Source organism: Schistocerca piceifrons, chromosome 7 (genome assembly GCF_021461385.2).
Source record: "Schistocerca piceifrons isolate TAMUIC-IGC-003096 chromosome 7, iqSchPice1.1, whole genome shotgun sequence".
Classification (NCBI taxonomy): domain Eukaryota; kingdom Metazoa; phylum Arthropoda; class Insecta; order Orthoptera; family Acrididae; genus Schistocerca; species Schistocerca piceifrons.
The window spans coordinates 352,627,900-352,699,988 of NC_060144.1; the positions used below are offsets into that span (position 1 = coordinate 352,627,900).

The 72,089-nt window shown below is 42.8% G+C and overlaps 1 protein-coding gene across 1 annotated transcript; it reads right to left on the reverse strand.

Annotated features, from left to right (window-relative positions):
- Positions 1-20,238: 20,238 nt before the first annotated feature.
- On the reverse strand, positions 20,239-41,128 carry LOC124805232 (glutathione S-transferase 1-like). The gene is made up of 6 exons (XM_047265734.1): positions 41,074-41,128; positions 38,005-38,158; positions 34,910-34,968; positions 34,673-34,814; positions 22,855-23,022; positions 20,239-20,509 (listed from the first exon to the last, which is right to left on the reverse strand). Exons 2-6 carry the CDS (start codon positions 38,143-38,145, stop codon positions 20,351-20,353), a joined length of 669 nt encoding a protein of 222 aa, XP_047121690.1. The 5' UTR covers positions 38,146-38,158; positions 41,074-41,128; the 3' UTR covers positions 20,239-20,350.
- Between the last annotated feature and the right edge of the window lie 30,961 nt (positions 41,129-72,089).

A 72,089-nucleotide genomic window follows, 5' to 3' on the forward strand; every position in this document is an offset into this window, starting at 1 on the left:
AAGAGAGGCTACAGGCGATGTCATACTGTTAGCAAAACGCACTGCGTTGGTCATCTGTCGCCATAGTCCATTACCTCCAAATTTCACCACACTGTCCTAACGGAGAAGTTCTTCGTACGTCCCACATTGATTTCTGTGGTTATTTCACGCAGCACTGTTTGTCTGTTAGCACTGACATCTCTTCGCAAACGTCGCTGCCCTCGATCGCTAAGTGAATGCCGTCGGCCACCGCGTTATCCGCGGTAATGCCTGAAATTTGATATTCTCGGCACTCTCTTGACACTGTGGATCTCGGAATATTGAATCCCCTAACGTATTCCGGAATGGAATGACCCACATGTCTAGCTCCAACAACCATTCTGCGATCAAAGTCCTTTAAATCCCGTCGTACAGCCATAATCACATCGGGCACTTTTTCACATGAATCACCTGAGTGCAAATGAGAGCTCCACCACTGCATTGCCATTTTATACCTTGTGTACGTGATACTAATGCCACCTGTATATGTGCACATCGCTATTTCATGAATTTTGTTACCTCAGTATATAGAAGTGTCGTGAAAGGGAGATGATCTTGAAGGCAATATTGTAGAAAGGGAAGAGAAAGTAGATGAAGATCAGACGGGAGAAGAATGCGAGAAGAATTCGACAGAGCACTGTAAGTCCTAAGCCGAAACAAGGCTCCAGGAGTAGACGACATTCCCTCAGAACAGTTGATATTTGGGAGAGTCAGTCATTACTGAACTATTCCACATGATGTGCAAGATCTATGGCAGAGATGAAATAACCTTACACTTTAAAGAAGAATATAATAATTACAATTCCAAAGAAAGAAAGCGCTGACAGGTGTGAAAAGTACTGAACTATCAGACTAGTAAGTCATGTTAATAAAATACTAATACGAATTACCTACAGAACAATGAAAAAAATTGGTAGAAGCCGACCATGGGAAAGACTAGTTTATGTTCTGGAAAAAAGTTGGAACATGTGAGGTAGTACTTACACTACAACGTATGTTAGAAGATATGTTAAAGGAAATCTAACCTACATTTGTATCTTTTGTAGATCTAGAGACAGCTTTTGACAGTGTTCACTGGAATAGTCTTTAAATTTTTGAAAGTAGTAGGGGCAAAATAGAGGAAGCGAAAGGTTATTTACAACTTGTACAGGAACCAGACGGCAGTTATAAGAGTCGATTGTCGTGAAACGGAGGTAGTGCTTGAGATGGGAATGAGACAGGGTTGTAGCCGAGGTTATTCAATCTGTACGCTGAGCAGGCTGTAAAGGAAAAGAACGAGAAATATGGAAAAGTAATTAAAGTTCAGCGTGAAGAAATAATTTTTTTCGGTTTGTCGATGATATTATAATTCTATCAGACAATAAAGGACTTGAAAGTGCAATTGAATGGAATGAATAGTCTCTTGAAAGGAGGATATAAGATGTAGCTTAGCGAAAGAGAAACAAGGGTAATTAAATCAGGCAATGCTGAGGGAATCAGGTTAGGAAACGAGACATTAAAAGCAATGGATGAGTTTTGATATTTAGGAAGCAAAATAATTGATTACTGCCTAAGTAGAGAGGATATAAAATGTAGACTGGTAATGGCAAGATAACTGTGTCTGAAGAAGAGAAATTTGTTAACGTGGAATATAAGTTTAAGTGTTAGAAGTTCTTTTTTGAAGACATTTGTCTGGAGTGTAGCCCTGTATGGAAATGAAAAGTGGGCGATAAGTAGTTAAGACAAGAAGAGAATAGAAATTTTGGAAATGTGGTACTACAGGAGAATGCTGCAGTTAGATAGGTCGATTGCGTAACTAATGTCGAGGTACTGAACGGAACTGTGGTGAAAAGAATTTTGTGTCATAACTTGACGGAGAGAAAGGACTGGTTCAGAGAACACGTTCTGAAGCACCAAGCAATCGTCAATTTAGTTCTGGAGTAAAATGTCTGTCTGGTGAGTGTGAGGGGGGGGGGGGGGGAGTGAGAGGTAAAACCACAGAGGGAGGTCAAGAGTTGACTGCAGTAAGCAAGTACAAATGGATGTAGCCTGTAATAGTTGTGTAGAAATATAGAAGCTTTGTTCGGTAAACTAGCATAGTGAGTTACATCGAACCAGTCTTCGAATTAAAGAACCCAGCAACAAAAGTATTACGTAATGAACCTAACGAAGTGGATTTGGGTGGTCCTGGTATAGTCTGATAATTCGAACTGAAGTACCATGCCTGCCGATCGGAGAAGCACCACCGTCGTGTTCCCGCCCCACGGTCTCTACTCAGCAGGCTCGTCACATGATCCTACGTCACTGCAGTCATTATTGTGCAGTAAGTGACTGATGCTGAAAGTGTTTGTTAGAATGCCTGCCGCTTGAGAACGCGTTTGTGGCGCCGAAAGCGAATCGTGAACCACACCGAATTGTTGCAGCATCTCGTCAAAAAGGCACAGCTTATTCCCAGGAACTGTATTGAGCTTGTTTGATTTTGTAACTTCATTTTTTCATTAACAATGCACAACTTTTTAAGAAAGTATGGTTCTGTGCAATAAAGAGTCGTATCTGCAGTTTTTGTGCATTTGTGCCCTTCTCCTGATTGTTTCTTGTCGACACTGTAAAATCCCATATTATTGGTAATTTAGCTCTCTGTGAGCCTTTAAGTTGTAATTTTCCTACTGCTCTGGTGGTTGGAATACTGATTTGAAGTAGTGAAAAGCAAAATAAAAGACAGTAGACTGTGATAATTATCTCTCTTATTGAAATATATTTATGTTGTTGCTGAAGGTATCAAAAGTAAATTTTACCGTATGTACAAAAATCAAATGGTTCGATGAAACTTGGGCTATATATAGAACGAACTGCTACAGTATAGCACAGAAGGTAACTTAAAGAAATGCGCAATGAGACGTACGAAAATGGCACCTTTATTCAAAGACAATAATTGCGATGAACAGTAGACATAGTAATCTATATAAATATAGCACTACTAATATGCATCATATGTGATACAGTTAGTGCACTTGCAATTGCAGCAGACATGAGACCCGCAGCTTGCTGGCGCTGTTGCTACAAGATTTTCCACGAAACAGCAGCATGTGTGGGTAACATCGTCCTAGTGTATGCTACGCACAATTTATTTTCAAACATAAAAATACTGCTTCAGATTAAAGCATATTTCTAAAACGATACTTTTGCCGGAAACTATACCACTACCGGCTGCTATTATATTAGTACTACACCGATAATGTTATTCCTGTGAAAGGATTTTTATGATTATGACTATATGTAATGGAAACGTATAGAACTATTTTTTGATTCTAGAAATATTGTTATTGAGAGGAAACAATAGCAAAACTAACGGGAATCTAACCAAGGTTCTATTAGTAATCAAGGAAACAGTAATTATGTCAAAGAAAACGGTCGCCAGCCTAATTAGGTAAAGTTGTACTCAGTACTAGTATGATTCATAAAGAAATTTAACTATGTGGGTCGCCTTTACTTGATACTAAACTATTGTTTTGCTTATAAGATATAGGACAGTAGCACAATTTAATAAGTAACGTTCCAGTCAACTGACTTCAACTACACTGGAGAAGTATTAATGTCTTTAGGCAACAACTGATTCTCAATAACACTTCTATCTGTACATTACATAAAAAAAACCATGATAATTGTAGGTAAATGACTACTAATGGAGGAGCACTATTGATATGGACGAGAAGTTCTTTTGTCAATTTAATTATAGGAAATTATTAATACTGAAATAGTTACAAATTAATAGTATCTTTTGTACTGATCATTATTTGTATTTTTAAGGTACATCACTACCTTATATTATTTAGCTAAAATGGAATATGTGGTGCCTGATCTAGTATTGTTTGAATAATAGTAGCCATTTGCTTATTTTTTATTGCTGTTATTGTAATATGAGATTTAAACTTGGCTCAACAGCCAGCATGGGAACTCGGAAACTAATTTATCGGTAGATTTAGATTGTGGCTGAACACTTTAATCACAACACAAAATGGGAAACACTGTTAACAACATTACACATGAAATTGTAAATACCATTATTTCAATTAAAATAATCTTTGAATTGGGTGCTTTAACTATCCATTCATGAAAACTAGGTGAAGTATTTCAAAACTAAATAATTATGTACTTTACAACTCCACAAAGTCTGTTAACTTTTGTTAAGGAAAATAATTGCTTTTCAGTTCAGTAAAACAGGATACTCAGATTCATCGTTGCACTTGGGATAGGACCCTGTATAGGAATATGGCTAAGGATCAAATACTGTGGCTCAACACAAAGTTTACAGAACACAAAATTATTACTGAAAAAGAAACCACATAACTGGTCCATGCAGTTACACAGTACTCAACTGTTAATGTGAGATGATGGTTTTAGCAACGTCGATCTCCTGAGGTATTCAAAAAAAGGGGAAAAAGTATCTGTGGTTCTTCCTATGTGACCACCTTTGAAAATTCTTTTCTTAGCGTCAGATTTTCAGAGCTAACCAAAGTATGCCATGAATAATACGCTGCATTACTTCCAAATCCGACGCAGTATTACATAATCTGGCAGTTGTTCTCGCCTCTTTCAGATCACAAGATGCGCACCCATTGCCTGCTAGCCAACGACGGACTCATTCCACACAGGAGCCTTGCAGTTCAATGACAGGATCCACCTTTTCTATTCCCGCCTAGCTAGTTCCGTTGGGGAGGGACTTCCCTCCAAGTTTTACGTGATTACAAACCTACTTTTCGTCTGCATGAAAAAGTATTATAATTAAATTTTTAGCTTTTACGTTCTTTCACAGCACATTTCTTCTGAGATTATATTCATAGACTAATTAAAATTACATAAATTATCATAAATAAGGAATGTTATAGCAAAGAGGACAGTTAGACAGAAGTCACATTAGGTAAAACCAGAAAAATAATTTACACGAGACCACTATAGTTGATATCGATAATTGTATCAGAAAGTGACCAGTTTTTCTCTTAGCTACATAGCACCGTGTCTTCTGATTTAGGCCGAATATGCCAGCTCCACAACGAACACAGAAAACCAAACCTCTGCTTACAGTCCTTGTGACATAACCGAGAAAAGCGAGGCGGAGAAGTGACACATACGTAAACTTCTGCTACAACTGCTCGGCGTTTCCATTCGATATACTCCTCACCCACTCACATTGCCTTCATTTATTCACACTGCTTCGTGTGCAAGTCCACGTTTCAGTGAACAAACTGGATGCTCGATTTGTATCTACATAGGACCCTGTCCTGGTAAATGACTAAGGATCAAACACAGTGGCTCAACACAAAGTTTACAGAACACAAAATTATTATTGAAAACGAAAAGTGCGTTCTTTGTAGTAAGCTTAATCACTCATTTCCTCTGGCGACAATTTCTACCAAACCACCTACATAGTATGAGTTTTACAGTTTCTTTGCTGACACTGATCTCTCGTTCTGTGCAATATATATATATATATATATATATATATATATATATATATATATATATATAAATTTCACTAAGTTAATATTCCGTTCATTCTTAGTGCTATAGTAAAAAGTGCTGTGTATTGTAAGTACAATATTAATTTTAGTACATTACTCCTTCTCTTAAGGCTATATATTCAAGAGAAGAACACGGCAACTGCCATAACCTGATTTCCCAGAAACTTCGTTCAGTGGAAGAGGAGCCAAAATAAGCTAACACACGTTTTGGTTTATCTGTAGCTACTCGATTGTTTCTGAGAAAACGACCGAAAAAGGTTTCAGCGTAATGTAAGTACTTTTTAGCGCGCAGTAAGCTCATCCTAATCTGTCGCTTAGTAGTTAACGTTGTGCCCTTCCCTTTTTACGTCCTGTTTTCGAAATCCGATTATTATTTTTATTGTTGTCTTTCATTTATTTGCCCATGCCCGTAGAAGATTACTAGACCAATGTTTCACATCAAATTAGGTGATAGAATGGCGTTAAATTATTTGTGAAATCACAAATGGATTTGAAAATAAGTGTCATACATTTATTATATAATGCATGTGTATGGTATTTACAGGGGTTACAATCATCTCAGATTCCTGTAGTCTTATATTTCGTTCTTTCGTGAATTCACAATTTTTATATTCTATTGATATATTTATTCTTCGTAAAGATTTGATGCGGAACCTTGTATGAAAACGATCGAAGAAACATTCGAAACACAGAAATTCCGTACACGACGAGTTCCACTTGGAGGTCGGTTTGCCACAGCGACATTTCTTCATATGAATCTTAACTGAGAAAGAAACGTCGTTAAGATTGTTGAAGATTTCACGCTCTGGCAGTATTCTCACAGCAAACCACTCATAGTGGATCTAGTGGATGACCTTTCCCGAAACTGGCACTTGCAGCTGATTATGAATCAAGATACACTACAGGAATTTCACCGACAACGATTTCAAATGATTTTTACGTTCATTTATTGTTTGTTTTTCTGTAATTCATTCACCAGACATACAATTAGTGGACGCATAGGGGCACCGCTATTTCGATATATATTTGAAAACATTGGTGTTGTAAACTTCAAGGGAAAAGTGAAAAACGAAGATAAAAGTAGTAATCAGCTTTCAGACATGGGGCGCAGAAAATGTGAAGCACCGACGCCAGCAACTGTGCCACCGCTACAATTGAGTTGCTTACTGGCTAAAAGGCACATAAACTACGTCGAAAATTCTGGCCGTCGTTTTCTCAGAAATTGTTGTATATTTACGGATAAGTCGAGACACGGGTTCGCTTATTTTCACCCATCTTCCACTGAACTAAGTTTCTGGGAAATCGGGTACAGCCCTTGGCGTGTTCGCCTCATCAGATTCCATTTATTCAAGCTTCCTTCATTTGCCCAGCATTGTCTTAAGAGCATGCTGCCCCATTATCTTTGTTGGGACTCTCATCCTTTTCCTCTTTTGATAGTTAAATTCAATTACTTTAACAACAAGCCATTACGCTTGTCTGAAAAAATATTTTCTGTAATCACTTATCTGTTTGCTCATCGAGGTGAAATCAAACACAATTTTGATTTGTAATGTGGATGTGCTTCGTCGTGCTACAGCTCAACATACTACCAAATTTACAGTTTGCTTTGTAGAAAAATATGTACAGAACGAGCCATGTGTCAACAAAATATTGCAAATACACTGATGAGCCCAAACATTATGATGACCTGCTTCATAGCGGGAAGTGTATTCGTAATTGCGAATATGAACCACCATCTGTTGTATATTGAAATGACGACAGTAAAAACTTGTGCCTCAGACTCAAACTTCCATTCGCTGTCATCCAGGTGTCACAACCTGCACTCGTATGTTACGTATACGAGGGATGTTTGAAAAGTTCGTGCAAAAGTAAAAACTACTTACGTGTTTGATGTAAACCTTTTTTATTTTTCGACATAGTCTCCTTTTAGACTTATACACTTCGTCCAACACTGTTGTAATTTGCTGATCCCTTACGAATAATAGGAATTGTCCAAGTCTGCAAAATAGCTATTAGTTGCTGCAATCACCTCCTCCTTTGAATAAAATGTTTGTCCTGCCAGTCGTTTCTTCAAATTGGGAAACAAATAGTAGTTCGAGGGAGCCACGTCTGGAGAATATGGAGATGTGAAAAGAGTTGGAATCCTATTTCCATTAATTTTGTGACCACAACTTCTGAGATGTGTGCTGGTGAATTGTCGTGATGGAAAAGGACTTTTTTGCGGTCCAATCGCTGGCGTTTTTCTTGCAGCTTGGTTTTCAAACGGTCCAATAGCGATGAATAATATGCACCTGTAACATTTTTACAATTTTCCGATAGTCGATGAATATTATCCCTTGCGAATCCCAAAAGACAGTCGTCATGAGCTTTCCGGCCGAAGGAATGGTCTTCGCCTTTTTTGGTGCAGATTCTCCCTTGGTAACCCATTGTTTAGATTGTTGTTTGGTCTAAGGAGTATAGTAATGTATCCATGTTTCATCCACAGAGACGAAACGACGCTTAAAGTCCTGCGGATTCTTCGTGAACAGCTGCAAACAATCCTTGCAACACTTCACACGATTCCGTTTTTGGTCAAGCGTGAGCAATCACGGAACCCACCTTGCGGATAGCTTTCTGATGTCCAAATGTTTATGCAAAATATTATGTACCCATTCATTCGAGATGCCCACAGCACTAGCAATCTCACACACCTTAACTCTTCTGTTATCCATCACCATATCATGGAAATTATCAATGATTTCTGGAGTCGTAACCTCCACAGGGCGTCCAGAACGTTCAGCATCATTTGTGCCCAGATGGCCACACCGAAAATTTTGAAACCACTTATAAACTGTTCTAATCGAAGGTGCAGACTCACCGTAATGTTTATCAATCTTCTCTTTAGTCTCCTGAGGCGTTTTGCCTTTCATAAAGTACTGTTTAATCACCACACGAAACTCTTTTTCGTCCATTTTTTGACAATCACTCGACTTCCTTGATTCACACGAATGCCAAACTCAAAGGAATCGATCAATATGGTTGAAACTTTGTGTGCGTTCTTTCCAAATATGATGCTAACTAAACATGACCTCGATACGCGCCGGTGGTACCATCTCTCGGACTTTGCACGGACTTTTCAAACGCCGCTCGTATTCCCGCTCAGGAAGGACGTATTGATTGAGAGTCGAGGGCTTCGTATTGACGAATAAATACGCAATAGCAGTGCCTGTGTTACCAAGAAGTACGATGTAATGTCCTTCGGATATGTCTGTGTTATTAAGAAGTACAATGTAAAGTTCCTTCGGGCAAGCATACATGTCCGAAGCATTGTACTTCATAATGACATAGGCACCGCTATTTCGTGCTGCTTAATTGCGTTGGTCCATATTTGGAACCTTTTCGCCCTGAGGCTCCGTGATATTAATTCGAGAAGTCCTTGGTAGGTTTCCAGGGGGATGTGGCTCCAGATGTACAAGTAGCGAAATGCTCGCAAATTACGGGCTGGTGGTTTTACACGAGGAGCTGACACCCGGTAGTGTTCCAGATGTGTTCGCTGGGTCGAGACAAGACAAATTTGGTGACCAAGACATCCCCATGAGTCCACTATCATGCTTCTCAAATCATCGAGGCGATTCTGACCTTGTGACACCGACAATTATCTTGCTGGAACATGCTGACGCCATCGGGGAAGACATCAAGCATGGTCCACAGTAATACAATGTAATTTACAGCTATCACGATGCTTTCTGTTACTACCACAGGTCCCAGGGAATAGCAGGAAAATTACCCCCGAAGAATGATACTGCTCCCGGCAATCCGTGACTGCGGTACAGGGCATGTTTCAAGCTGCAGTTAGTCTGGATAACGGCGTATCCTCTCACCTCCAATGACATAGTGTAGCAAGAAATGTGATTCATCCGACGAGGCAACACGTTTTCATTGATCTACTGTCCAATTTCGACGACCAAGTGCCCACTGCGATCACAGTTGATGATGTCCTTGGGTCAACATGTGAACACTTAGGATTGATCTACCATAGAGTATCTTGTTGAACAATGTGCGTTAGATGGTGTGCTCTGATACACTTGAGCGTGAACCAGCTTCTTATTGTCAAATGTGTCATTCAGGCTGTGTGAATAAGGTAATGAGGCTGGCTTTTTATCTACTGAAGTTTTTCTTTTCAAGTAAAAGTATTGTCCACAACATTGTCCTCTTCAAAGTAGTTTCCTTCAGCAGGCATACACTGGTGGTGTCGTAATGCTCAGTCTTGGTAGCAACGCTGGAATGCTCCAAGTGGTAGGGCTTTTAACATTTCGCTCACATTCTTTTGAATGTTCTCCAGAGTACCAAAATTACGTCCTTTTAACACAATTTTCAATTTCTAGAGAAGAAAAAGGTGACAAGATCTCAGATCAGGTGAATATGGGGGCTGTGGGACAAAAGGAATCCCTTTTGAGATCGAAGCTTACGTGACAGATGTGGTTGTGTGAGATGGGGCTTTGTTACGATGCAGGGTGTAGGGAAAATGCGGAGCGCTGGAGGGGAATTGCAGTTCTATACCGAAGTCTACGCTCACATTTTTTTGTAAATATTAAGTGGAGTACCTCTACGCCCACACTTGTACGGTGATCATTCAAAAAGAACTGTCATCTCTGTTTTGGTTAGTATATAAAAAGAATTCCGCCAAAAATGCGGCGATTTAGTTTTGCCTGGCTTTTTAACCATGTGTAACTTTCAGGGAAACGTCTGATTGGCGAATATTGAGTAAAATCTACATCTTTCTCTGGCTGCCATGTAAAAATTTGCTTCTTTTTCCAAAACACTGCAAGTTTACTTAGTCTCACCTCACTAACAACTTGTGCAGACACAGTTGCGAGACAATTCTGAAATAGTGGTTTATTAAGTTTCTTAAGTGAGGAACTGAGGAAATGTAAGGCCAGTAGCTTATGAAAAAGCACTTTCTCGGTACAAAAAAAGTCTAATGTCTTCACTTATGTTGTTCCATTTCACCAGCCATCTATAGCCCTTAAAAATTACATTCTTTCATTGAAAAATTCTGTAGCTATTGTAATAACACAATAGAAAATGACGTTTGGCATAATAACGATATGGCAAAATACTCTCCTCTTTGCTTGCTATTGTTTGCCAAAATGTCATATCGATATCTGAAACCGTTTACGAAATATGAGGAATTTTGTGGATATTTCACTCTGGCTTCATTGCTGGCGCTGCGTAATTGTAAATGAATGTGCTAAGTCAGATCAGTGTTCTCGAGAGTGGTGACAGACACCTCTACCTAAGTCTAAAGTAAAATTCAGTATGTTAGCTAAATTTCATACGCAGCAACATACACTCCTGGAAATGGAAAAAAGAACACATTGACACCGGTGTGTCAGACCCACCATACTTGCTCCGGACACTGCGAGAGGGCTGTACAAGCAATGATCACACGCATGGCACAGCAGACACACCAGGAACCGCGGTGTTGGCCGTCGAATGGCGCTAGCTGCGCAGCATTTGTGCACCGCCGCCGTCAGTGTCAGCCAGTTTGCCGTGGCATACGGAGCTCCATCGCAGTCTTTAACACTGGTAGCATGCCGCGACAGCGTGGACGTGAACCGTATGTGCAGTTGACGGACTTTGAGCGAGGGCATATAGTGGGCATGCGGGAGGCCCGGTGGACGTACCGCCGAATTGCTCAACACGTGGGGCGTGAGGTCTCCACAGTACATCGATGTTGTCGCCAGTGGTCGGCGGAAGGTGCACGTGCCCGTCGACCTGGGACCGGACCGCAGCGACGCACGGATGCACGCCAAGACCGTAGGATCCTACGCAGTGCCGTAGGGGACCGCACCGCCACTTCCCAGCAAATTAGGGACACTGTTGCTCCTGGGGTATCGGCGAGGACCATTCGCAACCGTCTCCATGAAGCTGGGCTACGGTCCCGCACACCGTTAGGCCGTCTTCCGCTCACGCCCCAACATCGTGCAGCCCGCCTCCAGTGGTGTCGCGACAGGCGTGAATGGAGGGACGAATGGAGACGTGTCGTCTTCAGCGATGAGAGTCGCTTCTGCCTTGGTGCCAATGTTGGTCGTATGCGTGTTTGGCGCCGTGCAGGTGAGCGCCACAATCAGGACTGCATACGACCGAGGCACACAGGGCCAACACCCGGCATCATGGTGTGGGGAGCGATCTCCTACACTGGCCGTACACCACTGGTGATCGTCGAGGGGACACTGAATAGTGCACGGTACATCCAAACCGTCATCGAACCCATCGTTCTACCATTCCTAGACCGGCAAGGGAACTTGCTGTTCCAACAGGACAATGCACGTCCGCATGTATCTCGTGCCACCGAACATGCTCTAGAAGGTGTAAGTCAACTACCCTGGCCAGCAAGATCTCCAGATCTGTCCCCCATTGAGCATGTTTGGGACTGGATGAAGCGTCGTCTCACGCGGTCTGCACGTCCAGCACGAACGCTGGTCCAACTGAGGCGCCAGGTGGAAATGGCATGGCAAGCCGTTCCACAGGACTACATCCAGCATCTCTACGATCGTCTCCATGGGAGAATAGCAGCCTGCATTGCTGCGAAAGGTGGATATACACTGTACTAGTGCCGACATTGTGCATGCTCTGTTGCCTGTGTCTATGTGCCTGTGGTTCTGTCAGTGTGATCATGTGATGTATCTGACCCCAGGAATGTGTCAATAAAGTTTCCCCTTCCTGGGACAATGAATTCACGGTGTTCTTATTTCAATTTCCAGGAGTGTATTATGCAATTTGCACCAAACGCAAAAGCATTGCGATCTCTATTTTTCATTGCAAATTTTTTGAATTTCGTGCAGTGTGTTACTTCCATGTAAATATCATGACAATTATTACCATTAACGAAATGATGGGCGCATCATAATGAAACTGACATACAAAGCTATAAATAAATCAAAAATCATTTTTTATTGAATAGTTTCTGTAACATCGTTTGAGAAAGAATGCAGGGTGTGCGCCTCGATTCAATCGCTATTGTCTTCATCCGATCGGTTCTGATGTGACTAGTTCATTTGGTATTGTGCAGATTGTAGAAACTGTAAATATGTGTTACTATAGATCCATACAATGCATCGCAATTGATAAATATGCATGGGAATTGGACATATATCCTAAACTCCTCCCTCTCTCCCTGTCCATCTCATTCTCCTCCCCTCATTGTGCATCACCGCTTCCCTGCCAAGAACGGCCAATTGCACTCGGGTATTCAAAGCGTGTGACGTCATGGCACTGTGCGGAAGACAGCATAAACGGAAGTTTACTGTAGTCAGTGGCGAGCCAGGGTGTGGACCGGACACTCAAAGAAGCTACGATCCCCCCTGAAAATATCCTACGCAAATGGGTATGAAACATTAGGTTTTAATGTGAAATCCATTGGACTAAGCCATAACCCCCCAAGATATTTTATTAATTGTGACGTTTCCAGCCTTGGGAGCACCAATTTTACAATGTTCTGGAGTGCTAAAAATATGTTTATCCTGCTTCAATGTAGCACTTCAGTGTAATACGTTGTTTTTGTTGAAATCTGAATTAAGGTTTGCAGGCCAATAAATAAAACTATAGGGAGACAGAAGATAGCTTATAATCTCTTCTTGGTCTTGATGCAGCACATAGCAATTACTCTGTAACTTATTGGTTAGTTGACACCACATGGAAGATTGGCACAGCATGTAGTGGAGCTCATTGAAAATTCTGTTTGTTGGTATTTCATATACGAGTACTTAGGTATAGTCTAGCACGGGGTCAAACAAAGACTCATTCTGTAGTTGACTGAATTTCTTCTGGGTGTTGTATTGCCTAATTGTGTAAAATACTTTAAAATTTAAGCCGACCATTCGGCCATATTACAATGGCCTTCCTTAGGGCATGGCCGAAGTGACGGTTTAATACTTTATATTTTAAACTATTTTAAAACAAGATATGATACAGTACTTCCAAGATTTTTGATCATTTTGGCAATGGCTGCAGAAGCCTACGTAACTACGTCATTCTGTAGCTGTGTATTGCATCCTCCAGCCTCGTAGTACCACGTAATTTTAACCAACACAGTTTGTCGTAGACGCATGTTTTGACATTTCATAAAATCAATAAGTTGGTTACGAATATCTTTGTTCATTCCTGTGCTTATGATTTGACATATAAATTTGATATGTAAGTTTATTCTGCAATTGGAGCTTATTCACATAAAACAGTTTATAGCAATTGTCTAATCGTTGCGAAATTTAAAACTTGTCATCCACAATCACACTGCTATTTCCTTGGTAGCTTCCTTGCAGTTTTGATTTCATATTAGGTAGTCACATCTCCATTTTGTTAAAAATCCCAGCAAAATCTTACATTACATCTAGGATTTACATTACACCTACAAGATGCTGCTGCAATATTCCAGGCAGGTCTTCCATTGGTACACACATTTTAGTGTCCGCCAATTTCTCTTTATATGGTATAACAGGATTTTACCTCGGTATGGTTTCCAGTCCTTCTTTGACGACATTTCCCATTATTTATCTGCTGTAAACCTGTCATTCCCGTTCAGCAGAAATGGAAGCTTTGCCTCAATCTCATGGCTTGTAGAGATGAACTTTGAGGATTTACCGTGTAAATAGTAATTAAAAGAACCAAACATATTTTTCTTTAATATTACAGATCTGCTCTTCTCTAATTGCTCCTGGCAGTCCACTTGGTCCCAGATTTTAGCCACAATAATTTTGTTCCAAACGGTCCTGCACTGGATATTTAAATCCACCTTGCTATGGAGCATGTCATTCTCGGTGTAACTTATGTCACCAGCATAAGCAACAAGATTGTCGATGTGCTCCACTAATAATCAAAAACCAAAGCATTCTTCGGTTGGGCTCCTCCTCTCCCCTAATAGCTGGTGCTGCATGTTTGGAACTTCGGAGGAACCCATGTTGACACTTGCCACTACCACAGAAGACAGATCGGTTCGTGTGTTTTACTGCAATACATATGCCAATTTTTTTCGTATTTACTGCCTACCATGTCCTGTAACTTGCCGACTGTCTCTTTGTCTTTAACTGAAGCTATCAAATAGGCGGCAAAATACCTGCTGAGAGAAGGATCCCTACAACTTTACGGTTCAGCAGAACAGCAGGTGAGTGTAACTTCCTGTCTGAGAAGGAAAGGCGATAAACAGAAGATCATCATACCGCATTAGTCACCCATTTCGAACAACAGACCACATTTTTCAACGGCTTATATAGCCAAAGACTTTTCTAAGGTCAAATGATGTGTAAAATACGGGTCTACATTTGTTGAGCTAAGAGGGCGTGAGAATTCTCTTGGAAGCTACACAGTGTGCTGAGAAAGGGAACATACAATTGTAGGTGCTGTACTGTTGACGAAACCACACGACGAGCAGTCAAAGTTCTAACGAACACTTCGAAAAAATAGGTTTAGGTTTTTTATTTTCTGTTTGTTTCAGATATGTGTCTGCAGCTCTGGTACGTACTGAAGTCCCTGTGCACAGTACTGTAGCACGCTGTTAGATCAGACAAAACGAAATAGTGTAGCCAGAAGATAAAGTGGTTATCACGCGATGATTCATATAATGAGACTCGACGGAACAACGGTTCACAAATCCATACTGTGTTGTTGGATCAAAGCACCATCATATTGCTACACTGTCCAGTTCCATTAATGTGATCACCTATCAAAAGCCTGAACAACACACCTTTTATAGCGGGGACCGCTGAGAGACACGTGGGAAGAGAGTGAAGTTCTGGAAGGTACCGACAGGGTTGTGGAACCATGTCGGCTTCAGTGCCGAAGTCAGTTGCTCCAGGTTTCACGGTTGAGGACCCAAGGCGTGAACAACCCGATCGAGGTAGTTCCACAGATTGTCGATTGGGCTTAAATGCGGGGGGAGGGGGGTTCGTGGCTATGGAGGTATGGCATTTAGGCACTCTTCGTGGTGCTCTTCGAAGCACGCACGTACACTGCCAACTGTGTGACAAGTTGCATTGTCCTGCTGATAGACACCATCGTGTCAAACAAAAATAAACTGCATGTAGGGTGAACACGGTCTCTAAGGATACGTGGATACTTGTGTTGATCCACTGTGCCTCCCACAATGACAACATCACCCACGGACGGCCACGAAAACATTCTCCAGCACATAACGCTCTCGTGATTGTTGAAGGGTGTTTTCAGACGTATCCTTCCGTACAGGTCAAAGGCCATCTGTCCAATGGAACACAAAGCGAAGACCACCTGTGACCATTCAGTGGACATCCAGTTCCGGTATTGGCGTGCAAATTCTAGACTTTGTCGGCAACGAACAGCAGTCAGCACGAACCAGGCGCCTCCTGCAGGGGCCCATACGCAGCGACGTTCACTGAAGACACTGTTGGTAGCTGGATAGCGCCAAATTGCTGCGCAGATATATTTTAACCGCGGCGGCACGCGGGCAGTGTCATCCAGCATCGCGTACTGGGGAACTAAATACTTGGAAAACTGAGATGGATGCGGCGGGGGCCGTTAAGAGAGAGCGAGGAATGCCATGACAGAACCTTCACAGCCGATAATTGGTTTTAATAAACAATTAACTTTATATTGTATTAAAATTAGAAATTGCTTTGTATCTGAACTGAATTTTTGGTTGTGCCAGGCTAGGACTCTAGATTTTATTGCTTCATATTCAGAATGTTGTGGAAAACAATTGGGTGTATGTAGAGTTATGGCGGTTTATGAAGAAAATTCTACTTCTTGACCTTCCTGTATTTCATGAAGTATGGGTGAACTGATCAGAAAAGTTATTTGCAACCTTTACGTTACCTTAAAGAGAGTAATGTAATATTTTAAAATTTTATTTATAATCGACATTTTAAGCTAGGACAGTTGTCTATTCTTCGGAATTCCAAATTTGTTTGGAGAGACACTGTGAGGTGGCAGAGCATTAGCACAATCTAACACATACGTCACGATACTCCTGATCATTTTTGTTATGAATTGTGACAGCAACGTTCCAAGCGGACAGAAAGCTACATTTCTGAATACGATACGGAATAAGTACGAACAGTATCGTTTATGTCGATTTGTAACAGTTTTACAATAGGGCTGTATGTAGTGCCATAAAAATTGGCAACGGCTATAAAATTACACCACATTTTTCTTCCTTGTTTTCGTAAGAACCCTGGGAGCTATGAAAAGGCACGTTAAGGGGCAGTTTATTTACGATTCTCTTGTGACCTACAGAAATTTAATGAAGAATGCTGTTTTCTTTTAAGAATAAGATAATGGCTAGTAAACAGCACAAGACCTGACCAATCGCAGAAGGGCGTCGTGTACCTATTCAGCAACGAAAAGTTTTTTTCACTGTACTTCCAGTCAAATCACTCAGTGTGGAACGTGGGAGACTTGTGTGGAATGCAATACCTAAGTTATTTGACGTACCAGATAAGACATCACAGCTGTAACTGAATGGAAAACCACATCGACACGATAATAACATGTCAAAAGCAATGAAACTCTTTCCCAACACAGAAAAAATTAGTTGCACAATTGTTGCTACATCTGAGCCACAAACGGCAGCAATCTTAAACACATTTACTTTCGAAGTGTAAGTAATTACTTTTGCAAAAATATTCCTTTCTTATAAAATCTATCGGAGAGTAATAATTTGCGAATCATTAAACTCCTTACAAAACTGTTACGTGTCAAAAAAGTGCCAACCATAATAGTGTGTGAATGGACAACATAGAGAGATTCACTGAGGCGACACAACTCATGGGATAGCTATATGCGCATATACAGATGGCGGTAGTATCGCGTACACAAGGTATAAAAGGGCAGTGCATTGACGGAGCTGTTCAAATGGTTCAAATGGCTCTGAGCACTATGGGACTCAACTGCTGAGGTCATTAGTCCCCTAGAACTTAGAACTAGTTAAACCTAACTAACCTAAGGACATCACAAACATCCATGCCCGAGGCAGGATTCGAACCTGCGACCGTTGTGGTCTTGCGGTTCCAGACTGCAGCGCTTTTAACCGCACGGCCACTTCGGCTGGCGACGGAGCTGTCATTTGTCTTCAGGTGATTCGTGTGAAAACGTTTCCCACGTGGTTAGGACCGCACGCCGTGAATTAACAGACTCTGAACGCGGAACTGTAGTTGGAGCGAAAGGCATGTAATCTTCATGCAGGAAACCGCTGGGGAATTCAGTATTCCGAGATTTCACACGGTCAAAATATGCTGAGAATAACACATTTAAGGCATTACCTCTCATCATGGACAATGCAGTGGCCGACGGCCTTCACTTAACGACGGAGAACAGTGGCGTTTGAGTTAAGTTGTCTGTGCTAATAGACAAGCAACACTTTGTGAAATAACTGCAGAAATCAATGTGGGGCGTTCGGCGAACGCATACGTTAGGAAAGTGGCGTTAATGGGCTATGGCAGCAGAAGACCGACACGAGTGTCTGCTAACAGCAGGACATCACCTGGGCTCGTGACCGTATCGGTTGAACGCTAGACGACTAGAAAACCGTGGCCTGGTCATGAGACGCGGTTCAAGTAGGCAATCAAAGGATGCTGTAGGGCTCGAGTGTGGCGCAGACTCCAGGAAACCGCGGACTCAAGTTGTCAACAAGGGCACTGTGAAGGCTAGTGGTGACTCCATGTTGGTGTGAGCCGTGTTTACATGGAATGCTCTGGGTCCTCTGGTCCAACTGAACCGATCATTGACTGGAAATGGTTATGTTCGGCTACTGGATACCACTTGCAGGTTCCAAACAACGATGGAATTTTTATGGATGGCAATGCGCTATGTCAGCGAGCCACAGTTTTTCGTGATTGGTTTGCAGAACATTCAGGACAATTTGAGCGAATGATTGGCCACCCACATCGTCACACATAACTGTCGTCAAATTTTAGGTCAGTTTGTGCACAAAATCCTGCACCGATAATACTTTCGCAATTATCGACAGCTATAGAGGCCCACGTCCACGTACTGAAAGGTGGCTACACTGAGTCACAGCGCCAGAGATTGCGCCAAAGATTATTATTCCGCCGCCTCCACTGGTGCAGTGGTAGTTCAGAGGTTACCGTGAGCAGTAGTAGTTCAGAGGTTGTCGTGGGCAGTGCTTGTTGAGAGGATGTCGAGAGCAGTACTAGTGAGAGCATGTTGTGTGCAGTTGTTCTGTTGGGCGAGACAGTAGATGCTGTTCGGTTGGTGTAATGTATAGATGGAAGATGTTGCAATGATCACAGTGCATTTTTCGTCAATATATATGGAGGTAAAAAAAAAAATTATTTCACATTTCCTTAATGACAATGCCTCTTTGTCACAGGTTCAGTCAACAAAGCATCTGGCTCGTGTTCATGTGTTAGACTTGTAATTCTGGTTTCTATGTGCAATTATAGTATTTCTGGTTTTTCAACTGGTTCATTGTAAATGGTGTTTAAAATATCTTGCCGTGTTGAGGAAGAACCGTGCCAGATACATGTACGTTGAATCACACTACCACACACAGAATAGTTACACTTGTGCTTTGTTGTTTCGTAGCTTTTATAGTTGCAGGTGACTTAATTGATCAATTGTGTTAACGGAAATTTCCCTTCATTCTTCATTGTTATTTTATGCAGTCAGATTGCGTACTAATACTACTCAGGGCCTACCGGTTACGAGACTTCGTAACCGGACACACAGCAACTAAAAATTATTCCATTTCAATTAAGCCCCCATGCAATACTCCAATAATTGGGGTGAGAGGAGGTCCGACACGATGTTGGGAAGTATCCCATGAGGTTTTTCACCACAGTGTATGCTTCTCAAGTATGGAATATGTGTTTATATTCTACTGATTTCAGCGGAGTAAGCTGCAGTTATATGCATATTCGGTAGCATTTTTTCACAAATAAGTTGTAGCTGTTGTCACTGAATCAGGGAGATTCGCCTGTTTTTGTATTTCTTTCACGATCATTCATGTCTCTTGATCATTTACTAACGCTTCGAAAGGAAACATATAGCAACTTCTACGTTAATAAACACAAAAATAATTTAAAAAAACCATTAATCTTCGTCCTGATAGGGGCGCTAGTGTTGTTCCAACTGTAAGACGATAACATTTTTCACAGCAGTGAGTGTCTTGATTGTGTATGTTGGACTGTGATATTACCATTATGCAATCAGACTCTTATTTATGATTCCAGTAATGAATGTATTGTGTTCTGGTGAAAATAGTTTTTCCAGAGAATTTTTAGTCGGGCTCCTTAAAAGCGATAGTTCGTACAAACATAGTTATACAGACAGTTGTAAATTTTATTCTGAACGTTAGTGCTTGGGATGGAGACCATCTATTCCTTTGAAATAGACTTGGGAAACCGCCACAATATGGCACAGTTTTCAGATGGTACAGATACTTTCAGTGCGTTCAAAAAAGTGTAAATGTCGAAGAAGCGGCAGACCGACTCTCTGTGAAGAGCCGGGTATCTTAAGAGTAGAGAGATGTTTCAACGTTATACTGCATCGTTGGTAGATCTATCAAAGACGAGATGGAACATTCCCTCAGCAGCCAAAATGCCAACTTCTACAACCAAATCAATCGCTGCAAGAAAGGGGCGCACTGAAGGGCGATTAGGTACAGAACGCCATTAGCAAGTTTAATGATGCCAAAGCTTTTGTGGCTATCTCTGAACGGATGCATGAATAAACACCAAGGGATGCGAAGACATACTGGATGAAATTTATTGTTGGATAATAAATAAACAAATTACATAAGGTCAAAGGAAATTGTTTAGTTAGTTTTCTTTGTGTGCTGAGACGTCTTCCGCCTGCTGTTCTGCTCAGAGAGCCAGAGCGTTTGGCGGAAGCCGGCTGATGATAACTTGGCCGAGCTGCTTCGCCCCCTCGGCGTTGGCTGCCTCGAAGCCAGGAATGTCGCGATTGCAGCGCTCCAGCCAGCTCCGAGTCCCCGGAAACGCAGTAAAATCTACGCCGCTTTCCTGTCAAACAGAAAGACCAGCGTGTGAGTCGTAAAGTTGTAAAGTCGTTTTCGGAGCAGTTAAGTTAGAGCGTATCATTGGAAGCAATTGAAGGTTTACAGTTGCTACTCTGGTCCTATTCCGCACTTTAAAGGTAAGGATCGCCATTAGCTGTTCTAGTAGCTTACAACACTCATTTTAAATCAGATGTTGCAACGACTGATTGTAGATGAAATTAAGTTTTATTATAGATTTCGGGAAAAAATTGTGTCAATTGTAAGTTCAGAGTTAAGAACACAGCAAACTCATACATTAATAAAATGTATACATTTCTAGAAGCAATACTCCTGAAAACGGGTTCGTTATGCATATATATGAAAGTAATAAACGCATACGTTCTGCATAATTATGTACTGTGATATACTGATAACGCGTTTCGAACTTCAACTCGTCGTATATCCATTCTAAGGACCCTACTGTTTGAATAGTTATGCGTGTAATCTAAATTTCGATGCACCTGTGTCTGTAAGCAGAAGGTAGCATTGTGATCTTGTTACGTACACATCACCAGCAGTTCGAAGAACTTCATACGTCACTTTTATAATTATATTTTAATTGTAACTTGTACCTGCATAACAAACTAATTTTCACAACATAGACGTATACTCTGTATGGTTTACCATGGTAATTTTTATTATCCACTTTATTGGTCTGTACGTATCTTAAATCGCCTTTCCCGTGACTCCCTGCGGTCTTCTGAGCCCTTTGTCTTAACTGACTGAAACAGTGTCTTACAGTCAAAAGTTTTTGAAACTGCTCATCATTCTTGTCATTCATTTGGTGCTATTAATTTCTTGGCCCCTCAAGTCGATGACGTCGTCCCTGCATACCTGTTAAACCATGATTCTGTATAATCTTCGCTACCCCCTCTCGTATGTCGCGTACTCTTTCCCATGAAACATTTAACCACTACCGTTCCATAGTTACTCCAGTAATAAGTCAACTCCCGTTGTGTCTCTTGCAGGGCTCAACAATGTGTATCTGTCCAGGTTTTCAAGACGTATTTTCTCATATACACAATGGAACGTTTAAAATTTTATCTGACCACTTCTTTTTTAACAGCGCCCAATTACTCCGATTTCAAAAGATGCCTTTATGCTATCGCTTATTCCGCCCTATAACTAACGACATCATTACAAAATAAAATATGTATTCCAGAAATACCAGTCTTATAACTGGGGCTTGGTCTAAAGTAAGTATGATTTTTACTCTGTTTTCGTTACTTAAACGGAAAAATGTATTTCATTTTGACTCTGCTTTTAAAAATCACTTTCTTTTGTTTTGTTTTGTTTAAGAACTGTTGACGGGTAACGCAATAAAATTCGTCGATTAGTCCAGTGACAGTTGTAACATCTCTAACAGGAAAGACTAGTATCTTCCGTTATATCAATTAAATTCGTTTAGTAGCTAGTTTGTGTTCTTCTGGACATTTTAGCAACACCTTTAACGAGCTGTTATAACGAATTTACGTACTTTTGATCTTACGATGTTCACTTATATGCACTTATAATATCTCAGGAGGAATGTCGAAAAAAATTAATTCAAAATCGATCTTAGATAAGTTACAAGCCCATCATCTTTATAGGAATTCATATGCACTTTATTCTTGTAAATATAAAAAAATGTAATATTTTATTGCTACAAACAGGGCAGCAATGTGTTTAAATTCACCAGAGAATGCCTTACACATTTTATTGATTACAACACGATTCCAAAATTTAGTTGTATCATCAGGTGATACAAGTTTATTTACCTAATGTCGAATATGACTTCAGGTCAGGGCTGGTAGTGATTGAGGCAAATATGATGAAACAACGGTCAGCAAGGTCCCCAGATCTGTCTCTGATAGAACACGTGTGACACCACCTCAGATGTTAGTTGTGACCCAGTGTCAGTGTCAAGGTCCAGTTACAACAGTTGTGAGCCAACTAGCCCCATAAGATAAAACAGCTTTGAGACACCCTTCCCAGCCGAACCAGTGGATGCATCCAGGCTACAGCCTTTGCAGTCCGATAAGTAGTCTCATATTGTCAAGTTCTCTGTGAATTCGACTCGACATTGCAATTCCTGAAATAATATCACATATTCTAAACCCGTGAAATTTTGTTTCATTTCCTACATTGTTTCTGGGTGCTCCTTTCTCTCTCTCTCTCTCCTTCTTAGACGGTTTTCACCACTCACTCATCTTTTGGGAAGCCTGATAAAATTTAAGAATAACGAGACCCATAGCCGCGGAAACATGGCGATTTGTGGCACTTCTCTCGTGAAGGAGTGGATCTGGATGCAGAGGCGCTGTGTGAACTCACCAGAATGCTGGAAGCCGTGGCGGCGCAGGCGATGTCGGCGATAGTGGCGCCGTCTCCAGCCACCCAGCCCGTCGGCTCCAGGTACTTCTCAAGGAGTCCCAGGGCGTCATAGAGGGCTGTCTTCTTATCTGGCTCTACTTCGTTTTTACCCAGGAAAAGCAGTGGAAACTGAGAAGAAGACAATATATATGTATAATGTGTGCAACACAACACCGCTACAAGAGAGCCATTCTAAGTAAATGTTTGTCGTGGCGTATTAATACACGACATTTTCCCGACACTTAGCTCTGTTGATACACCATGATAAAATTTATCGAAGTCGACACAGAGACAGTTTACCACAGACGTGTGTCTGCACTCCACTCAAAGACAAATATTTCAGATACACGCAAAACAATATGCACATATCCCACGACGTCATTAGTTCACTGGGAAAGCCTGAAGAATTACAACACGCACATATGTTTTGAACAATGAAATGAACGAATGCAGATTTATGTGGAATAAAATGGGCCCTGTTTTTTGAAGGAAGCCATCATTTCAAAAAAATGGTTCAAATGGCTTTGAGCACTATGGGGTCATCAGTCCCCTAGAACTTAGAACTACTTAAATCTAACTAACCTAAGGACATCACAAGACTGTAGCCCCTAGAACCGCTTGGCCACTCCGGCCGGCGTGCCATCATTTATAAAACGTATCTAATAGAATATAAATTAGCGTCATCAGTTTCATTTGTTTTATATCATACCTTTTCGTACACAAAATTTTACGGCACAGTGCAAGAAGAGTTACAGTTGGTTAACTGCATCGAGATAGTATGCAAACTTACTCAATGTATACACCTTGACTAGAAGCATTTATGTGAGGATATCTACTAGTTTGCTAGGCTTGGTGCCGTACGTGTTGAAATGCCAGACAAGTGTCATCAGGTTGAATTTACTGATAAAATGTTTGGACACGGAATGTATTATGATACGGCCACAGCAGTGATCGCTACTGAGTACGAGGGTAATGTGTGTGAGATTGCTACTAAATACCGCAAATTTTCTGTGACTATTTTTTAATGGGAATCAAATCATGCAAGCTTCAAGAAACAATTGTTCCATACACCCAAGGTGAACAAACAACTTCTTCTGTGGCAAAGAAGAAGATATTTAATACGTCTTGCTTGGTTGCAACAAATGATTATCATGAATCAGTAATCTCATATCAGCGCTCATTTACTTGAATTTCCAGCTACCAACATGCTACCAACATACTTTTTTACAGTCCTAAAAGCTAAAAGAGTAATGTATAACCATGTAAGGAAAATGAAAATGAACATCTGGTGTAGAATTAGTCTAATCTTATTCTCGCGATCCCTACGGGAGCGATACGTGTGTGGTTGTAGTACATTCCTAGCATCATCATTTAAAGCCGGTTCTGGAAATGAGTCTGTCTTCATCTCTATGCCGGTTCAGTTTTTTTATTAATTCCATAGGACTAACGTGCGTGAAAAGCCTGTGACCATTCGTGTTGCACTTCTTTGTATACGTTCAATATCCCCTGTTAGTTCTATTTGGTACGTGTCCCACACACTAGAGCAATATCCTAGGATGCGTCACATGAGTGATTTGTAAGCAATTTCCTTTGTGCACTGATTGCACTTTCCTAGGTTTCTGCCTCATGCTTTACCTACAGCTGAGGCTATATGGTCGTTCCATTTTACATCACTACAAATTTATACCTCCAAATATTTGCAGACCGATTCTAGCTGCAGCTAGTTGCAATTGTAGGATACTACATGTGGTGTCACCGCCAGACACCACACTTGCTTGGTGGTAGCCTTTAAATCGGCCGCGGTCCGGTAGTATACGTCGGACCCGCGTGTCGCCACTATCAGTGATTGCAGACCGAGCGCCGCCACACGGCAGGTCTAGAGAGACTTCCTAGCACTCGCCCCAGTTGTACAGCCGACTTTGCTAGCGATGGTTCACTGCCTACTTATGTTCTCATTTGCCGAGACGATAGTTTAGCATAGGCTTCAGCTACGTCATTTTCTACGACCTAGCAAGGCGCCATTATCAGTTACTATTGATATTGTGAATCATGTACCGTCAAAACCGACGTTCATCATTAATGGATTAAAGTTAAGTATTCCACCAGCTACGTCCGTTTTTCTAAATTCTAATTTCCTTGTCATGTTCCAGACCTCAATCCAGCCTGCGTGAGGTAAAACGCATGCATTGTGGCCTCCTCTAGTAACAGTGTTGCCTCTCCTGTCAACCACAACATTTGCGACGAGGCAAACTGCCCTGATTTACTTGTGTAATGGCTTCTCCACAATCTCCAGATGTACTGTCCGAATTTTATCGCTTACAGAATCATCAGACGCAGGCAATACTGGATGCCCTTGGACAGCTCGTCCAGGGTCAACGTGCAATGCAAAACGATGCAGCAGCCGCCGCCGCCCCACCGCTAACACAGCCACAACACGCTGTTGCACCAACTTTTCGACCTTTTGATGCTGCACTGGAAAGCTGGACGGAGTGGTCACGCCAATTTGGATTCCATCTCGCCGCCTACAGAATTCAAGGTAACGAGCGGCAGCCTTATCTCTTATCATCAGTCGGCGTAGAAACGTACCATGTGATAGTCAAATTATTTTCCCAACGCGACGTAGCAACTCTGTCCTACGAAGAAATTTTGTCTGCATTAGATGCATATTTCACAGAATCAGTCAATGTAGTTGTGGAAAGGTATACCTTCTTTCGTACAAAACGTACGGCAGGTCAGACTAATCGAGAGTGGGTTTCAACCTTGCAAGGCCTTACTAGGGATTGTGCTTTTGAGTGTCAATGTGGACTCCCTTATGCAGATACTATGGTACGTGATGCAATTGCACAGAACGTTTCTGATGTTCGTATAAGGGAACAGATTTTGAAACTAGTCAATCCCTCCCTTCAACAAGTGATGGACATATTGGATCGGCAGGACACACTTGACTTTGCCCATGAATCATTTGAAACTTCACCAGCTGTGTGTCAGGTTAACCAGCCCGCCGGGCGAGCTGCACAGAGCAGTAAACAGCCCTCGAGCCCGGCCGCGCCACTGCCGCCAGGCTCTCAGCCACGTGTGCTGCGCCGGCAAGCAGATGCAGTGCTCAAATCCTGCCCGCGGTGCGCTACTAGACATTCACGTGAGAATTGCCCGTCACGCCAAGCTATTTGCTTTTATTGTAATAAAAAAGGACATGTTCAGAGTGTTTGCCAGAAAAAACTCAGATCGGAAGCTCAAAACCATTCCAGGCCCTTTGCTTCACGCCGGAATCGGAATCGAACCAAGGATAGTCAGGCTCGCGAAACTTTGCCCATGGAAATTCATGTAGTTCATTCCACTCCGCCCAGTGCCACTCTCTCTAACAGTGACTGTGTTTGTCCCACAAATAGTGTGCGTCAACATCGCCAGAACTCCTGTCAAGTCGCAAGTGATTTTGTACCAGTGTCAGTTCACGTTGCACGAGACAGTCGCCCTTGTCATCAGCAGGACAATAAACTTTTTGTAGACTTGGACATTAACGGCAAAGTGATACCATTCCAGCTTGATACCAGAGCTGCAGTTTCACTGATCAATCAAGACACGTACAAACAGCTGGACACACCTCCATTGCGTGCTGCAAATGTTAAGTTAACTAGTTATTCAGGTCAAGATATCCCTGTGTTAGGACAGTGCAGCTTTCTTGCAACATACAAAGGACAAACAAAACTTGTCATTTTACGTCCTTCATTCTTCTTCTGCAGTGAACTTGTTTGGTTTCAATTTATTTCAGTTGTTTAACTTGTCTATAGTAAATCAGGTCCTATCAGTGAACCAGACTGTGCTTTCAGACAGTGTTTCTCGTCTATGTGAAGAATTTGCAGACATTTTTGCACTGGGCCTCGGTTGCGCTAAGAACTATAAAGCACATTTGGAACAAAGTAAACACGCAACCGAAATTTTTCAAAGCACGTAATGTTCCCCACACATTGCGCGATGAGGTCGCAAAAACATTACACGATTTGAAACCACAAGGTGTACTTGAACGTGTGCAAGCTTCTCTCTGGGCATCACCCTTAGTAATTTTGCCAAAACCTTCGGGAAAATTGAGACTTTGTGTGGACTTCAAGGCAACAGTGAATCCACAACTAGTGATTGCAACTTTTCCTTTACCCCGCCCGGAAGATCTTTTTGACAAACTGTGCCCGGGTAATTATTTTTCGAAGTTGGACCTCGCAGATGCGTACTTGCAAATACCGGTGGACGAAGAATCCCAGTGCATTTTGGTGGTTAACACGCATCTTGGGTTGTATCAATACAAACGACTGCCATTCGGGTGTGCATCCGCCCTTCCATTGCGGAATGCGAACGCGCCTTTCGCCAGTTGAAATCGGCGTTGCTTTCCAACACTTGCCTTACGCCATTCGATCCCCTGAAGCCCCTTTTGTTGATGGTGGATGCATCGGATTTCGGGATCGGTGCTGTGCTTGCGCACAAAGACGGATCACACGATCGCTCTATTGCCTTTGCGTCCAAATTGCTCTCGTCTGCGCAAAGAAATTATTCACAGACAGAGAAAGAAGCATTGGCTCTCGTACTTGGTGTTACAAAGATTCATGATTTCTTGTATGGTCGTCACTTTACCATCATCACAGACCACAAACCTTTGACATCGCTTTTTCATCGGAACAAGCCTGTACCTCCACGTACAGAGCAGAAATTAAATTCATTCTCTGGTCTATTTTCCTCTCGCAGTACTGCTACGATATCTTGTATCGGTCCACTGCTAAGCACGGAAACGCCGATGCGTTGTCCCATTTGCCTGTTGCTGAGGATAGGGCATTCGATTCCTCCGAACTTGCTTGCATGTTCATTGATGCGGAAACCGATGACGTGGTCGAATAGTTTCCGATTGGTTTTCGTCGTGTAGCTACAGCCACAGCTGCCGACCCTGTCCTTGCTACCGTTCTGCGTTTTGTTGCTACACAATGGCCCTTGTCAAAGTCACAGATCGGGAATCGTTGGTTCGCCGATTTTTTTTGCTCACAAGGAGAGACTTTTTGTACGGCGTGGTGTTTCGCTGTTGCGTTCTGATAATGATCAGTCCAGGGTCGTGGTACCACGTTCGTTACAGTCCTCTGTCTTACAGCTTCTCCACCAAGGACATTGGGGTATAGTGAGGACGAAACAACTTGCTCGTCAGCACTGTACCTGGTTCGGAATCGATGCCGCGATTACGAATATGTGCTCTTCTTGCATGGTGTGTGCCGAACAACAATCAGCACCACCGAGGAAATTCTTTGTATGGCCAAAAGCCACTTCCCCTTGGAAACGCCAACACATCGATTTTGCTGGTCCATTCTGGAATGCTCGATGGTTGGTTGTGGTAGATTCATTCAGTAATTTTCCTTTTGTTGTCCGGATGTCTTCCACGACGTCATCTGCCACCATCCAACCGTTATCTGCTATCTTTTGCATTGAAGGTCTTACACAGACTATTGTTTCCGACTATGGCCGACAATTCATGTCCGCAGAATTTCAGTCATTCTGCAAGGCCAATGGTATTAAACATCTGACGTCCGCGCTGTTTTCGCCACAGTCAAACGGTGCCGCTGAACGATTGGTCAGGACTTTCAAGTCACAGATGTTGAAGTTTAAAGAGTCGCATTCTCGGGAGGACGCGTTATTGCTCTTTTTGTCCTCGTATCGCTCTCAGTCCCGAGATGGTCACTCGCCGGCTGAGTTGCTCCACGGTCGCCCTCATCGAACCTTGATGTCTTTGCTACATCCGCCCCGTCAGGTTCCTGTGCAGCGGCAGACAACTGCTTTTGCCCTAGGCGACGTTGTCTACTACCGCCACTACCGAGGTTCACGGCGTTGGCTAGAAGGGCGCATTCTTCGCTGCCTATGTATCTGGTTTTGGGCGACTCTGGAGAGGTGCGTCGGCATCTCAATCAGCTGCGCCTCTGTCGTCGCACGTGATCTGCCGCTCGCCGTCTGTTTTCAGCGGCGGTGCCGGCCGGTCAGCGCCCTGGGGTCCCATCTACTGTCACGCCTCAGCACCAGGTGTTACCGACGATGCCTTCCATTTTGCCCCATGGCGACGCGCCGCCGCCAACGCCGCCACCGCCGCCTGTTCTCCTGCCGGCGACGCCCGCAGTGGACGCGTCGCTGCAACCGCCGGGCGCCTCCCTGGGTCACGCGCCGCCGATCGCTTCCCGTGACCAGTTGTCCTCCGACATGGAACTCTTACCCGCTCCGGACCATATGTCGCCTTCGCCCGTCGGGTGCCACGGTCCGATGGAGGTCGACCCTTCGGCCCCTCCTGTCTCTCTGCGGATGCGTACACCCCATGTTGGCGTGCACCCTGGAGCAGGTTTTCAGGCGTTTCCTAGCTCCCCGCGGTCCGAATGGCAGGGTGCGGGTGGCACAGCCTCGCCTGTTGTTAGGCTCCCCACCTCGGCGCATACGTCAACATGGGGTCCTCCCCACGCAGGGCGGAAGCCTTATACCACAACCGTACGCCGATTTGCGGGGGAGGAATGTGGTGTCACCGCCAGACACCACACTTGCTAGGTGGTAGCCTTTAAATCGGCCGCGGTCCGGTAGTATACGTCGGACCCGCGTGTCGCCACTATCAGTGATTGCAGACCGAGCGCCGCCACACGGCAGGTCTAGAGAGACTTCCTAGCACTCGCCCCAGTTGTACAGCCGACTTTGCTAGCGATGGTTCACTGCCTACTTACGTTCTCATTTGCCGAGACGATAGTTTAGCATAGGCGTCAGCTAACGTCATTTGCTACGACCTAGCAAGGCGCTATTTTCAGTTACTATTGATATTGTAAATCATGTATCGTCAAAACCGACGTTCATCATTAATGGATTAAAGTTAAGTATTCCACCAGCTACGTCCGTTTTTCTAAATTCTAATTTCCTTGTCATGTTCCAGACCTCACGCCAGCCTGCGTGAGCTGAAACGCGTGCATTTCGGCCTCCTCTAGTAACACGGTGTTGGCTCTCGTGTCAACCACAACATTGGCGACGAAGCAAAACCGCGTTCTTCTCTAAACTGCCCTGATTTACTTGTGTAATGGCTTCGCCACAATCTCCAGATGTATATTCGTTCTGTGAAGCGCGCAGTTGTATTTTTCTGAACACTTAAAGCGAGTTGTCAATCTTAGTACCGCTGTGAAAACTTATCAGTATCTGATTGAATACTTGTGCAGCTCTTCTCATTTTACACTTCATTGTAGAAAGCTTCATCATTTGCGAGAAGGATGAGTTTACTATTAATATCGACCGCAAGATTAATGTAGAACAAAGACAGCAAGGGACACAATATACTTTCCTGGAGCATACACGAAGTTGCTTCTACTCTGTATCTCTGATAACACGCTTCGTCCTCCCTACCAAAAATGCTCACCCCAGTCTGAAACTCCGCTCGATATCTCTTACGACGGTGCTTTCGATAAGTAAGCGTAGGTGCGGTACTGAGTCAAATGATTTTCGGAAGTCAAGAAATACTGTGCCTACCAGACTGCCTCAGTCCATGGCTTTCAGCTTGACATGTAAAAGAAGAGTTAATTGCCGAGACATGTGGGCTCTTATTGAACTTATTTCCAGACGGTTGTCGCTATCTTTGACAGAGCCACGTCGGGGTGGAGTAGAGGGCGCGGTGAGGGGAAGAGGGTGCATGCGGGCAGTGATCAGACCGGCGAGAGGCAGTCGTGGAGTGATGGTTCAGCCAGTCACCTGGAAGTCAGCACCAGCTGAGTGCAAGCGTGACGAGCCGGGACCACTTGTTGTGACGTGGCTATGGGAGTGGGTTTCAGGCGCCTGGCCACCCGGGATAGTATACCAGCTCACCTGCACGGTTCTGGGATGTACTGTGTGGCCCTCGTCAGTGGAACGCCTTGCTCTGGATTTCATGCACTTTGATGTTAACTGTCTGTACCGGGAATGTGCACGTATTAATCGATATGGCTACTTGGGAGGACTAAAACTGATATTCGTGTAACGAAGTGCTGCAGTTTTTATGTGGTTTACCAGCGTGTGACTCATTTGTAGATTGACTATAGAACTGTATAACCTGCTCTCTTGCATTATAGGAAACATTACAAATTTCAATGGAAATTGATTCCGCTGGTGTCTGTATTATGTCGTAAGTTGTCAGTTGGGGGGAAATGTAACGCAATGCATACGCATGACAACCTTTGTGCGTCTGGTATTTTGTAAGTAACTTTTGAACGTGAGTTGACACCAAGCTGTTGAGCGAACTTTCTTAGCGTCTGTGTTAAGGTTGCATTGTGATTAATGAGAGTAGTTAAAATGTATTCTCTTAGAGCATTTTGGAGAGCAAAGCTGTTCCACTCTTTGGTTATCGTAATCTTGAGAATTACGTGACTTCCCAATATTGGCCAAATTGATTAGAACACCTTTATAGCGTAGAAAAGTTTGTGTTTGTTTAGTTGTAACGGTGCTGTGCAGTCTGAATGAGATTTTGGAATCATTGCAGCGCATTCAGCAGTGGGTGTAATACCCGTTCATTAAACAGTTGGATTCACAAACAGCAGCTGCCATTGAAAGTCTGTTATACGGCATTTTCCGTTTAATTGTAGTTCACGAAATCAGTATAAATTTTACTGCGTAGCTGGTCGTTACCGTCCTGAATTTCTTGTAGTTATTAAACCTCAAGAATGTACTTGTTTTTAGGTTAACATTTTTAATTTCATTTATTACGATCAGTGCTGTTTAAAGTAGAGGTCTTCTGGAACCATATTGGAATGTTCTTAAAGAGATTGAATTTGAAAAAAATAATTCAAGATTTAAATTACACTGACGGAAAAAATCGCAACACCAAAACATAATTAATGTAGAACATGTCTCTAGGTAACATATTTATGTAATTAACACTGCAAGATCACAGGTTAATGTAGGTGCGAGATGAGCCATTGCAAATATGTAATGCTGGTCCATTAATAACCGATGTAACCTCCAGAATGTTGAATGCATTGTGTTGCACAGGTGCAGAACTTCAAATTGTAGGATGGAGTTCCATGCCTGTTGCACTTGGTCGGTCAATTTAGGGACGGTATCCACAAGCGCTGAATTTGTAGTTCGATGATGTCCAATATGTGCTCGACGGGACGGATCTGGTGATCGAGCAAGCCAAGGCAAAATGTCGACACTCTATAGAGCACGTTGGGTTACAACAGCTGTATGTGGACGACCGTTATTCTGTTGGAAAACACCTCCTGGAATGCTCTCCATGAATGGCAGCACAACAGGTCGAATCACCAGACTGAAATACAGTTTTGCAGTCGGGGTGCGTGGGATAATCACGAGAATGCTCCTGCGACATTGCACTCCAGACCATAACTCAAAGCTTAGGTCCAGTCTGTCCAGCACATAGACAGATTGTGCAGGTCTTCACCTGGCCTTTTTCTAACCAACATACGGCCATCAATGGCGCTGAGGCCAAATCAACTTTCATCCGAAAACACAACAGATCTCCATCCTGCCCTCCAGTGAGCTCTCGCTTAACACCATTGTTGTCGTAAATGATGTTGGTTTTGGGTCAGGGGAGTGCACGCTACAGGGCGCTTGCTGTCGAAGTAGCCGATTTCTAACAGTTCGTTGTGTCACTGTGGTGCCAACTGTTGCTCAAAGTGCTGCTGCAGGTGCAGTTACGATGCGACACAGCCATACGCCAAACACAATGGTCTTCCCTCTGGTCTTCTTGCGACCCCACGTTGTCGTGACGACCGCTGCTATCAGTTATGCACAATAGGTACATCCCTGCCCTGTCTCTCTGCTGTATCGCAGAAGGAACATCCACCTTCTCGTAGCCGTATAACACGACATCGGTCAAACTCAGTGAGGTGTTGATAATGTGTTGATAATAGCGTCTCTGTCGCCTTTAAGGCATTCTTGACTAACATCAGCTCACCACGTCCTGTCTCAAAGGTAACTAACGCTCACAACCGACTGAGCGTGTATTTACATCAAACCTAATTTGCTTCCTCGTAGTGGCACTAGTAGCCGCACTTTGTGCGACTGCTTCGAAATATGAATAGACGTCATCTCTGAGCTGTAGACACACATCCACCAACTTTCGTTTATGTCGCTCAACTCCTTGTTGTTGCGATTTTTTTACGTCATTGCATTTGTGGCCGTTAATGCCAATCCAGGACCAGTATTCAAAATATTTTGATATCTACAGGCCTTTTCTACCGTGCCATGGTTTAAGATTTTAAAATGTTTTAGCTTTATGCTTCAAAAAATTTTTATTGATGCGCTGTTTGTGTCTGAAACGTAATCTTAGTTGTTAGTCCGTTAATAATAACGAGCCTATGGCATTGGTGGCCGCCGCTGCACAAGTTCTTTAACGCCACTACGACGACTTGCGAGTGAATGATGATGAATGATACACAACACCCAGTCATCTCGAAGCAGAGAAATTCCCTGACCCCGCCGGGAATCGAACCCGGGACTCCGTGCGCGGGAAGCGAGAAGCGACAACGCTACCGCAAGACCACGAGCCGCGGACTGTAAGTCCGTTGTTGTGATTTGAACATAACTACCCTCTACTCATGCCTGTGGGTCCTGTTGGGTGATCTGTTATGGCCACTGAATCCGCTAGGCTGTGACTGTCTGCGGTGACGCCTATTTAAAAATACTAATTCTACATTTGATTTTGTATTCTTTTGGAAAAAGTTTACAATCAAGAAAACTGCAGATTTGTGGTAAGTTCCTAAGGGACCAAACTGCTGCGGTCATCGATCCGTAGACTTACACACTACTTAAACTAACTTCAGCTACGTACAACACACACACCCATTCCCAAGGGAGGACTCGAACCTCCGGGGGAGGGGGGGGGGGGGGGGGAGCCGCGCGAACCGTGGCAAAGCGCCCAAGACCGCGCGACTACCCCGCGCGGCTGCAGTCAAGATCCAAATAATTTCATTATAAGTAGTGTGTAATGTAACCTTTGAAAAGAAATGTTTATTGAACTTTGTTATTTAATTCTGAATCGTGTTTGAAATATCATTATTATTATGACCCTCCCACCGAACAGCTAATTATATTGACGCCGAAGTGGCGTACCATTTCATTTGGGTTTCACATTACCGATATTTTTGTAATCCTTGCTGGTTCTTATGGAGGAGATCATTGTATTCGAGCACACTTTCATGACCAAACCAAACATTCAATGTCATATTTTCCTCCTGTTTTCCAGAATCAACAACCCGAAACTCTCCCAGTGGAAAATAGCACCACCTGTTTGACGAAAGGGCGCGGCTTAACCTGCCGTAGGAACATACATCAGCTGAACTGATTTCACTGCTCAGATGACCTGTCCATGGTAAGCAGGTGATCTGACGTAGAATTCCGATGTGTTACCAACAGCATTTCTCTGGTATTTCACGTCATCGCATTTTTTGTAACTGTACCCCCAATGTAATTCTTCATGCTTTCCCGGCGATCTGTTGACATCTTGGATATTCGGGAATCCAGCCGGATGTTCGCGTCGTTCTCGCATGATATTTCAACAGCGTGCCTCGCTGTCTTCTTCAGGTGCTACCTTCAGGTGCTACCTGAAGAAGACAGCGAGGCACGATGTTGAAATATCGTGCGAGAACGACTTGAACATCCGGCTGGATTCCCGAATATCCAAGATGTACCCCCAATGCTTCCCTTAATTTCATTTCAGTGTATTTAATTCAGTTAATATGTGTTCTAGCCCAGAATTGAGTAAGGATAGAATTGGTAATCCGCAATAGTCGTGAATCTCTGTACTCACTATAATGGCCTTCAACCGTGGGAAAAGCGTTGTAGCTTCGAAATACAACCGTTGATCAACTCGTGCCCTCTTCTTTGTGTCCTTCGGATACAGAGAGTTGTCTTTTCCATACTGCGACACGAGGTACGTGGCGATCGCATGGCTGCCAAAGTGCACAGTATTATCAGGCATGTCATACGTTACAGGGAAACCCATTTCCACTACATAAGAAAACAACTGTAAATAACTGTAGCTTACCTGTCCCATATAATAAAGCCGTTGTCGTCTAAAGTTGGTATCGTATGTTCTGGATTAATCTGAAACAAAAACAGTCATTCGCGTTCTGGTTCGTGATACTCAGCGGTTATTACAGATTTCAAAAGAAATGTGAATGAGCATAGAGGATATGAATCAGAGCCACTGTTCAATTACGTATTACTCTTCCGGCTGAAAGTAGGAAAAAATAGTATATGTTCAGGACACCCAACAGTCAAGTCGAGGATGAACAAATTAAATACCTACTAATGAGGAATGGTGTAAACAATAATAGCAACAATTTAGCGATCAAATTGAAGCAGAAATTCGCTGGTGTCAAATATTACGCTAGAATTGCACAAAACGTTTCTAAAATTGTATGTTTGGAACGAAACAATGTTTTTGAAAACGAAAAACAGCAGCACAGCCGTAGGACAAGGAACTTGTAGCATTCGAAATGTCGCGCTACAGGAAGATGTAAAAACTAAGTGAACAGATTAATTACAAAACAAACAAGGGATACAAACTACTCGTAACAAGCCTTGTTAAAGTCGTATTCGAAGAAGGACGAACAGGAAATATGGTAAACCCTCGAATCTAGATAATCTAGCAATGGAAAGAAGAGAAGGATGATAAAATTTAGCAGCTCTTTGATGTTAGTTTCATTTAAGTTTCCTGTTGGAGCTTGATTTGTCCTGACATACTTAGACGTAAAAGCACCTAGTCATAAATCGTCGTTTGGCGACGGTTGGTCAGCCTGTCGATAGTCAATAGCCAATGGTGATTACCATCTACCATAGCCACACGCCACGCCAGAAACTAGTCCAGAAAAATAGTATCAGAATGTCCGACCGACAGATGAGGAGCACCCGATTTTCTAAGGACCATGGGGCAGTACCTCAGCACAGCGTTTCAGGGGCGGTGGATTGGTGGAGGAGGCCTGTTAGAGTGGCGTTTCCTTTCATTGGACCTGAACGCGTTGGATCTTTGGCTGTGGGGTCACATTTTAAATTTTAATTTCGCTTAAGCGAACAATGTATAATGTCTCAACTCAGTGAAACGTGTTTTTACTAGATGCCATATGTAGATAAATCTAAAATATTTCACGCCCAATAACAGTCCTTGGTATATATAAATATCTTTGAGACAGCAGTTCATATAAGCTACGCAAGAGGATAACACAGAATAATTTTTCAGTGCTGATCATATATGGATGATTACAAAACGATGTCCTGCTAAGAGAGAATTTTTCTGCAGTCGAACTAGAGAGGGTGTAAAATGTAGACTGGCTAGAGAAAGAAAACCAGTTCTGGAAAAGAGGATTTGATAATATTGAATATAAATGTAAATGTTTATAAGTCCTTTCTGAAAGACTGTGCGTGGAGGGTAGCTTTGTACTAAAGTGACACATTGACAATAAACAGTTCACAAAAGAAGAGAATAAAAGTTTTGCAGTGAAGTGCTACAGAAGAATTGTAACGATTAGATGGGTAGATATGATAACTGATGAAGTACTGAATCGAGTTGGGGAAAACAGAAATCTGTACCACAGCTCGACTAAAAGGAGGGATCGGTTGATAGGAAACATCCTGAGGCATCAATAATTCTCAGATTGGTAACGGAGGGAAATGTGGGGATTAAGAATTGTAGATGGCGATCAAGGCTTAAATACTGTTATGCAATTTTAACTTGATGTGGGTTGCAGTAGTTATGTAGAGATGAAGAAGCTCGCGCAGAACACGTGGAGAGCTGCATCAAACCAATCTTCCACATGTGTGGTTAACGTTGAATGTTCTGGCCATGAAAATGTTAACGTCGTTTTGTCTATCCAGTATAGGAGGGCTACTCAGAAAGTAAGGTACGATACGTCGCGAAACAGTGAAAATCCGGTGCAGCTTTGCACAGATGTGTTGGGCAGTGTCTCTAGTATGCCTGTCGATCACGTCGTGTTGCTCTTTTCAGTTCTGAGCGCACAGTGAGCACGTAAAGAGGCCTAGGAAAATAGTGCCTCCCGCCAAGTATTGCTGCCCGCTGCGAGGTTTCGCCTGATTTCACGCAACCCCCACATAACGTACCTGTCATGGTTCATTATATATATATATTGGTTCAAATGGCTCTGAGCACTATGGGACTTAACATCTACGGTCATGAATCCCATAGAACTTAGAACTACTTAAACCGAACTAACCTAAGGACATCACACAACACCCAGTCATCTCGAGGCAGAGAAAATCCCTGACCCCGCCGGGAATCGAACCCGGGAACCCGGGCGTGGGAAGCGAACACGCTACCGCACGACCACGAGCTGCGGACGTACCTGTCATGCATTTCCTTCCTCATGACAGTTCTCGGCCGCACACTGCAGGGGTATTGAGGACACCATTTTTGATGGGAAGTGTTTGATCACCCACCATACTGTTCAGACTTAGCTCCCCCTTCCGACAGTCATCTCTGTTCACACGAAACGCTGACTATGAAGACAGCATTTTGCCACAGCCAAAGAACTGCAGACCAGCGTAGAGAAGTGGCGGAAAGCAAAGGCGGCCGCCTTCTATCGCGAGAGTGTTGCGAAGTTGGTACAACGCTACGACCAATGTCTAAGTCGGAGCGGCAACTATGTAGAGAAGTAGCTGGAAGGTGCTCCAAATAAAACATTTTTGATTTTCACTGTGGTTTCCATTCGTGACCGATCGAATCTTCCATTCCAAATAGCCCTCGTAAAATTGTGCCAAGTACTCTTAGGGTGGCTTCTTAATCCCTTTGCAAAATGGTTCAAATGGCTCTGAGCACTATGAGACTTAACTTCTGAGGTCATCAGTCTCCTAGAACTTAGAACTACTTAAACCTAGCTAACCCAAGGACATCACAAACGTCCATGCCCGAGGCAGGATTCGAACCTGCGTCCGTAGCGGTCGCGCGGCTCCAGACTGTAGCGCCTAGAACCGCTCGCCCACCCCAGCCGGCAATCCCTTTGCAACAGACATTAAGAGAACTAATGAACATGAGTTCTGAAAATAGTTGTTTGAAGTAATAGAAAGATTAAACGAAGGTAGTACCTCTAAGTTCAGCTTGTCTGGAAAAAATCCTGTGCAACGTACCTTGAGATATTCCTCCTTTAGGTGCTCCTTCGCGAGCAGATCAACAAGTCTGACGTCGACATCTAGGCCGATTGCTTTAGCTGTGGCCAGGACCAGTCTCGGACCCGGACTTGCTGGGTAATAGTACAGCGTAATAGGCATGCTTGGGTACAGTCTGAAAACAGACCGAAATCAACCTAAATCAGTATGGACATTGCTGTTAGAACGTCAAGCAGTGCTGTTAATAAACTCAAGTGCTGGAGTACCATTTCACTGACAGTCGGCAACTTGTTCTTGTGACTGTAAAATTTATATTTGGCAGGTCGCGTTTTTTCTGCTATTTTATTGGGAGTCGGTGCTTACGGAACGTCATTCCGATTTGACACTTCGAACGCTTATCAGCGGTACGCCTAATTCTACGAGCACACTCCACAGTAGGGTCCTAATCTTTTGGTGCATTCCTCTGTAGATGCTGTCTTACTTCCTTTTCCTTCCTTACTGTGTCTGCTGAACTAAGAATAATTATTAGGACAAATTCGACGCCATCTTCCGCTCCCGCAACGAATGGCTTACCTCTGCCCCACACTGCGACGAGAGCAAATTTATATTGTAGCTAGTTTCTTACGCCGCTTTCGTGTATGAAATAGTGGCGCATGTTTTGTATACACAATGACAAGAAGTACGCCCATGGTGAAATCTATCAGAGGTTCGATTTCTAAACAGTTTGGGAAACATTTATAGTGAGACTCTAGCACATCCGAGTGCATATTGAATAGTACAAAACCCAATGAGAGGGTATTAACCTTTATGTGTATGAACAGGGCAACACAAAACGAATACAGAAATTACAAACGGGTGTAACAATTTAACGCATAGTGACACGTCGTAACAGTTACACAGAATGTAAAAGAAAGCTCAAAATTTCGATCTTTGAGCAAGCACAGTGAAGTAGATTCTTTGGATCGGTTGTACTTGCTGCATTCTGCAATCTGTACTCGGCCACCTAGATACCCGGACCTCACACTTTTTTTTTTGACGAGTTTATGTGAAAGACCCTGCAAATATGTCTCCTTTGCCGAAAACATTTCTAAAACACAAAATTCGCATTTCCAATGCTCTCGCTTTGACGACCCACTTAAAGTTGAGAATGTATGGCGTGAAAGACTACCGTTTCGATGTCCTTGTGACCAAGACTAGCATGGAACACGTGTAAGGAAACCGAAAAAAAAATTTCTTTTACAGTCTTTCACTTCACGAGATACTGCGGGGTGGTTTGGAATTTAATCCAGGACATTTTAAACAACTACCACTCCTTCAGGTCCGAGCAAAACATAGCCTAGCCTAGTTTCAAGCGCCCTTGGCTACCGAGGTACCTTGTAAATTACACTGCTCAACTGAACTTATTAACTAACTTTCCTACTAGTGGTTACTTAATCCTTTAAGTTGACAACGTGTAAACTGCATTTGGTTCGTGATGTTACATGCTTGCATTCACCATGTTTTAGCAGCATCTTTCAAATCAATGACTTCATCTGCATGCATTGCAATTATATGGAGTGTGTTCACAGCTTTAGCTGACTCTACAATCTTGTTTAAATCTTGCGAAACAAGGCCGTGTTTACGTTCCTTCCTTTCATTGTTGTTGTTGTTGTTGTTGTCTTCAGTCCTGAGACTGGTTTGATGCAGCTCTCCATGCTACTCTAGCCTGTGCAAGCTTCATCTCCAAGTATCTACTGCAACCTACATTCCTCTGTATCTGTTTAGTGTATTCATCTCTTGGTCTCCCTCTACGATTTTTACCCTCCACGCTAGCTTCCAATACGAAACTGGTGATCCCTTAATGCCTCAGAACATGTCCTACCAACCGATCCCTTCTTCTAGTCAAGTTGTACCACAAACTTCTCTTCTCCCCAATCCTAGTCAAGTTGTACCACAAACTTCTCTTCTCCCCAATCCTATTCAATACCTCCTCATAAGTTATATGATCTACCCATCTAATGGTTTCATTATAATTGCAAAATCTGTGCCGCAGCTCAAAAAACTGTGCCAAAAAACTAAACAAAAACTTGTGTGTTACCTCTTCAATCTATACCAGGCTTAGCAGAAACACCATAGAAAACACAGCTGTGCTCTTTTTATTTTGGTCAACACATTGGTCTGACCAGATGACAAGTGTCTTAGGTGTAACCAGCCCCAAACGGGCGATTTTAAACAAGCATGAAGAAACCTGAGAACTACTTCGTGCAGCGAGATCTCCTGCATCTACATGACTACTCTGCAGCTCACCATTAAGTGCTTGGCAGAGGGTTCTTCGAACCACCTTCAGTCTATTTCTCTACCGTTCCAATTTCTAACAGCACGTGTAGAAAAATGAACTCTTAAATCATTCTATACGAGCTCTGATTGCCCATATTTCATTATGATGACCATTTCTCTCTATGTAGAATGGCGACAATAAATATTTTCACATTCAGAGAAGTAAGTTGGTGGCTGAAATTTCTTGAAAAGAAACTTCTTTGTTTCCATGGTTGTCACCGCAACTCGCTTATCGTATCTGTGACACTCTTTCCCTTATTTCACGATAATACAAAACGTGCTGCCCTTCTTTGAACTTTTTCAATGCCCTGTCGATCCTATCTGGTAAGCATCCCACACAGCACAGCGATACTCTAGCAGAGGACGAACAAGTGTCGTGTAGGCAGTTGCTTTAATAGACCTGTTTAATTTCTAAGTGTCCTGGCAATAAAATTTCGCCCACATACACATACAATTCATCCACTAAATGGAAGAGACCGTTACATATGGCACTTTGAACTCCCGAGGGAATCACTGCTAGGCACAAAAATCACACGCCTTCTCGTAATGTTTGTTTTGAACATTTCCTCTCCATTATTTGGCACTTGTAACAAGTCTAGGGGCATGCAACAGAGAACCGAGAACACAATAGCACTGGAAACACGTTTTGTTAAAAAGTCAGAAAGTTTGACATTTATACCTTTCATTTGTATAACACAGAAGGTGGTTTTGACGTTAGGCAACGAACTACATGCATTGGTCTACACTGACAGAATTCTGAAATGGGAGACTTACATGAGAAGCGAGACTTCAGCAGTAACGAGGTGAGCTCCTTGATGCACACGGCAGGTCTGCCTCCCACCGATTTGGCAGTGCCCTATATACTGCCCGGCTCGAAACGCTGAGTCACCTAGACGTGGGTGTTCCTGACGAAGCAACCAGGCCGCGTCGTTTAAAAGACTGGAGTCTTTACTTCCTCTCCTGCCACTGATCAAGGAAATTCGTCTAGTCATTTTCCTATTTAACGCCGCTGCCGTCAAGGTCACAACGGCGTGCTCGCCTAGCAGACGAGATGATGGAGCCAATTACGCGTGACGAAGTCCACGATGCCATCAAAAAAGGCGCTCTGAATAAGTCACCTGGTGTCGACGGATTGCCGATAGAATTTTATCGCGCTTTCCTCACACTAATGGCGTCACGGTGGACAATGATGTTCCACGAACTGCTGACGATGGGGAACGCCGTACCGCCGTCCTTCGTCACGGGACTTATTATACCCATCCACAAACCGACACCAGGCGTGACGACAGCACATTACCGTCCCCTGACCTTGCTAAACGCAGACTAATCAGATTAAGAGCAGCCGACCAGTTGCAAAGGATAAAGTAATCTTTACCTAGGTTTCAATAGATATAAATCTATCTTCTTCAGAAGACGGCCTGGGGACAATGAACATCGTAATATATATTAAGGTATGAAACATGAATCAAGAATAAAGTTTAACATATATTAGGAAAATATTGTATTACAAGATGTGAGAAGGATTCCTGGTACTTACAGTATTATAATAACATGAAGTGATATGTCCTTATCGTTTACACAAACATCTGCATAGTTTCATTAGTCATATAAAATATAGCCCTGAGAACAGGGTTTGTCAGACAAATAAAATAGGTACATGGAAGTTGGAGGGCGCATAAGCGACTGAGTAAAATCGGCCAGCGTAGTAGCACAGCGGCCAGGGCAGGTGGCGCTCATGTCGCGAACTATGTGCCGATTGGCGTACTGAAGTAACATTTGAAATATCAATATTAAATGCGTTCTTAAATAGAGTGATAATAAATAAAATGGAAAGCATTTAACACTCCCGTTATGACATTGTGGGAGGTATAGGAACAATAACGTAGATACACACATCAAAAAGACAGGTGGCGCTTCCGCCGTGAGTTACATACAGTGGCCTATACAGCCAGAATATAAAAGGTATATTGCCATATTAGTGAAGCACATAGAACGTATATAAGTCAGAACTTCAAGAACAATCAGTAATGGCTCTAAAGACATAAATTACGAGACCTGGTCCACAATCCAGTTACTACATATTATAGAATAAGAGAGAATTACATGAGGGCCGCTGTAGTGGCAGCCATACATCGTGAGAAGAACACATTATATAAACGGTAGTGAACTGAAAGATTTGAAAGTGCATTATAGCTTCCTGAGGAAATAGACTACTGAGGTTACTAGCATTAATGTTATATATTAAACAGTACGGGTTTGAAGCCTTCGAAAAATTGTCTACAGGCAAGGTTCAACTGATCATTCAGTATATTGCCGTCTTTGAGCTCTAGATGTTTAAAAATAAATAGCTCTTCCCACAGATCTAGTCTCCGTCCTTTGACCTGTCTATGTAGGATAACCGTGTCTTCTAACTGTTTAGGCGTATGGCAGGTTATCAAGAGGTGTTCAGCAAAAGTAGAGTTGTGAATATTCGTTCCTTTTTTACCTAAAATATGTTCTTTATATCGTGTTTTCACAGCTCTGCCAGTTTGACCAATATAATATGAGGGGCAGTTATTACAGGTACAGCTTGTAAATACCTGAATTAGAAAACCAATCGCTGGCAATCTCTACTGACTGTACAAGATTTCTTTTTAAACTGTTATCTGTAGAAAAGGAGACGTTACAGTTATATTTTTTATTTAGAAGACGTTTAATCCTATACGATAAGTTACCCAAGAAAGGGATGGAAATAAATTTTTTAGTTTCCGTGGTATCCGTGGGGAGATTATTTCTCAAAGTCGAACATTTTTGGGAGATTTTCTTATTGAGCAGGTAATCGATCATATTCTGGTTGTACCCATTATTAACCGCAATCGCTTTGATGACATTCAATTCTTTTTTTTTGATCCGCAGGTGATAAAGGAGTGGTTACCATTCGGTGAATGGCGGAATGAAAAAATGCCAATTTATGAGCTTTTGGATGAGTTGAGTTAGCAGGAATGACATTATCTGAATATGTTTCCTTGCGGAAGATATTAAAATGGAAGGAATTATCTTCTATAGAAATTGTTAAATCGAGAAAATTAAGTTCACGTTTATTATTTTGAAGTTCTTTTGTGAAGGAAATTTTTTCATGTAAACCGTTGAAAGTATTAAAGAGATGCTCTAACTCATGATCAGTGCCATCAAAAGCAATGAAAATGTCATCAACATACCGTGCATAATAGCGGATTTTGTGGCGTAATTCTGAACTTGAATTGAAGAACGTTGTTTCCAGGGCGTTGATGAAAACCTCTGCTAGAATACCGGCGAGGGGGCTACCCATTGCTAGACCATCTGGCTGTACATACATTTTCCCGTTAAATGTGAAGTAATTGTATTTTAAAATGACCTTAAGCAAACCAATGAGTTCCGCAATCTGAGTTTCACTTAATTTTTTATGTTTAAGAAGATTTTCTTTTACAAGGTTTATGGTTTCATCAACCGGAACATTTGTGTAAAGGCTGACGATGTCAAAGGACACCAGTCTAGTGTCAGGTGTACAACTTACAGATTGAATATTGTTAATTAATTCCTTACTGTTTTTTACAGAAAAATTATTTTCAAATGTGAAAGCATCTTTAATTTTAAAATGGAGGCGCCTAGCAAGTGTGTGATGTGGACTGCCTATGCCATTCACTACAGGGCGGATCGGGTGATTTTGTTTGTGCAGACTATAAAATTTTTACACGCCTACTGGCAACGCGATGCCGCAAGGTCCTGCCTAGCATTCTATCCCCGGAACAGACAACTCCGGGCGGTTCAGTTAATATACAAACGGCCACAGGAGAATGTCGCGATTTAATTGCACTGGCAGCGGCGTGCAAACTCCGCGCCGCAGTGGTTGCCATTGATTTTGACAGCGCATTCGACAAAGTGCGGCATCTTTTTCTCTTCTCCGTGATGAACCGTATGGGTTTTCCACCAGCCTTTATCGACGTTATCCGGCGCCTGTACGGCACAGCTGAATCGCTGATTCAGGTTAATGGCCGTGTGGCGGGACCAGTGGCGATCCGGCGTTCCGTACGGCAAGGCTGCCCACTTTCGACCCTACTCTATGCCATGAGCCTGGAGCCACTCATCGGGAGTCTGACTAGCCACCTTTCTGGTCTCACCTTGCGACAGCACAGTTTTAAATGTCGTGCGTATGCGGACGACCTCCTCCTCTTGATCCGCTCACGGAGTGAAACACACACGGTACTTGATTTGATATCAACGTACGGCACTGCAGCGGGCAGTACCATGAATGTGGCTAAATCCGCGGCGATGTCCATTGGACGCGGCCTCTCACACGCCGACTTAGCACCTCTCCCGTGTGTACAAAAACTACGATACCATGGTATTATTTTCGCCTCCACCGTCCTTGTACATGTCCACCATGCACAAACAGTGGCACGGGGGCACCTCTCTTACGCGCAGCTTGCTGGAAATTCTTGTACCCGCAACCATAACACCACCAGTACCAGTAGGACACATCAAGCACCATCTGGCGCACATTTCTGATTTCATCGTCGACTTCAGTTACGCTCACACACACTTACCGACCACGCGTTCTCCTCAACCTAAAGATTTTTACACCCCACTGCTTCGTTCCATATCCAGCAACAATATTGAAGCCGGCCGAAGTGGCCGTGCGGTTAAAGGCGCTGCAGTCTCGAACCGCAAGACCGCTACGGTCGCAGGTTCGAATCCTGCCTCGGGCGTGGATGTTTGTGATGTCGTTAGGTTTAACTAGTTCTAAGTTCTAGGGGACTAATGACCTCAGCTGTTGAGTCCCATAGTGCTCAGAGCCATTTTTTTTTAACAATATTGAAGTGAGACATCCGTCCAAACGGTGGCCCACGGTTTGGCGTCATATCCACCAGCCTTTTCTTTCCTCCCACGTCCGGGCAACATGGTACCAAGTCGCAAATGAAAAATTCGCCACAAATCATCGCCTTCACGCCATCGGACTACTGGACTCACCACTTTGTTCCATTTGCCACCTCGTGGATGACGATGTCCATCAACTGACTTGTGCTGCCACCAGTGACGTCTGGAAACTTGCCCGACAGTTCGTTGTCTGTTACCTCCGTGTTCCGCCGGACTCGATTGACCCATGGACTTTTATCCATCCCGAGAATACTTATTTCCCCGCCGCCAAAAATCATGCGATTGTATGGGTCAAGGGATGGACAATCACCTACATGTATACTGATAGCGACAAATCACGCCTTGATTTCTGGCAGTACTTACAAACCGCCCACAGTCAAGTCGAACACCGACCGCGCTACCGCGCCTCCTTCGCCAATTACCTACATGCGATCTTTACGTCACCCCCGCTCAGTTGGATGGTGCCACACGCCGACAACACTCCCGCCCCCCCTGCTGACATCTGAGACTCCCCGCGCTACTTTATATATTGTAACCCACAGTGGAGTAGGCGCATGGACACGCGCCTCCTTTCGTTTATGCACTATACCAGAACACAGTGGTTTTTCCCTCAATCCACTGTATATTGCTTCACACCTCTTGCTTACATCAGGATCATTATCCTTTTTTTCCTACACCTTGTTCATAAAAACAAAAAAATTGCTCGCCTGGCACGAGTATAATGTCTTGTGTTATTATCGCCGGAAGGGTGGCATTTCTGTTGTATTTAAGTTTGTACCAATAAAGATCTTTTGTTAATTTACCCTGTTCCTGCTAAAAAAAAAAAAAAAAAAAAAAAAAAAAAAAAAAAAAAAAGCGTAACGCGCAGAGCTCTAGTTTCCCGGACAGGGAGGGAGGCCGGGCACGGATCGAATCCGCGCTGCGACTTAACAATTGTGTGCTGGCGCAACGGCCAGTCTCAACCCTTCCTTTAGGCGGTTTTCCACGCTGTTTTAAGCAAATAATGGATTTACGTCTCAGATAATACGATATTCAAATAGTTAAAAGTTCGATTACGCAAAACAGAGCATACACGATTCACAACAGGTGCTCACACGGTTTCTTTCCCTTATGAAATATATTCACGTATTGCGAATATGTATTAGCGTAAGCTAAGAGTCGAGCACAATATTATTGCACCTGAGAGTGAGCGCACTTCGGTCAGCTTATCGTGAGTTTTTATCGTGATACTTCAAGAGGACACGGTGAACCATTCGATACTGTATGCACAAGTGTCCTGAAATACTTCACAGTGCGATATGTTTTCCTTAATCACCACTGTATTTCGTTAGTGTAACGCCACCGCATGTTTCCGATATCAGCGATGGGAGCCCAAGTGCAATAATATCATCGTCGAGTAGCACTACTGACAAATGAAAATAAATGTCGGACTGGGACTCGAACACTTATTTCCCGCCTGTCATGAGCAGTCACCTTAATCAATTCGGCCATCCGACCATGCCCCCATTGGCGGTCCAAACCTCCGTATGTCATGTAGCCACAAAACAAATGCTCGCACATTTTTTAAACTAAGCACAGGAAGAGCGATGTTTTTGTGTCGTCATCTTATTCACTTCCAGCGCGATCGCACTGAAGTGACAAGAGTCAAGGGACACCTCCTAATCGCGTGTCGGATCTCCTTTCGCCCGGCGTAGTGCAGCAACTCGACGTGGCATGGACTCAAGTTGATGGAACTCCCCTGCAGAAATGTTGAACCTCGCTGCTTCTATAGCCGTCCATATTTGCGAAACTGTTGCCAGTAAAGGATGCTGTGCACGAACTGACCTCTCGATTATGTCCCACAAATGTCGGATTAAAAAACAATGGTTCAAATGGTTCTGAGCGCTATGGGACTTAACTTCTGAGGTCATCAGTCCCTTAGAACTTAGAACTAATTAAACCTAACTAACCTAAGGACGTCACACACATCCACGCCCGAGGCAGCATTCGAAGCTGCGACCGTAGCGGTCGCGCAGTTCCAGACTGTAGCGCCTAGAACCGCTCGGTCACCCCGGCCGACTGTCGGATTCATGTCGGGCGGTCGGATGGCCAAATCATTCGTTCGAATTGTCCAGTATGTTCTTCAAATAATCGCGAACAACTGTCGACTCTGATATGACATCCTCGTTTGCGACCACGAGGTTCATGAGTGGCTGAAAATGGTCTCCATGTAGCCGGACATAAACTTTTCCAGTCAATGATCGATTCAGTCGAACCAGAGGAGCCAGACCACTCTATGTAAACACACCCCATTTCGTTGTGGAGCCACCACCAATTTGCAGAGTGCTATGTAGACAACTTGGGTCCATGGTTTCGTGGGACTTGTGCCACACTCAAATCCTGCCATCAGCTCCTACCTACTGAAATCTGGATTCATCTGACCAGGGCACAGTTTTCCAGTCGTCTAGGGTCCAACCGATTTGATCACGAGCCCAGGAGAGGCCCTGCAGGCGATGTTTTGCTAATAGCAAAGGCACTCACGTCCGTCGTCGTCTGCCTTAGCTCGTTAGCTCCAAATTTCGCCACGCCCCTAACAGAAATGCTCATCGTATGTCCCACACTGATTTCTGTTGCTATTTCACCAACTGTTGCTTGACTGTTAGCACTGACAGCTCTATGCAAAAGCCGCTGCTCTCGGTCGTTAAGTGAATGCTGCCTCTTTCGTGATGAGAGATAATGCCTGAAATTTGGTACTCTCGGCACACTCTTGACACCGTGGATTTCGTAATATTGATTTCCTGAACTATTTCCGAAATGGAATGACGCATGTGTCTAGCCCCAATCTACCATTCTACGTTAATTCCCGTCGTGCGACCAAATTCACGTCGGAAACCTTTTCACATGAACCACGTGAATACAAATGACAGCTCCGCCAATGCACTGCCCTTTTGTACCTCGTGTACGCGATGCTACCCCCATATGTATATGTGCATATCGCTATCCCATGACTTTTTTTTCTTATCAGTGTTTATCATGAATGGTGACAGTGTCCTGTTTACGCAGTACTTGCATTTGTTACTTTCCACTGTAGTAAATGCTTTTGCTGCATAAACACAGACACTGTCGCCATTAATGATATTCTCTTCGTCACGTTACATCGAAGATTGTGGTATTATAAGAGCATCTAGCCGCAAAGTTAAGGATTGAAATAAATTTTACTAAATTCTGGAAAAGCGACCCAGAGATAGGGATAAATCTTAGGAAAAGAAAAGTACCTATTGAATTTTAAGGTGATCCTTTTGTTATGAAGAAAGTGCCTATTGAGTAACAAAAATTTGTTAACTGAAGCGTTCGACACCGCTTCGCCAATTCACCGTTCACACCAAACCAAGACCTCGGGATACGCTACAGATCAATATGTCACCACAACCTATTTTCAGAAAACTAAAGAAATGTTGTCAGCGCTCTGTTTTTGACTGTGTAATGATACGTTCATTTGTCACCCATCACCACTCACCCCCCCCCCCCCCCTCCAGTTATCGTGGCCGCTAATTCCAACGAAATATTTGTAACCATGGTTCTAATAGACTAAAACACCTTCAGTAGCTCTAATGAGAGCTCCAATTGACTGTGGAATGTGTTGGGTAAGATTTTAGACGTAGGATACGTGACCACTCAACCATTCTGACACGTTTAACAGTTAAGCCATTTAAATCTATGTCATGATGGATGTCCGAGCTGGTCTCAGATTTTTTCCGATGAACTCGGAGGCCCAGTCCAGCAATGTAACAGTAGTGGAATTTTTCTCAAGTCAAGCAATTCCAGTTTCAACCCAGTACACGTGCGAACTATTATTAAAGTTATATCCCTCGTGAAGGTGACGGGGAAAAGTGCATGAAAGGCAGAGAGATCAGCAGTTAACTATGGAAACTGTATTACGTTCTGTGTTGGAGAAACAACCAGGAGTTTTGAAGTTTTTTCAAGAAGCACGCAAAAACGAGTGAAAAGATGGCCTTCGGGTTGCATTTGAATTGCAAGAGGCATGAATTCAAAAATGTTTGTGAATACTGGTAGGAACTGCGTGGATCCCCAAAAAGTCAGTACCTGAAAACCTTGGAGAGAAGAAAGGAACATTTCGATTCATCTGCATCTACATGTACTCTCTGCAGGCTACCTTGCGGTGCGTGGCTTAGGGTATTTTTTGAACCACTATTACTTCTCCCTTTTCCTGCTCCAGTCGCATGTAGTTTGTGGGAAGAACTGACAGTTATTCTCCCTGTGGGCTCGACCCTCTGTAATTTTATCGTCATGGTCTTTTCGCGAGATACGCGCAGGAGGAAGCAGTATATTTGTCGACTCTTCGAGGAGCGTACCCCCAGTAAGTTTAACAATGAACTACACCGTGATGCAGAAAGCTTCTCTTGCAGCAGCTGCCACTGGAGATGGTTGGTGATGTCTGTGTCGCTTTCGCGCTTGCTAAGTGAACTTGTAACAAAATGCGCTGCTCTTCATTTGATCTTCCCTACTTTCTCAATCAATCGTATCTGGTACGGAACCACACTGAGGAGCAACATTCAGGTACTGGGCGAACGAGGGTTTTGCAAGCTACTTCATTTTTTGACAGATTACTTTTCCTGAGGATTCGGCCGATGAATCTCAATCTGTCATCAGCCCTTCGGGCCTGGAATGAAACAACTGAACGCCTCTATAACGAGTTCAAAGAATCGGGAGACAGGGAAGTGGCAGAGGAACTTATCGAGTCACTTGGCAGCGCCCGAAGAGAAAAGTGGAAAAAAACCGTGGAAGGTATAGACTTTAGAAAGTCCAGTCGAAAAGCGAGGGCCCTACTCAGCAAACTAGGATATGGTGCATACAGCCCCTGTGAAAGAGCAAAAACCACTCCCAATGCAATTGCAGGCCGTATAGCCAATATGTCCAGGGCACCTCTTGACAAAGAAACCGCCAGAAACATTAAGAAACTAATTAAACACGGTGGAGACAAGCTACTGAAAGATCACACCCTGCAGCACCTTTCAGAGTGGAAGAACTGAAAACGGCTATCTCGAACATCAAAACTAGGAAGGCAGCGGGGCCAGATGAGTTATACCCAGAATTTATTAAATATAGTGGGAAAAATGTTATCAACCGGCTCGTGAACTTCTATAATAACATCCTTGAAGAAGGCCGAGTGCCTAAGATGTTCAAAAGATCTAAAGTATTGCCAATATTAAAACCTGAGAAAACACCAGACAAGCCTGAACATATTAGACCAATCTCTCTCCTTAGCACCTGCTTCAAACTCTTGGCGAGACTCTTGTATAATCGTATTGAGACGACTTTGAATGAAAGAATCCTCATCGAGCAGGCTGGTTTTCGACCACAACGTAACTGTTGCGACCAAGTACTGGATTTAACAACACATATCGAGAACGGTTATGAACGGAAACTTAAAACAGCTGTTGCATTTGTAGATTTAACCGCTGCATACGATACTGTGTGAAGACATGGTCTTCTTAGCAAGATACTTGAGATTATCCCTTGCCAGACCTTGTAAAAATTACTAAGTGATATGCTCAGCAATAGAACCCTTGAAGTTCATCTAGAAGGAAAGAAGAGTCGAACCATTGTTTCAAACAACGGCTTACCACAAGGTTCTGTATTGGCACCATTACTTTTCAATGTGTACATAAGCGACATACCAACAACAAATGCGCGGAAGTTCTGTTACGCAGATGACATGGCCCTGGCTATGCAACATGAAAGTTTTGAACAGTGTGAAAACTCCCTTAACCAAGACCTCGGAGTAATGGGTAAATATTTCAGATCTTGAAGATTAATTCCTAACCCAATAAAGTCAGAAGTTGCAGTGTTCCATTTAAACAACCAACAGGCAACCCGATCCCTTGACGTTACCTTTGCTGGTAGAAAGTTAAAGCATAACCCAAACCCAAAATATCTTGGTATTAAATTGGATATATCATTTACATTCAAACCACACCTAATAGATACTGCTGCTAAGATACGTACAAGAAATAATATTATTCAAAAGCTCGCCAATACTAGCTGGGGACCTGATGTACATACTCTGAAGATTTCCTCTGTAGCGCTGGTATACTCTGTTGCGGAATATTGCAGCCCTGTTTGGCTTAACAGCAGCAACACGTCTAAGGTGGATACTCAACTAAACAATACCATGAGAACCGTTACTGGGACCATTAAATCCACCCCACTAACTTGGCTTCCTGTTCTCTGCAGTATAACTTCACCACATCTTAGGCGGCAAACCGCCTTAGTAACTGAATGGCGTAAAATCTCCTCTAATACCAACCTTCCAATCCATCAGGACATTGCCCCAAATCTTCCCCGACTAAGATCTAGAAGACCACCACGGAGAACAGCTCAAAACCTTATGGCTACGTCTTACGATGCTATGGATTCATGGAAAAACGAATGGTCTCAGACTGGACTATCCTAGAACTGCAATGAAATATCACCTGGTGGAAACCTACCTGGTACAGACCTGCCATGAAGAACTTGGGCTATACTCAATAGACTCTGAACTGGTCATGGCAGAAGTGGCGAGATGCTCTGTAGATGGGGCATACGAGATTCACCACAGTGCGATTGTGGACATCCAGAGCAAACGATCCAGCACATCATTCAGGAATGCCCTAAACGTGCGTTTAAAGGATCCATTCGAGAACTTTAGGCAGCCTCCCCTGCAGCCGTCGAGTGGATGGAAAACCAAGACATAGAATTGTTCCCACTGATTTTTGTGCAATCGTGTAATCCTACACTAACGGATCGTTCTGTTTGTGTGTAACCAGTGAAAGGGTCCTGTAGCCACCTTTCATTAGTCCGGTAGCCCATTTTCATTACCATTTCTCTTTCTTTTCCTTGTTTCTCTTTTCTCTTTACTCTCATAATGGCGTGATTGAATGAATGTGGCTGTGTGTCACGTTGCTAGACGGTGGCGTAGTCTGCTGCAGAAAGTCTGCGACAGTCGTAGAGATTCAGCAGGAGTTGTACAGAATAGCCAACTCTCGTAGTGGTCAAGTAGGCAAAGAGGTTTTCGCTACTTGTGAGAAATCCACCTGCGTTACGTTGGTAGCGGAAATGGCATCTTTGGGTTTTCCGGGCCACGCGGAGCGTGGAGGAGGCTGGAGAGGAAAAAGGGAGGCAGTCTGTCGCGTCCACAAAACTTTGGCAGATGCTTCACTTAGCAAATTTCTATAGCAGACTTGAATCCACTGGAAGAGCGCCACACAAAGGTGTCGATAAGAACTGAGCACTCGCTTCTGTATGAATGTCTGTTTGCCTTCAGCTGTGCCTGTATAAGCTTTCATTTTTCTAAATATTAACAGCTTTGCCTTCTCGTAAATTTTCCTTGCTTAATGTATCTTTCGTCCGTGGGTAGCCGACCACGTAGTTGAACATTAATGTTTTGTTGGGCTACCGTCATCACTAACTGTCCGGTCTCATGCTTGTTTTAAAGAACTTTAACCGCTCATGATTGTGTGATGTGATATTGTTGCAACTTGGACACGATACCTACGAAGTGCGTCTCCACAAACCACGTGGGCACGCGGGTGTACTGCGAAACGTGTACCGCTTTACGAGTTATTGTGATCAGGCAACAGCAGTGGTATGAATGATTCACACCAATGATTTTAGGTGTAGATTATAGCGGTGAACGTATCGACGCTCTTCTTCAATGTTATCAGGAATTGTGCACATGCTTCACATCCATGTCTTACAAATAAATGATTTTATCCACAATTTCCTCTTGTATTCCGAGGTTACGTTTTTGCACCTAAGCCACTTACCTCGTAACTTTCCTGTTAGCCCATCCAACGCGTTTCCTTACGCACAGGTCCAGTGATTAGTTTCCCTTTATTTTAAGACAAATGCCTTAGATTAAGTCTTATTTTCAGGTGTGTTGCTGGGAGCTGATCTGCACAGTGTTCATGCATTTTCTATTTTATTTTAAATGTTTGATTGTCATGAACAGTGCACGTGAAATACTATTAATAACGCCGTATCCCCTATGAGCGACATCACAACGTATGCATTCTTGTGAGTTTTCGGTCTGTGATCAAATTAATTTATTTTCCGACTCGACCAAACCTTTGATTAGTTGTATGGTAGTATTGTAACAAGTCTGTCCCATTCCAAAATACCATTATCCACGATGGCGGCCTTGACGTCAGAGACATTATGAACTGTTTTGATAACACCGCAACCATTCCAAAGCATCGTTATTCGACAACAACAAGGTCGCACGCAGTGTATCCGGCACGTGTTGCCTCTCTAGTCTTTATTACCGTAGCGGGGTGTGTGAGAGAGAGAGAGAGTTAGCGCCATCTCTCTCTATGTCACAACCCCGCGCATACATACACGCGCTAGGCAGGACCTATATAAATCAATGCACGGCCTACCTCACTCTCACACTGCTCGTATACTTCATTCATCCAATACTTGGCACGTCTTCGTAATTAAACGTGTAAAAATGAAACGATCACGAACCGCCAGTGACAGCAGCAGCAGCAAACGTGCTCATGTGGACGAAGTTCCATTCCCTGGTAAGTACATTTTCAGTATTCTGATATCTACACCCTTCAACTCTGTGTATGAGTGCTACGTATCTTTTATAATGCTCTCTATAAAGATCGCTCCTTCACTTGTTCTGTGTGTGTTCCGGCTTACGTTTGTTACCCTTTTGAATCTCTCTCTCTATAAAAATTGCTTATCCACGCCTTTTATTTTTACCTCTAACATGGGTGTCTGAATCTTTTATTTTAAGTGTTACATTTGTTTTGTACTGCTCTCTATAGATATTGTTCATCCACGTGTTGTATGTTACGTGTTATACCCGTTTTCGATCTCTCTCTGTAAAGTTTACTAAGTCTTTTACCGGATTCTATGTTTGTGTATGTGTTAAGTCTTATACCCGTTTTGGACATCTCTATGTAAAGAATGACTTTCCACATGTTGTATGTGTTATAATTAATTTACCGTATCCGCTATAAAGATAGAGCTTCCACGTGTTGTGTATCTGTTATATTCGTTGTGCAGTGCTCTTTGTAAATATTTCATTTCTTTCCTTTTTTTTTTTTTTTAAATTTGCTGGTCCGCTTATTTCTCTATCACTTAACTGAAAGCACACTTCTCTTTCCATATGCAATGTTATATTCAGTCTTCTCCATCTTTCTAGATTTCTTCCAGCAAATCATGGCTGATCTAGACAATCAGATCGAGATGGAAAGGGCTCAAGCGCAGCTCGAATGTAAGTACATTTATAATACAATCATACTTCTTGAACTTAAATAATTTCATCTAATATATACCCGTTTCCTGATTGTATACATTTAGTCCTCATAAGCTTGTCTTTTCTTTGTAGATGCGCCTAATTCAGCATTCGGTTCTACCACCCAAAACGTTCAAGGAGGCGGCGGTGGCGTTCAAACGGCGCCCGCCACACAGGACACTCAGTCTTTAGAGGAGGAGGAGACCAACCTGCCTGACCCGTTTGAGGAGGAGATCAACCTACCTGAGTGGTTTGAGGATCTACTTGATTTTGGCAATGAGTTGCTCAAACCATGGAGTCAGAGCGGAGAAGGTGAATAATTTTGAACATTAACATTCCTTCACATAACCACCATTATCTACTCTTATTGTTATTATTTATCGCTCTTTTAAATATAAATCACTAAATTAATTTTATTTCCTTATTTATCTTACAGGTATATCACACGGCGTAGGCCGTGTTCCTAGAGCGGTGGTTGCGGGGGCGGGACTCGGGCGCCCCGAACCGCACAGACACGCCGCGCCTTGCGTAGCCCCTATAAGGGCTTCGCGGGAGGCGGATGCAGAACACGCGCCAGCTCCTCCCCCAGCGCTGTCGCAACCGTTTGGCTGCGAAAAACAACAACACCGAGCCCCCACGCCACCGGCAGGTAGAGGCAGCAGCGCAGCCCGTCCGCCGTCGCCACAGCCTGGCCCTTCAAACCGGCTGTCACCCCCTCCTCCTCTAGAAGCAGCAGCTCGCCGCCGCCGCCCACGCAAGGTATGCGTTCCGAGACGTATACCTCTCCCCGCAAATGATGATGATTACGATCACCCATCACCAGCCCATTCATCTATCGGGTGGACTCCTAGTTGTAGCAACAGTAATAATAGTAATTTCCTTATGGCTAGCGGTAGTTCTCTCCCCCGTCCTATCGATAACGAATTCGATCAGAATAACGGCGTAATGACTCCCTTAGAATACTCAGCAGTTGCTAGAGCGTTTGAGGGGCGAATCTCTTTCACCAGAATTGAGAATCCAGGCGGGAGGTATCGCGATCCTGTAAGGTTTTTGGAGGCGTGCCTCCCCGTCTTGGAGACCGAGCTCCTCAAACTCTTAGAAGATCCGGAATTTAACGCCTTTAAATGCAGTGCTGTGTTATTCTGTGAACTGAGTCACCCCCCTAAACATCAAGGTGACGCGGAGACGGCTACTCTGTTTTATATGTGGGGTGACAATGGCGTTATTTCTCAGAGCACATCGATTGCTGAGTGGTATCGAGAATCCACCTTGAGCGCTATTATGGCCCGATTTTCCGAGATGGAAGTACGTGGATCCGCTAAAGCGCTCAGCAGTATACCACACCTCGACATCCATATACATGTCTATGATCCAATGAATGGAGGGTCCAGTTATATTAAACTCCCTATAGATATTGAGAAAAAGCAAGCATGCATTAATGTTCAAAATAAGTATGATAATGCGTGTTTTGCATGGTCAGTCCTGGCTTGCGAGAGAAATTACAATTACAAACATCATCCCGAACGTCCCAGCAGTTACAAAGTCAAAGATATTAAGAGACAGTATAACTTTGACGGAATAGAGTTCCCTTTAAGAATCCAGGACATACCTAAGTTTGAGGCTCAGAATACTGCAATATCGGTCCACGTTTATGGCCCGGAGAAGAAAAGCAAGTCAGATGAGCAGAACAAGCATACAGTAGTAGGCCCCCTCCATTTCTCAAAATTTGCAGGTGAGCGAGAGTTGCATGTCAACATGCTGCTCTTCTCCGAGCGTGATAATTATCACTACGTCTGGATCAGACATGTCCCGACTCATTTCCTCCCAGTTAAGTAAAAATGATCATAAACAACATATTTGTATAAGGTGTTTGAATTATGTTTCATCTCAAGAGTTATTAGCGACACATCTATTAGATTGTGCATGCAAGGACCCGGTACGTGTTGTTATGCCCACTGAGGAAAATAACTTCATTAAATTTAAAAATGCTCACCACCAGCAGCGTTGTCCTTTTGTTGTGTACGCCGATTTTGAATGCTTGCTGGCTCCTATTACTCGTTGTGAAGGGAACCCCTTAGCCTCACACACAACCTTCACACAAAAACGCGTACCTTATGCGGCTGCGTTCCAAGTTGTATGCGCATATGATTGTAAACTTAATAGCTATCAGTCTTATGTAGGGAACGACCCGGCGGTTTGGCTTCTCACAGAGCTTGAAAAACTTTCTTGGCAAGTTCACAAGCTCTACAGCATCAATATTCCCATGACCAAATCAAAGGAAAATGATGACTTGTGTGAAAAGGCTGTTAATTGTCATATTTGCGGGCTGGTCTTAGATAGAAAAGCGGAGACTCCTCGTAGAGACCATTGTCATCTTACGGGTAAGTTCCGCGGTGCAGCCCACCAAGCATGCAACTTGAAGTATCAGTTACCTACACACATACCCGTCTTTTTTCATAATCTGAGCGGGTATGACGCTCATTTTCTCGTTGAGCACTTGGCTAAGTTCGGTATGAAGAATGATCAGGTCAATATCCTGCCTGAAAGTGTTGAAAAGTACATTTCTTTTTCAAAACGAATGACGCCGAAAATCCTACGCTCCGCTTCCTTGACTCTCTACGATTTATGCAAACTTCGCTTCAGAAACTGGTTGAGACTTTACCTCGGAATGATATGCATATCACTCGATCTGCATTTACCGATGAGGAAAAGTTTCAACTTGCGACGAGGAAAGGAGTTTTCCCGTACGAGTATCTTGATAGTATGGCAAAACTCAATGAAACCAGACTTCCCGACATAACTTCTTTTACCAGTACTCTCACAGGCGATACCATAACTATCACAGATTATGAGCATGCCGTTAATGTCTGGCAGGAATTCAACATCCCCAATTTGGGAGAATATGCAAGGTTATACATGGACACGGACGTTCGTTTGCTTGCAGATGTTTTCGAAAAGTTCCGGAGTGTATGTTTGACCACGTACTCTCTGGTCCCTGCCTTTTATTACACGGCACCTGGGTTGTCCTGGGACGCTATGCTCAAAAAAACGGATTGCAACATTGAACTTTTGACTGATGCTTCAATGCTTCTATTTTTTGAGCGAGGGATCCGCGGAGGACTTTGTCAATGTGTTCACAGACACGCCAGGGCAAATAATCCGCGGATGGGTGTCGAGTACAACGCATCCCTTGATTCTAGTTACATTTTGTACTTAGATGTTAACAATTTATATGGGCATGCTATGAAGCAACCGCTGCCGGTTGCCGGGTTCCAATGGGTGCCTGAAGACGAATTGAAGGGATTAGGTGGACAGATAATGGGTCTTGCGGCCGAATCTGATGTAGGGTATGTGCTTGAGGCAGACATCGCGTACCCTAATAATTTGCATGGAGAGACAAGCGACTTGCCGTTATGTCCAGAGCAACAAATTCCACGAGGAAGCACCATCCCTAAACTGATGGCCACTGTTGGGGATAAGCAGAGGTATATTATTCATTATCGTAATCTCCAGCAGTGTCTCAGATTAGGAATGGAGCTCATTAAAATCACCCGGGCAATCTCCTTCAAGCAATCCCCCTGGTTGAAGGAGAGTATATTGAACTAAATACCGAAAAGAGGGCGGTCGCGAGTAATGATTTTGAAAAAGACTTTTATAAATTAATGAATAATTCCATTTTCGGGAAAACTATGCAAAATGTAAGAAATGAACGCGATATTGTTATTAGAACCGCATGGGAAGGGCGTTACGGCGTGAGAAAATGTATAGCCAGGCCAAATTTTAAGCGTGCCACCATCTTCAATGAAAACTTTGTTGCTGTGGAGATGTCGAAGACTGCAGTAGAGTTTATGAAACCCATCTATTTGGGGATGTGTATACTCGATATCTCCAAATTCTACATTTACCGCTTCCACTATGAGTTTGCGAAACCTCATTTCGTAGATCCAAAATTACTTTATATGGATACAGACAGCTTTATCTACTGGATCAAGAACTGTGATCCATATGAAGTAATTAGGTGCAATGGTAAAGAATTCGACACCTCTTCTTATGAGGTCAATAATCCTTATGGTATTGTTCCACAGAACAAGAAGGTTATCGGTCTCATGAAAGACGAGTCGAATGGTTTACCAATTGTAGAGTTTGTGGGACTGAGATCGAAAATGTATGCATATCGCACAGTAGACGGGAGCATTCTGAGACGGGCAAAGGGTGTTAGACGGATCGCGTCTCGTGCGCTTACGGTCGAGGACTACTTGCAGTGCCTGTACGGTCGTAGCGTTGAAGGCGCTCATCCACACATGGTTCAACAAACTAGCATTCGATCACGAGCTCACGAGGTGTACACTGTGCTGCAGTCTAAAGTCGGACTGTCTCCTCATGACGATAAGAGTCATTTGTGAGGATGGGGTGGGAACCCTCCCATACTCACACTATTTACTTGAAACGAAAGTAGGGGTGGGGTACTCTGGTTGAGTGATAGAGAGGGAATGAGCGTGTGAATGTTACGAATGTGGGCTATGCGTGGAAATAGTATGGCTCTTTTATCATAGTGTAAATAGTTGATGAGAGTGTTTTGTTGCGTGTATCAGTTTGCGTGCTTCCATGCATGTCTGAGTGAGCGAATGAGCGCGAACTTGTGTTAAGTGTGTGTGTATGTAAATATAATCATTATTTTTTCAAAGAAAATCATAATAAATAAAATTAAAAAAAAACTTATTTAAAAAGTCTTTATATCTACATATTGCTGACCATTATTAATATATATATATATATATGAAAAGGCTATAAATTTAGCCAATTAACTTCTGTATGAACAAAAAAAAAAATTTCTCACGTAATATATGCATCACTTCTAGTCATTATAGAGCTTAGATTTTAGTTTGTAAGTTTCACCTACCGCTAGCCATCCAGTCAGAACTAGTTTTTAAGTGTATGAGTTCCACTAATTAAATTCTTTCTATATGTTCAATTGCTTGTTCTAGCGGAAAATGTTTCTAGACGTCCACTTTAAAGAAAAATATATATGTTCACCTTGTTCTTGTAGTTGAAAATCTTTAAATCGACTTACTTGGAAAAAAATATATATTCAATTTGTTGTTGTTCTTTTCGAAAATGTTTAGAGCCATTGACTTGAAACAAATAGGTTTGGTATTAATTAAAAGTGCTTTGTTTTTCTGGTGGAACTTCATTAGCGATATTAGTTACTTTGTAAGATACGGTAGTATCTCTGCATTAGCTTTAAAATTATATATATAATTTATCTGAAGAGAATGCTTACATATATTTCTTAATTATCTAAAATTGTTAAAAAAAAATATCTAAAAAGATGTGGAATTTCATATTTTTGGTTAAAAACCAATCTTTTATCTGTAAACTCATATTTATATATAATGTGAAAAATGTTAAATTCTGAATTCAATAATAAACTCAGTTATTTCATTCTAAAAAAATGTTGTTATTATTTGATACCCTAATAATGATTATTCTTTTTATTAAAATTATTATAAATTTATTTATGTGTGTATGCAGAATACGTACATACAGCCACATCGCACTGCATAAAGTTATAAGGTTTCCTGCTTTTAATCACAAGTGCCGGACTTCTGCTAGTTGTCACGAACACACACAGCCCACTGCAGCGCTATCTCTTTAGAGATCGTAATCTGACGCATCGCTTTCCACAGCGGCCGCGAGGTCGGCAACTGGTGCAACCCCCTACCAAGCGTCAGCGGCTGCGCGTGTCTGTCGATTTCGACGGAGGCCGCGAGATCGGCATCTGACGCATCCACGCCTAACTATGACAGTAGGCTCATTCCACGTCAAAGGCCGGGGTATGTGTCTCTCTCGGACAGTTCCAGTGGAGTTCCCTTCATATACAATATAAAAAGAATAAACTTACAATACTAGGGACGTTGGATGTCATAGAAAGAAAAAAACACTCAATCTTATAAATTATTATTTATTTCTAATAAAAGTGAAAAGTAATTTTACATTCTCATATGCAGATACAAAAGCACTTTTTTGGTAATTGTTCTTCAGTCGATGGATGGATGGACATCCGTACCATTCAAGGTCTTGAATAGATGCAAATTTAAATATTTGACGCATCCAGGAGGTTTTGTCCTTCCCCTTCACGTAAACGATGGTGTCCTTGTGATCGAATAATTTAAGTGCGATCACCACGTCTTTATAGGGTATGCCGGGATCATCCCAGAGGATTCCATGATAAAAATTAGTTAACCACAATGCACTAGTCCGTGTTTTACAAGATTTCACTTGCGTGAACGGTCTTGGTGATCGAATATTTGCGGAGAAGGTTTCAATTATTCCTGCGTCTTGTGTGTAGGTCACAAAAGCAACTTGTTTAAATACGAACTGTCTTCGCTCTCCATCATGGAATCCTTGAACATCTGCAATGATCTTCACAGGCTGAGTTGCCATCGTCAAATGATCAATGCACAGGACAGCACATTTTCATTTATACAGCTCGTTGCACAACACCTGTGAGCGGAGAGTAATTGATTATTCTGTCGTGTAGGACTAATGCATATGCAGCGGTGTGTTCTGGGAAATTTGTCGATGATTCAAATTCAATTCGAACGCCTATAGGTCCAGACTTAATTATCTCATTCTGTTTAGAGCAGTCTATTACAATGATCGGTGAAAGCTCTTTGAACTTACGAGGACTCAGTAGACACCCCCTCCCTCTCCTTCAGCAATTTCATAGTAAGAAGGACGAAACCTTGCATACATGTCATACGTGAGGCTGTATACATTTTCATTCCATTGCAGATGTAGATTGTCATATGGGTAGAATTCTGAATTGAGGTAGACTTTGGCGTTAGTTAACTTGCAGTTATCGAACACGGTGGAATCGTTTGATGTATTTGCTCTTCTATCACTCTGAAACGCAAGTATAATGAATCTGGGTGTCTCGATATGACTGGAGGTCTTAATAGCCCATGTTTGTCTGCTCGCGGTCGGTAACACTGGATACTCAAAGATCTCCCATGAGCGGAAGGTCAGTGACAGAAATGTACCTGAATTCAACACTTTCAAAAGCTTCAATCGTTCCTCGTCGGATACACTGACGTGAGGCATTTTCCATGTTAATTTGTTGATTGTGATCCTATTCTCTTCTTGAGCTCCTTGAATGTACGAGTTATTGTCTGTCGCACTCCGCACGAGAATAAGTTCCTGTTTAGCGTTCATAATAATCTGTCTCATATCCTCAAAATATCCCATAAGTATTTTTAGAGGTATGCATGCAGTAAATCGCTTGTACTCCTGGGGTGTTCTACCCTCCGCATCGTCTATGAACCATCCAGCATTTTCTAAACTGTGCAGATCCGCTGGTGATGCCGAGACGTATGTTTTAAGGGTCGATGTTAGACCAACATTGCGTGTACGATCAATCTCAGAACCATTCAGTTCATAGCGAATCTCTTGGAAGAGGAATGCCAATGCGTTGCGTGTCAGCTTGGACCCAACTGTATCGGTGCCATCAGTTTTCTTGAATGACCCCTCGAGATATATGAAACTCTTGCACGGAAGAGTGAGTGTGTCCTGGTGTTGTATGACAATCCTGATTTCATCATTCTTGTTAAACGTGATTGAAGCGTAAGATTTATGAGAGAAGTATTCTTGACGTATAATTCTGTCATCATACTCTACTGGATTGGTTATATTGAGTGATGACGTCATTGCAGGGTTTGAGACCAACTGATTTAAGAAATTCATAGTTCACAAGTGTTATCAGTTTGCTGTTCAGTAGCGAAGTGGCGCGCTGTGTATTGCGTGCACTTGTTTTATACCGCAAGCCCATCTTGTTTTAGATGTAATCGTATAATGATTTCCTCACCGCGAAAGTCGACAAGTTTATTATTCTGATCCACAACACGCAGCTCCAAATAGCCCAATGTCTGAGCAGTCACTGGAAGGTATATTGCATTGGCAGGTGTCTCAACAATCTTATACCCCGCTGCAACTGAGGGGAAGAATCCGTAAATAGTGTGAATGAGAGTATCGTTGAGATAGGAATTCGTAGCAATGTTACACTCGACACGTATTGTGCTGACTGGGAGTATATCCACAGACTGATTGGACTTGTAAAATTTAGTTGGATCTTTCTTCAAAATCTGCCCTTTTGTGAATCCAAGCAGGGGTCCTATTGAATGTTTCTGGCTAAAGTCAATCGTTGCATTTAGAGTCCTTATTTCAGATTTAAGTGTATTGATGTTTGCACGTAGTTCAATACCTTTTCCAGACTGTTTTAAGAGTTCGTTTAAATCGTCAATATCGTATGCACCAGATTCTATTTCAAGAATATCTTTTTCACCATTAATATCGAGATGCAGTTTATTGTTAGTGTTGGTGATATTCGGGATGCTGTTGTACGTCTCCAGTCCAATCAATGCAACACTCCATTGACCTGCACTCAAATCAATTGGTGGGAAGTAATTTGCACGCAATACAGATGACCGTCCTTTCAACGTCAAAGTGTACAACATTGCATCTGAACGTCAACTGATGAATGAAGGTTTAAACATCCTGCTTATATACGTTAGTTCTTGTTCTTCTTCTTCTTCTTTGTGAACGTCAAGAGAAAGATGATGCAAAGATGCCCGCAAGGTATGTATTAAAGTCCTGATACCGTTGATAATTGTATAGTACATGTCTTCTGTGAGTGAAGTATTGCTGTAATTCTTCGGGTGGTTGCAGGTCACCAAAGGAGTCGAAATAGTAGACTACCCCAGCGTCTTTCATAACGTACGCCACCCAGTGGGTGCCAGGACCTCCGACAACATCTAAATTCACAATACCGCATTCACCAGTTTTCCACATAGTCTTAGGTAATGTATCCCTCATAAACACACCACGGAATCTTGGTATCTTGAATTTATGTCTAACAAACTTAAGAAGGTCTGTATTTGTGAGTGGTCGATCTGGTAGGACCGCTATTGGGCTTTTTTTTTTTATTTATGAATAGACCAAGACCCTTCCTGTACGGTTTCAAGTATAGGCCTTTTCCAATGACTGCTGCTTCCATCATGCGGTTATGTCTTCTCGCCTCTTCTAACTGGGTTTGCGAGTTTTGCGCATTCTTGACTGTTCGAGCGATAGCTGCAGCCCCACCGGCGAGCGAACCTACCGCTGAGAGCGCGGAGAGGGCTGGGATGAGAAAAGGAATAAAACCGCCGGATGTCTTGGGTATTGGTAGAATGCGAGGTGCTTTAACGGATCTTCTCGTTGGTGATTCTTTGTCCTTCATTGCGTTTTTAGCTGCATACATCGCTGTCAGGATACAGTTCTTCAAACAACCCTTCTTGTTCTTCATGTTTAGTGCGCGACGTGCAGCGTTCATAACGCGCTTGAAATTCATCACTCCTAATCCTAACTTGATTTTTCCGCGCATGGTTTTATCAACTGCGAATGCCGCGATGCGTTGACCTATACCAATATCTTTTCTTTTCCGTATCGCCTTAGCTTTATCAGCTAAAATCCTATCTGCAATGTGACGACTTGGTAGATCTTTATTTGCTTCGTATGCAATGTCGTGTTCCATGCACGCTTCGTCAAGCAGATTCACTCCCTTATCACCTCGCGCCAAGCGTTTCTGAAGCTTTGTCCCAGGTCCGCAGTAGTTATATCCCGGGATGTGTAATTCCAAAGGTAGTTTGTCCAGAACACCACCGCCTCCTCTAATGTGCCTTCGATCGCGCATGTCAGGCTACTGTGGTGGTTGTGGACGATGAATGTTCATTATATAGCAAATCCCTGGCATCAATCCAACTGTTTTGTGTAGCAGGAAAACCAAGCCATTTGACTAGGGCTTTATTTCCAAGTCGTCTTATGACTCTCTCCACGAGAAAAAGATCTGGTTGTGAGCTCTTCTGCATCTCCTCAGTGTAGAAGGAGCCTGCAATTTCTTCACCTTTACTGTCTTTCAATAAATAAGTTCTAGGATTCGTTCGCTGCACATTTGAAACTGTAAATATCTCAGTTGACCAGTTCGGTAGGTATGATTTCTCAAATACGGTCTTGTGTTTTGAGATACGCACCAAATCACCTACATTAAATTTCTGTTTGCGTGGATCCAGTATCTTAATGTGAAAGAATACCGTATCCATGAGTGTGTTATCACGAACATCAATTGGCCGCATTTTTATTGTGCTATGTTTGGTTCTATTATATTGAGCAATTATTTCTGGGAGGATATCTGTCCATTTGTATGAGCCACGAAGGTTAAACCGCATCCACATTCTGCCTTTTATTGTTCTGTTCAAGCGCTCTACGATACTTGCCTTCAGGTGAGTGAATGTCGAGTAGTGATGTATTCCATACCGCTGCATCACTGTCTTGAAGTACCCATTGTAGAACTCACCACCATGATCGGTTTGGAGATTGTCCGGGCATCGATTGGTTCCTATCTGTAGCAAGCTTTCAAAAGCATCAGCGACATTTGGTCCGGTTTTTGTCTTGACTGGTACTGCCCATGCAAATTTGGAGTATGTATCAATAACAATTAAAATGTATTTGAAGCCATTATTCTCATGTGAATATTGTCGCATATCTACAAGGTCAGCTTGCCACAAGTCATCCATCCCTTTAATCATGACATGCCTGCGCGGGTATGTTTTGCGTGCTGGTTTGTGTAGTTCTCGAACTACGGTCTCCATACTTATTCGATGATACCTCTCTCTCTTGAAGCTCAGAGATTATGGAGATAACTTCATTCGAATGAGCTGTATTACCTGCAGCAGCTGATGCCATGAGCAGAAGTAGTCGGTCTATTAGTTCGTTGGGGTCGTCGTAATATATATACTGAGGGACTCGATTGTTCACTGTCTTAAGACCAATGTCAATACCATCTCCGCTGCTGGCACCGTTGTTGTTGTTTTGATCTTCAAGTATTGGTTTTATAATGGTTTTATACTTCCTGTTGGTTAGGCTTTTGGTGATCTTGTGCACACCAGTCATGTGTAGTATTTGACGGTACGTGTCCTTATCACTAACTGAATAATTTATAGGTTTTTTAGTTGGTCTTAGGAAAATAAGGTTCATTAAGCCTGGTGTTCGGTCAAACTGTCTATCAGCTATTTGTATTTTGTCTTCTGTTACAGTTATGGGATGCGCGCCCAACATGTACGGTCTTCCCGGGCTAACGCCGAATGTTCTATCTATCTGGCCTGGTGCGTGACTAATAATGAATTCATCAATGGCATGACTGTCGTTTTGGGTCGTTTTTGTTTTTGGTGAGAGCTATCGGAGAGACTCAGTAACGGGCTTAAAGGTCTCTCTTAGTGTTTGCTGACGATCAATATGCCCTAACCTAAGCAACCGTAATTTCTCTCGGACTGCTTTACGCGCTTGAATGACTTTCTGTTTGGTCGTCGACATCTCAACGTATACTAATCAGACGTCTCTGCGACATGAGGCTTTATATATGCATTCATTTTCTTCAGCTTCTTAGTATGATCATGATCGCCCTTATCGACAACAATCAGGTCTACATCTATTTTTACCTGAATATGATCGACCTTTTCAGTTAAGTCGGTTACTTTCTTACTGACTTGATTAACTAGCTCATTTAACGCATTCACCATTCTCAGAAGGGTTTGGTAATAGGTCTCTAGTTTCTTGCGCATACTTGCAACTTTAAGAGCCATAGCTTGAATTTTCGCATCCATGTACAAGCGAATGTTCTGTCTGTGTACACCAATCATCTCAGGTTGAGAGGTGGACATACGCGCGAATTTGTCCGTGGTATGACGTAGACTGATGTGCTAACGTTTATTACCTTCTTATATATGCAAAAATTCTTGAAAGTTTCGTCTGTATCTACCATCATACAGTTTTCTTGTTTTATCAATAACGAGAAACCCATACTGTGAATGGTTCCAACAGTCTGCACATATCTTTAAGAAATCATTGAACGACATATCCGTCCCCACATGTGCTTGGTAAATGTGTCTTAAATTAAGATTGTCTTGCTTGAAGGCTATAATGAGGTTTGCGTTATCCCTAACAAGTTGTTTGGGGATTCTGGAATATGTTTGACTTAGATAAAATACGTCAGCACCCATATGGCGACCGAAAGAGAAATATTTTCGAATTTGGTCTAGGTTTTCTACTGCAACATCGTCAAATATGAATATTGTGTTTGGTTTTGTTTCTTCAGGTGGGGGGATATCAGAGCTTTCACTGAATGTTGTGTATGTAACGCCATCTACACCTCGAAATATCTCATGCAATAGCTGATACTTGGGTTGAAAGAGTGTTTTTGAGAATAGACAGACATGTTCAAATCGGACACCTTGCACGTGAGTTAGCAGCGTCATGAGGACATTAGTCTTGCCGCAGTTGGATGGGCCTACAATAATTGCTCTTATATTATCGGGAAGGAGAATTCCGTTTTTCTTGTTCTTCTTCTTCTTCTGCTTGACATATATAGAAAATATAACTGAGAGGATAATAATAATATTTGTGTGTAGCCAGTATAGTTTGATCAATTAACCGATTGAGCTATACTGCCTACACGAGGAACACATGTATGAAGAGTAAGATGGTCATAATTTGAGTAGAATTAAAAAATTATTGGATCAATTTTATTATAATAGGAGTGGTGGTCTGAAATAAAAGAAAAACAGGCGATAAGATTAGATATAAATTATTTATTTAAAAATCATACATTGGATGTACTATTTCTGGGGTGTTATCATAATCTGCACGTTTCTTCTTAGAACCTGTGCAATATATACCAAATAATTCTCTTTGGTTGGCAATAAATTCTGCACGTATCTCACGCAATCCGATAGGTGACTCTGAGTACTCTGGTTTTTGACACACGCATTTCAATTGGAAGTCTGTAGTTTTAATGGCCATATGCGAACGAAGATGCTGCTCAAAATCGTCAATATGTATATTATTAACACGTAGAGAGTTTTTAACATCACTATATGCTGCCTCTATGCTAGGAACCCAACGATTCAGTCTCCCGAGAGCAAACCGTATAGAGGAGTCTAGGTTGAATAATTTGATAACTGACGGATGTCTTAGATAGACGCTGTCGACACCTGATTTAATGCATAAGGCGCAGTCATCATATACAGTAGTAATAGAAAGTGTAACATCGGCAAGACGAATGTCTGGTGGGGAATGAGTTGGATCATATTCGGCGGTCATTTGTTGGTTGATGTAGCGCCCTGCATGGCAGATCCCGGCCCAGTCGAACTCGGAAATCGGGACTTTAACACTTTTGGAAATATTTTCAATCTCCATTATAGCTTGGATCCCCCAGACATGATGGACGTCTATAGCAATGTTCACACGTTTGGAACCACTGGAGGTTAAATTATATGTCGTGGTGAATAGCGTAGCCGCACTAGACGTATTCTTTTTATTTACAGTATCTAAACTCGGTGGTTGCACTATCACGGGAGTGTTCGATTGTGATGAGTTATATGTAGGCATCCAGTACTGACCACCATTTAGTTGATCTTTAACACCACCAGTGGTTGAAGTCGTTGTGTGGTGAGCAGATCGAGCGTCTTCATCACACAAGTTGCTGAGTGGGACGGAGAGCAGCAACTCCTTGTACTGCTCCAACATGTGAGCTAGGTGGGCTACAGGATCCCACGTGGTCGCTACTGGATCAGATGAGTCGGCTGTCGCTGGTGTAGGTCCGGATGAGATGGTTAACGAAGCTAATGATGATGCAGGTTCGGACGCGTCTGCGGAGCTAAGCATGGTGGCGCTTGACTCTGTTGAAAAAAGAAGACGAATGATTAGATATTAGCGAATAAGTGAAAACATTGAATAATAAGGATACTTTTCCGTTTGGTCCTGTTCTGAGTGACTGCACTGGAGGTCGACTGGTGCTTCATGATTGTTCTTCTTAGTCTCCCGCTGACTGAGTGACCAAGACTGAGGTCCCGGAACTTAACCTATATATGTCCTACAATGAGGTCATAGGATAGTTGAATCCTATTGGTAGAAGTCGAACATGTGGCTCAATTAAGGGATCGTATTGGATGCACCCATTTCCACCACCCCACAACACCATCAGCTGACTTGATGACAGATTACTCTGGTGGTGGTAATAAAGACTAGAGAGGCAACACGTGCCGGATCCACTGCGTGCGACCTTGTTGTTGTCGAATAACGATGCTTTGGAATGGTGGCGGTGTTATCAAAACAGTTCATAATGTCTCTGACGTCAAGGCCGCCATCGTGGATAATGGTATTTTGGAATGGGACCGGCCTTGTTACAATACTTATGGTTAGAGTCGGTGGCGACCCTAATCTTCTCACGTCAATGTCATAAGCAATAAGTATTTCCATTCCCAATAATAACGTAATAACCCGTAGTGACAGGTTAGTTACACCAGTACCTTACATTCGTTTACGAACAGGGTCGATTTTAACTCCCTACACCAAGTGTCTGTCCTCTGCAGGTCTTTCTGCATTTCGTTACAATTTTCTAGCGTTGCGACTTCTTTGTATACAACAACATCATCTGCGAAAAGTCTCATCCAACGAAGCTACAAAGCGTTGAAGTTATATGCGCCGGCCCCTTATATGTACGTATACACAGGATGATTCCGTGAAGTTACAGTCATTCAGGGGCTATGGAGAAATATAAATTTATCAATTTGAGGTAAGGAATCTGGTCTGGAAGCGACTGAGTCTGTAGTTATAATCGAAAATCGTTCTGATACCTCGGGCAGTGGAATACGTGTACCGATACTGTTGTTGCTAAGATTTTAGGGTAGGAAATTTTCAAAGGAAGTAGTATGGACCAAAACAAGAAGAAATGTCCAGTTCGCATGAGTTATAAGATGCATAGCTGAGGAACTACGACCACTTGTTCATCTTCACTACTGTGAAACACATCTCTGTTGAACAATTGCTCATAACTCTCACGGTATGCACTTTACGGCCCTTGTTTGCTTGACTTTTTATGTTTTGGTCCATATTACCGCCTCTGTAAGTTGCGTATGCTCAGTGTTAGCAACAACAGTACCAGCACGTGAATTCAACTGTCAGAGGTATCAGAACGATTGTTCCTTTTAACATTCGACTCGTTTGTTTGCCTCAAATTAATACATTTATACCTCTCTATCAGCCCTAAAATTTTGCATCATCACCACGGTATCAGAACGATTGTTCCTTTTAACTTTCGACCCGTTTGTTTGCCTCGAATTTTATACTTCAACAGTACCAGCACATGAATTCAACTGTCAGAGGTATCAGAACGATTGTTCCTTTTAACATTCGACTCGTTTGTTTGCCTCAAATTAATACATTTATACCTCTCTATCAGCCCTAAAATTTTGCATCATCACCACGGTATCAGAACGATTGTTCCTTTTAACTTTCGACCCGTTTGTTTGCCTCGAATTTTATACTTCAACAGTACCAGCACATAAATTCAACTGTCAGAGGTATCAGAACGATTGTTCCTTTTAACATTCGACTCGTTTGTTTGCCTCAAATTAATACATTTATACCTCTCTATCAGCTCTAAAATTTTGCATCATCACCACGGTATCAGAACGATTGTTCCTTTTAACTTTCGACCCGTTTGTTTGCCTCGAATCTTATACTTCTCCATCAGCCCTGAAAGTTTGCAACATCACCATGGAATCGCCCTGTATCTATAGGTACACAGGCGTCGTCCGTCTGCGAGTTCGGCGCTCCTTAGCGTGGTTTGATGACGTTTCCTGACACGGTTCCTATCCTCATTTTGTTCGGAAGGCACCTTCTACATCCTCGAAGTTTCTCGGTGTAGTTGTGAAACACCCTGCGTGTACTGTGAAAAATGGGCCTAACAGTCCCTTGGGGTACGCCCGAAGTCACTTTTATGTCTGAAGACTTCTACCCATTGAGAATGTCATGCTGTGTTCTGTTTGCTAGACACTGTTCAGTCCAATCACACAGTTGGTCTATGCTCGTATCTTGTTCATTAAGCGGCAGAGCACATTCTCCAGTTGGACAGAGATGGGAAGGTAATCGACCGTATCCTCTTTAATAGAGCCATTCCGGTATTTGATTTCACCGACCCAGGGAAACCTTGGGAAATACACACCTCGATGGACGAACGGGGAATCTGACCTCGTACTCCCGACTGAGTCCACTACGTCAGCAGGCCTAGTAAAAGTTGAAGAGGAGATATGCACTAATCATCGAAAAGATCTGGATCTATTATTAAGTGCACAGAGTTTCAGGACGGAAGTTAGTCTTACATACGCTGCTGGTCATTGACATTGCAACACCATGCAGACAGAATGCAACAGATATCAATTTGGCATGAAGTGTACTTCATGCCTGGATGTACAAATGAACAGTATTTCGTGTAACAGCTCGAAGTAGTTGGGAGTAACTGCATTTACAGTCTATATGTTGCTCTTTCCGCTTTGACCCGCACGATTGTTGTGGTTTGGTTTTTAATTTGCCGCGGGTCAACTACATCACTTTTCTGTTTCACTCCGGACTGCAACGATTGTGCGAGTTCACGGTTTTGCCAGCTTTTTTATTCCATTTTGTGACTACCGGAGGGCAACATATCGCTTAAAACTTAAACAAGACAGAGGCATGCGTCTCCGAGGTAAATACAACATATTTTCGCATATTTCGTTAGTTTAAGGAAATTCCTGCATAATTTTAGGCTGGTAAGGTTTTACTTAACATGTATAAGATATTTCAGCAAATGCATGAAGTGCCATTTGGGTGTTACACTTGTCTGTACTTTGAGTAGCACGATCATGCTAGAGATATATTGAATAAACGGTCACCATGATAATTTTTTTCAGTTTTTTACCAGATTCTACAGATTATAATGAATGGAAATTGGTACATTTCAGATAACGGTTAAAACATTCTTTCAGGGCGGAAAGAATTAAGGAAGAATTATACAACGGGTTTCTCATTCGTAAGCTGTATTTGGATATTGTTCATGAGAAGATCGCGTTACGCTTCGTGTAAGACAGAGGGACGTGTAAGAGCACATGTCAGGATTCAACAACAGTAGGATCGTGGCCTATTGAAACAGCAGTTTATTTTTCTTTTGCAGTATTGCTGCTCGCGTTGTTCGAGGCCAAAACTGTAAATATAATATCCAAGATATTTGTTCGAGAAGGCCATACCCACCGTCATGCAAGATCTCAACGGCTCCATGTGACCAGCGCCCGACAGGACAGGTATACTGTTCGCTCGGCCGTGAAGGATCGAACAGACTTGTCACGCACGTAGTGCCATGAAATGGGCGCGTCAACAGTTTTCCCCAAGTAATCTATGAAAATTATTCTTGGGAATACCAAAAAACAGTGCCCCTCACCTTACCAGCTGACAAAATAGTCTTTGCATTCTTCCGTGCACTTTCATCAACCTTCGTCCACTGTTTTGACTGCCGTTTTGACTCTGATGTACAATGATTCATCAAGGTTTTATGAATTCACTAATCCGTGCAAAAAGCCTTGCGGTTTAAGATTGCCAGACATTGTGTTGAAATGTCGTGTCGGATGCGCTTTTTGTCGATTGTGAGCAATCGCGGCACCCAACTCGCACGCAACTTCTTCACTGTCAATTCTCCGTGCAGGATGTTATG

What these genes read in the sequence shown, in the direction of transcription:
- LOC124805232 (XM_047265734.1), bottom strand. Translation starts at nt 38,145, where the DNA reads ATGCCTATTACGCTGTACTATTACCCAGCAAGTCCGGGTCCGAGACTG. An exon ending in CACGGTTGAAGGCCATTATA is followed by an intron (nt 23,023 to 34,672) that starts GTGAGTACAGAG and finishes TCTTCTTCTCAG; the next exon opens with TTTCCACTGCTTTTCCTGGG. An exon ending in CCACGGCTTCCAGCATTCTG is followed by an intron (nt 20,510 to 22,854) that starts GTGAGTTCACAC and finishes TCTGTTTGACAG; the next exon opens with GAAAGCGGCGTAGATTTTAC.